This window comes from Pristis pectinata, chromosome 21 (genome assembly GCF_009764475.1).
Source record: "Pristis pectinata isolate sPriPec2 chromosome 21, sPriPec2.1.pri, whole genome shotgun sequence".
Classification (NCBI taxonomy): Eukaryota; Metazoa; Chordata; class Chondrichthyes; order Rhinopristiformes; family Pristidae; genus Pristis; species Pristis pectinata.
Genome location: NC_067425.1, coordinates 11,703,310 through 11,765,937, shown reverse-complemented (window position 1 = coordinate 11,765,937; position 62,628 = coordinate 11,703,310). Strand labels below are relative to the sequence as shown.

Genomic DNA, 62,628 nt, shown 5'->3' with positions numbered 1-62,628 from the left:
GTCCCCTCACTTTCCTGCTGATGGCCATTGAAGCCCACTAATACTACTCACATTTTTAAGAGCAATGATTTGTTGAGGTGCTAGAAGGTGACCCACTCCTGCACAGTAAACCCAGCAATGTTTCAATAGCTAGAAAGAAGAGAAAAAAACATGAATGAAGAAAACTGGCACGGAGAGACACAATTTCCTTCCTTCTCAATCCTCTGCTCTTCTGTAAGGAACCAAATCTTACTGGGGCACAATTCTCTTGGAACTATCCATATCTTGTTATATTGTGCATGTTCAAATGGAAGCTCCATCTTCACCTTCCTCATTGTCCATGTTTTCCAACAGGGATCATTACATAGGACTGAGAAAGTCTGACTAGTCATTTTCTCTCCATTCCACTCAGCCTACTAGTGCTGAAACTATTTATGGTGTCCTGGCTTCCTCCCTATCCAAGAACCGAACACTCACCTGAGAATGTGATTCAATCCAGAATCACAAAGGAGTAAGTTGAAAGAAACCTTGTTGAGTTACTGAAGTACACCTCACCAAACTACAGCAAGAGTGATGAGGGAAAGGATATTTATTCCAAGTCAGAGGAGTGAACTGAGTGATGCAAAACATCTTCAATTTTGTTGTAGTTTCACTCATCCAACTTTTGGGCATGAATCACCCACTACAGAATACCAATCCTCTCATGATCCACAGGATGTTGATTGAGGATTGCCTAAAGATTCTTTTAAAGATTATGGGAAGATATATTGAAATTCTGTGTCACATTATCCAGGTCCAGGCATAGCCTGGCAATGGGGTTCTTTCATTAACAGGCAAGTGATTTTCTTCAAGTAGCTCCCCTCCTGGCATAACTTTGAGTCATTGATGGCAAAGCCCAAGATGGTCAAGTGGATGATGTTTATCTATGATGGTGGCCTGAGACTGAAGCTACTGACTTCAAACAATCAAGATGATCTTCCTCTTTTGTCAGGCCATTGTGGACTATGACTTCCATTGGTATATTCTGCAAGGATTGCTCAGTGCCCTGTTCAGTCAAATACTGTTGAGGTGGAGGACAGCACCTCATGTCCACAGATGGCTACAGGATGACATTGGAGGTGAATAGTTGTGACAGAACCTCTCAGTTCATCCATTGTAAATGAATTGTGAACATATCCTTTGCTGATAATTGTGTGGAAATAGCAAGATTAGCTTCATTCAACATGAAATCTTCTTAGGCGGCTTAGAATCAAAGATGCTTGCTTCCACTGATTATGCCCATATGTAACTTTCAGTGTGATACCTTTACCTACCAGATATCTCATGGTCTTGACAGAGCAAGGTTTTGATCCAGTGGCAGGAAAGTCCATGAAAACAAGTGAATAATTTTATGCATCCTTTTCCTCAGCTACCCACCTCTGACCCGTTACCAACAGCCTCCCTTAATCCCCATCTTTCTCAGCTCCCTCCCACTTTGCTCACCTCCTTTCCCTCCACCCACTCTGCTGCGTTGCTCTCCAGCCACCAGCTGTTTGTGCTAAGAGTGAGGCTACCCAACAAATGCCGTGGCATACTTCAAATGTCACTTCATGTTCTCTCCCCAGATCTCAGCAGTTTGAACTCAGAACCTCTCGTAGAAAATCACAGAAGAATCTTCATCTGTTTTCTTGCTGCTAGCAGACAATACATACAACAATCACACGTCATGGGTGTTATAGATCATGGCATAAAGTTAAATGTTACTGTTGTAACTGTGCTGCAAAAAAACTTAACTGGGAGAGGGGCAAGTCCCAGTGCACAGATTCTCTGCGGAAGAATACCCAACTGCCTTTGTTGTAGTTATTATGACACAGCATTTTCCTCAATGTCACACCAAGGGATTAGTTACCTGTACTACCATTTAGGATGATGGGGTCCTTAGAAGGGGAATTTTACTGCCCATCCTCATTATGATTGATGAACTTGGATAGGATTCATTCAGCCTTTTTGTTTTTGCTCTCCTACGTATCCATTTGCAGTTTCTACATTGAATGAGGTTTTAAAATATTCATGCAATTCCCAAATAGCCACTTATTTTCAAATAGACCAAGTTTTGTTCTGTAATTTAACTGATGGTGCAGACTGTAATGTGTGAAAGATCAGTAATTCTTTCCACCCCCCCCCCCCCCCCAAGTACCTACTAACTTGCCCTTCACTATCAAAATCAATTCGATTATTACACACATGGAATATTACATTCCAGTTGGATAGTGTACAAGGGGAAACCAAATTTATTCTCTTACTCAAAAAGGTCACCAGAAAACCCAAGTTTTGGCTGGACCTACATTATAGAGTAAAGACAGTTGCATAAATGAAAATGTTTAAGATGTATCAACTTGCTATTACTTACAACTTTTAAATATAGAGAAGTCCAGAGAGCACAAATTAGATAAAGCTCTTTGCCCTGGATCCCAGCAATACATTTCCATTTTATGTCCGAAAACAACTTGCAACAATTTCTCTCAGGAAGATACACAAGTACCATTTTGTGATCAACATTCATTAATGTCCATTGAGTACATCTTCATGAGACAGCGCCTCAATAAGGCAGCATCCATCACTAAGGACCCTCACCATCTGGGACATGCCTTCTTGTTAGCAAGATCAGGGAGGAGGTACAGGAGCCTGAAGACCCATACTGAATGGGTCAGGAACAGCTTCTTCCCCTCCACCATCAGATTTCTGAACAATACCTCATTATTCTATTTCTTTCCCCTTGCACTATTAACTTTTGTAAATTATAGATTGGCTTTGCACTGCAGCCACAAAACAAATTTCACATGTCAGTGATAATGATTCTGATTCATTTTACTCTTCCTAAAAATCCTTCCTCCACAGGATGCAAGCATGGCAGGGAAAGCTGCCATTTAAGAGCTAATCCTATTAATTAAAAGAGGAGACTTGGGCTTGCTTTGCTTTACTGAACATTTATTGGACTGTAATGATTTTTTTTTAAAAACAGATAGCTTTGAAATTTACACATTTTGAAATCTGAGAAAATATCTGAAGTGAACTTTTAGGCATTGGGGGAAGATCAGTAGCTAAGAGTTCCACAGGGTTCAAGTTAAAATCCATTATGCTCCCTGACCTACATAACAGTGTTAATGGTACAAATCAAACCACCAAGCCAACACTGGAATACAGGTAAATCATGTTATGTAGGTTCTTAATACAACCAATCCTATGGAAACCAAACTCAACCCATAGAGGAGCTTAATGCTACTTGGAATATCATATTGAATTTGTTCAACCCATAGAAGACAAAGCACAGGAATAAATATGCTCCACATGTTTGACAATATCTTCCATATCCCCTACAACCCAAAATGGGCTATCAGGTGCACAGGAACATCACCTCACTTCCCTTCAGGACAAATCATTCCAACTTGGATATTACTTTTTTTTTTACAATGGATTCAATTTTTAAAACTACTTACAAAGTTACCTACTCAATATCATCTCCTCACCAGGGGAATTAGGATGGACATTAAGTACTAGCTTTGCTAGTAATGCTCACACAATTGAAAAACAGCTGGGAGGTACAAGCTGGTAGAATTAATGCCTTGCATACAATTAACCCCAAAGTTAAGCAAGTTGCTACACTGCAATAAACAGAAATCTTATGGACTGCAGTTACCCCAAAAGATATAGTTTACATTAGTGTACAGTCCCTTTTAATAAGCAGGGAAAAGGGATACTAGCAAAATCTGAGTACACACTCCAAGACAGCCACAATGGTCAAGAATGGAAATTGTTACATCTGATCAGAAGCTACAAAAGAGACATCAAGACAACTTCCATAACTGACAGAGGTCTGACACTTTCCATTTATTGGCAAATACATTAAATTAGCTTAGACACATGAACCAGGATTGAAGCTTTTCCATGCTTTAATCACAAGCTATGTACACACAAATACACATCAGGATGGGGGAGGGAAGTGAAAAAGTGTTTAAATTTCTTAGACATCACTTGGGAAGACTGTAAATCAATATAAGCACCTTGCATTTTAATTATTAGTTTGCTTATATCAGAGATCAGTTTGAACCTTTTTAATGAGCAAGGGTTGTGGCAGGGTGGGCAGTAGATAATGAAATGGACAAAATACACCACAAAACAGTTTGGTGAAAATCTTTCTCAACATGCAAACAGAAAAAGTTAGGATAATGTACAAATTGCCTAGTAGCTCCTGTACATTTTAGAGCAACTTCTGACTGTTGCAAGTTTGACAATGATCTTACAAGTATTGAATGTTTCTCCACATTTGGCAGATTACAGCACAAGGAAAAACAAGTTTGTTTTGTCCTGTTTAAGGTGCAATCAAACCATTCTCGACATTTCTGGCAGGCCAGTCATTTCATGTTTCTATGTAGCGGTTTTTGTTTAAATTAAAAACCTTTAGCCACAGAACAGTGGTGAATCAAATCCAATAATCTTTTCTAACAAAGAAAAAAGTTGCCAATACAATTCACTGCAATAGCAATCTCCTGCTATTAGAAAACAGCTTTAAAAGAAAGGCAATAAGTATCTTACACCCAACATCTGTAGTGCAACTGCACTCTTCCATGTAGAAAGAATTTGATGTGGGGTGGAGTTAGTTGTTGGGGGGGGGGGGGGGGGGGTGGAGGAGAAAGGAAGAAAGTGAAATGTATTTCTGAATGAAACAAAAATAATGCTTCTGGATAGAAGTCTAGTAATCCAGGTCTTCAGGTAGAACCATTCCAGGTGTTTTTTTAAATATTTAAAGGCCACTGTTAACCATTTCAGTGCAATGAAAAAGAAAGAAAAAGCCATTTGGGCATTAAAGCAAGTTTACTGCTACATATACACAGAGATAAAGTCCATGCAGCCGTTTAGCCATTAAAGGGACTGTGGCTCCAGCCGTCAGTGCACAAGTTCGTTATTAAATCGCCCTTTCTCTCTTTAGCCAGACTTGAATAGAAGAATTGCAACCTGACCCAGGTAAAAATAGATGAAATGTTTTGTTTCATGTGTGACGTAACTACCAAAGTTTCTGCCAACTATGCAGTGCCAAGTAGGATTGTATTTCTTGTCAAATTCCTGCAAGAGAGCAAAGAATTCACATTAACTATCATACAGCATTTTCACACACCCTACTGCATATAGGTTACCCACAAAGCTAAACCCAGAACAAGATACAAATGATACAGTGGCAATAGCTGAAGGCTACATTTTGGCAGTTAAAGACAGAAGTCAGAGTAGTACAAGGGCACGCAGGCACCAGGATTATGCACTTATGTTAATATGGGCTACAGTTGTTCATATTACCTTTGGGTTTGACTTGGGGGTGGAACAGCAAAATGCAGGTAATAAGGGATGGATGGAAAGAAGAGGAAAGAGGTTAGGCTTGGCTAAATTAAGTAGATAGTTTGTTGCTCCAGATTCCAGAATCTGCAGTCTCTTGTGGCACCAAGACAGAGTGTGTTAACTGTGGGCTCTCAGTGAATGGGATGTGGAGCTGGTTGGACAGGGTGGGTCAAGGGGCTGTTTCCATGCTGTATGACTCCATAGCTCTAGAAAGAGAGGGTGGGTGTGGTGAACTGTTATTGACCAATAAAACATTCCCCATCCCTTCCTATCTATCCCATTGCAGGCATGGAATGCTAAAGCACTGGCTATTTAAAATGCTGGACATCTCAATTCATTTCTCCCATCACAACAATGCTTCCAAGGCAAATTTGTAAATGCAAAACAAAGCAACCAAATAAGTGTGCCTGCATTCCTAGAGAGCAGGCAAGCACTCTGCTTTCAACGGTATTACTCTGCTGGCAACATTTCCAATTGTGAATCATTTGTACTTTGGTGCCAAAACCCACTTTGGACCTTGAAACTATTGCCTGGCACTAGACAGGGATGACAAGGGCCGCAATAGCTACAGTATTTACTAAGCATCTGCAAAAGCTCAGTTAAGTCACGTACACTGACGCCAGCTTGAGCCCCAATCTTTTTGAGATATCAAAGTCAGATTCTTTGGGAAATCTTCAAAGGTCCCAACTGTTGAATGAAAGTAGTCCAGGGAGCACTAATATAGGTGCAATGAAGCACTGGGCGTTCATTGTATTGTAATAGCCAATGACACCTTAAATGAGAATTAATTGTATAGTGGTGGTCTTCTATAGTTCAATAAATTGTAGCAGCCCGTATACTGTTAAAACCCCACTTAAAAGAATTTACCTTTTTGATAAAGGCAGCAATGTCCTTTTCAATGTTGTATTTCTCCATCGCTTGAGTTGCACAGTCCACTGCATCCTGCTGCATATCTTCAGACATGTCAGCATTTTTTATTACAGCTTTCCTATCGGACATCGTGCCTACAACGTTTAAAAAAAAGACACCGCGACTAAACAGCCCGTTTCCATTTCAAGGGTAAAGAGAACACGCACAGTACAGGAATGCTGATGTCGTGCTAGTCTTTTTATTTAAAAAAAAGTACCTGGTTAAATAAGACAGATTTGATTGCTGAACTTCTACATTTAACCCTCCATTGAACCGAGGAGGACACGAAACTCGTTTCTCAAACTTCCTGCGGCTAGGCTCAGAGTACAAACGCACTCCGCATTCATCCAAAGCAGAAGATTACGGTACACACACACACCCCACTCCCAAACCCATCATTCACGCAGGACAAAACGAACCTCCCTCCATTTGCAAACACAAGAGGCTGACAATGGCACGCAAGGGGATATCTCGGGCTTCCAAGAAGCTTGAGATTTTAAGTTCAGCGAAGTAAAAATAATATTACACGGGTCACAAACTGAGCGTACGGTACGCTCAAAATGACCGTCGCACCACAATACAGATTTTATTATAGAAGAAAAATAAATTACATGCAGGTTTATCACTTGGTGTATAAACGGTCAAAACAGAAGGACCGGGACGAGGAAGGATTTCTTTTTAAAATAAAAAGGTACCGCATTAAATTTTGATGCAAAAATAGCATTGCTTTTGATAATTTGGCTCCTCCCGAGGAGGGTCATCCATAGCTCAAAAAAGGTGCACGTTCGATCAAACGGTGACAGAATTCCTTAGAGATTGGTCTGTTGGATTCGAAGGTGGAGTCCTCAGATTTCTGCAGAGGACCAAAACGGTCCCCTCCCCCATCTAATTTTATTCTTCCAAAAAAAAACCCCATCCAAAAATAAAACACCCACTAGAATTTAAACTTTATTCACGGGCACGTTTTATTTTTTTCAGCGCACTGGAGATTTGTACCAATGAATTTAATCCAGCAAATGACCCCCCCCCCCATAAAAAGCAAAGTACTCGCTGCAGACTCACGTAATGCGAGTGAGCGCAATAACCACGCTTCCCTTGTAATTAACATATAATGGGTTTCCAATACGTCCTGACAAAAAATTATGCAATTTCTGTCACTGTCCTCACAGGACAATCATTTAAAGAAAAATTTAATCTGCAGCAAATAGGTGCACTGGCATCAGCATTTTGCAAAACGCAGTCCCTTTAACACAGCTTAGGTCATTTTAACGTAACTTGCAGCTAAATAGAAATGCAAACTCCGAGAATAAAAGCAAGCAAGAGCTAAATAACCACACACATGCCTTGCGGGAGATGATCTCACCTTCCCGGTGCTGATCTGCCAATCTCTCCAGTGAAGCTATGCCTTTTTTTTTAATTCCCCCGTAGCCGCTTTCGCCGCGATGCGATCTGCTGGTTAATGCCACCCCGCCCCTTCCGTGTCTTCTTGAAATACCGCCCCGTCCCTCCGCAATGGCTGAGGCGCCCGCCCGCTCCATTGGCTGAGAGCAGCCCGTCCTCTCGATCCGTGCATTTTCCCCTTGCCTGTGTATTCCCACATTTTATTTCATCCCACAATTCAGTGCGGTTAGGGAAACTTGCTCCCAAATTTCACTCGTCAGGGTTGCAACAGGCACATCAAGTCAGTTCACCTTAAAAAGACCCGAGCCAACTGCAAGTGATCTGGTCCGCACGGTTGCATAAAATGCGGGTGTTACTTGGATCAATGATCCACTGGGGGGACCGGTTGCGTAACCAGGTCGACGTTTAGTGTGGGGGCAGCAATGTTTGCAAATGTAGCAGCGCACCATTTGTGGCTACTCTGCAGAGACGGATTATGTGATCGCATTGCTAATGCTAGTTGCTGGATGTGTTTGCAACAAACGGGACCGTATAAAACCACAGCTGGGGCGCAGTCTGTCCTTCAGAGCGAGGTAATAACATTCAACTCGTCAGTGATGCAAACTGCCCGAAAAACTCGTGGGGAGAAATAGATTCACGATACCACAGTGGTTTATATCCCCTCTGTTCACCTCGGCCTCAAAGACACGGAGAGAAGTTAACTTTGCTCTTTGAGAAAGACTCTCATTTCAGTCATCAACGCAGAAAATGCTGGAAACACTCAGCATGTCAGGCAGCGTGTGTGGAGAGAGAAGCAGAGTTAAATTTCAGGTCAGAACTGGGAAAAGTTGGAGATGATAAAGTAGCAGAGAAAGTGGAGGGGAAGGGTGTCAGTGTGGTTGTGGAGGGAGGAAGGTGTAGGTGTGGCAGGAGGTGGGATGGTCAAAAGGAGTGTGCTATGAAATGGTGGAAACTAGGAGAGTGGATGACACAAGTGGTAATGGTGCCAGCTAGAAGAGTGTGTTCTTCCAGGGTTGGTCCCACAGTGGTACTGCAGCATAGCATTTGGTGCTGCTACTTCACGGCTCCAGGAACCTGCAATTGATCCTGATCTCACGTGCTGGCTTGAGGACTTTGCACGTTCTCCCTGTTTCTGCTGGTTGTTCCACTTTCCTCCCACATCCCAAAGATGTGCTGGTAGATTAATTACCCTTGTGCAGGAGAATGACAAAAGAATCAAAGAGAAGTTGGTGGGTATGTGGAACAGAATAATTTTCAGGGCTATAGGCAGAAGGGAATAGGACTAATAGGATTGCTCTTTTGAGAGTTGGCATGGATGGTAACAAGCTCAGGGTTCTTGTTTCAGAGTCTGGTGTTGGGCATGCGGATCATAGTCTCAGAGTTGGGGATATCAGCCTGAGAGACCATAGCTGGTCATTCTCCAGTTATCAGTGTACCACCAACATTTCAACAAAGCATATAGGAGAGCAGAGATCATCGCTGTCCATGAACTTGGCATAAGTCCTTGGTTGCTTGAAAGCTTTGCTGATGCATTGGAGGTAGTGATGAATTTCATCATCAATGTTTGCTTTCACTGAGAAGGGACTCCTGTGATATGGAAAGTAACCCATTTTCTCCAAGATTTTGCAGTGGATATTGATTGTTGGGGAGGTGGAGGCAGGTTGATCGAGGAGCTTTACCTTCCAGATGTTTAACGTAAGGCCATTCTATCATAAACTTCAGTGTAGAGTCAGTACTGACCTGGAGCTTAAATGCCAACAGCGGCAAGCATATCTGCATATTGTAAATCGGAGATTTCAGTTGGGTAATCTTGGCTCTGGAGTGGAAATGACGAAGATTAGGCAGTCGCCTATTTGCCCTGTAGATCAACCCTGGTTACCTAATCCGAGCCAGATGGGACCCAACTCTTTGGTATTGGTTTATTATTGTCACTTGTACCGAGATACAGTGAAAAGCTTGTCTCACAAACCGATTGTACAGGTCAATTCATTACACAGTGCAGTTACATTGAGTTAGTACAGAGTGCATTGATGTAGTACAGGTAAAAATAGCAGTACAGAGTAAAGTGTCACAGCTACAGAGAAAGTGCAGTGCAATAAGGTGCAAGGTCACAACAAGGTGGATTGTGAGGTCATAGTCCATCTCATTGTATAAGGGAACCGTTCAATAGTCTTATCACAGTGGGGTAGAAGCTGTCCTTAAGTCTGGTGGTACGTGCCCTCCGGCTCCTGTATCTCCTACCCGATGGAAGAGGAGAGAAGAGAGAATGTCCTGGGTGGGTGGGTCTTTGATTATGCTGGCTGCTTCACCAAGACAATGAGAGGTGAAGACAGAGTCCAAGGAGGGGAGGCTGGTGTCCGTGATGCACTGGGCTGTGTCCACAACTATCTGCAGTTTCTTGCGGTCCTGGGCAGAGCATTTGCCGTACCAAGCTATGATACAGATAGGATGCTTTCTATGGTGCATCGGTAAAAGTTGGTGAGAGTCAAAGAGAGCAAACCAAATTTTTTTAGCCTCCTGAGGAAGTAGAGGTGCTGGTGAGCTTTCTTGGCCATGGCATCTATGTGATTTGATCAGGACTGGCTGTTGGTGATGTTCACTCCCAGGAACTTGAAGCTCTCAACCCTCTCGACCTCAGCACCATTGATGTAGACAGGTGCATGTGCACCACCCACTTTCCTGAAGTCAATGACTAGCTCTTTTGTTGACATTGAGGGAAAGATTGTTGTCATGACACCATTCCACTAAGCTCTCTATCTCTTTCCAGTACTCCGACTCATCGCTGTTTGAGATACAGCCTACAACGGTGATATCATCTGCAAACTTATAGATGGAGTTAGAGCAAAATCTGGCTACACAGTCGTGAGTGTATAGGGAGTAGAGTAGAGGGCTGAGGACGCAGCCTTGTGGGGCACCAGTGTTGAGAATAATGTGTTGGGTCCGGGTCGGGATCAAAAAAAATTATTAGTCCTTGAGTTCAAGCTATGGTTGGATTAGGTTTGGGTGGGGTTTTAATTTTCAGCAAGAGCAGGTCTCTTGGTGAGGGCATAAATTCAAACCAGAAGTACTCTGAATATCAGCACTACCCAATCACTCACCATCTGACAAATATTCCACTTTTCTGTTAAGTGCAGTATATTTCTGCAATGTTCTTGCCCTTTCACCTAGCTTGTCTATATCCCCATGAAGTTTTTTATATCTTCTTCCTTACTCACATCCCACCTATTTTAGTATCATCAGCAAAACTTTGAAATATGACATTTGGACCTCCTAGCCAAATGTGATACAGACTGCAAGTAGCTGGGACCTAACAACCAACTCATGTGGTACCCCACTAGTCACTACCTGCCAACCTCAGAAGGATTTGTTTATTCCCATTCTTTGATTTCTGTCCCATCACCAATTCTCAATCCAAATCAGTAACTTACTCCCAATTCCATGTGCTCTAATCTTGTTGACCTGTGGCAGGTGGGGATCCTGTGTGACATCAAAAGCTCTCTGAAAATCCAAGTAAACCACATCCACTGTTCCCCTTTACCTATTCCACCGATCACTTCCTTGAAGAGTTGCAGAAGACAAGTCCTTTCATAAATCCGTGTTGACGCTGCTGAATCCTATTGTTATTTTCACAGTGTTCTGTTTGTAGAATTATTGCTATGTTGTTATTTTCTTCATTATAGATTTTAGCATCTCCCTACAACTGAGTTTAGGTTGCTAGTTCCTGCTTCTTTCTCCCTCCTTTCTTGTATTGTGGGGACACATTTGCTACTTGCCAATCCACAGGAATAATTCCAGAATATGTAGAATTTTGCAAGATGATAACCATGGTATCCACCACCCCTAAAGCCACCTGTTTCGAAACTCTGGGATGTAGATCATTGTGCCCTTGGGATTTATCATCTTTCAAGCTCACCAACGTCTCTTGTGCTGATTTTTGATGAAATTCGTGCTTGATCCTTGATTCTGTAATATATTGGCAGATTTTGTCTTCTGTGAAAACAGAACAAAGTAATTGACTAATTCCTCTGCCATTTACCCTTTTGAAATTCCCCTGTACACATTTGCCCTAGAGAATTGTTTTCTTTTTATGTAATTATAAACACTGTTATAATCTGTTTTATGTTTCTCACTGTTCTCACGTTCCACCTTGTTTCCTTATCAATTTCTTAGTCCTTTTTCTGATGAAGCATCTTGGACCTCTAATGCTAACTGGTTTCTCTTTCTACAGATGCTGCTTGATTGACTGAGTTCTTCTAGCATTTCTGCTTTACTTCTTGATCCTCTTATGCTGAATTCTAAAATGCTCCAATTTTGTAGGTCTGTTGCTATTTCTGAAAGCTTCATAAGTCTCTTTGATTTAATATTATCTTTAAATGCTCTTGTCAGCCACACATGAATCACTTTTCCTTTGGGTTTTTGTGTCTTTTTCAACTTGTGCATTATTTTATTAAATGCTAACCTTGTCTATTCCCTGCCATACCTTTCATTATATTTTCCAATCAACCACTGCCAACTCTCCTATCATACTTCATGGTTTCCCTTGTTTAGAATGTAGGATCCTAGATTTGCATTGAACTCTTCCCCAAAGGTCCTGAACAACAAGATTATTAAATAATCCTTTCTCATTAACAAAACAAGATCTAAAATAGCCTTTTCCCCAGTTGGTTCTTCAGCCTATTGATCTGGAAAAGTATCTTGTATACATTCCATGAATTCACCTTCCACCTTATTACAACAATTTTGATCTGTCCAGTTTCTACATAGGTCGAGACTCTACAAGTCCTAATGCAGTCTCGACCCGAAATGTTGACTATCCCCTTGTTGCTGCTCGACCTGATGAGTTCCTCCAACAGTTTGTTTTTTGCTCCCTAACCATGCTATCCACAAAGTTCTCAGCCTCATGGATGCACCACAGTAACCTCAACCACCATTCCAGCTCCAGGGAGCTAAAGCTGCTGCAGTTGGAGATACCGCACGTGTAGCTGTTTGGAACAGTGGACACAACCATGACCTCCCACATTTCCCTTCACTGTGGTCAAAGGGCCCTCAATCATTTCCAGTCCATTTCCTACACTTTTGCCCTCACCCTTTTCCTTCCTTCCCTCCCAGAACTTTCCATCCACCAACTGTGACTCACTGAGCAACTCAGCCCAATACATCACAGGCACATCCCTCCCCACCACTGAAAGAATCAACATAAGGTGCTGTCTCAAAAAGGCAACATCTATCATCAAAGATCCCCACCATGCCATCATCCCACAGCTACCATCGACCAGGAGGTACAGAAGCCTGAAGTCTCAGACCACCAGGTTCAATACAGCTACTTCGCTTCAACTGTTCGGTTCTTGAATCAACCTGTAGAACTCTAAGCACTACCTCAGTATCGCAACACTACGACCACCTTGCACTACAATGGACTTTTTTTTGTTCTAATCGTGTTCTTTCTTGTATAATTTTGTATAATTTGTTTTTCTTGTGAATGTTGTGTCTCTAACATGTCTATGTGCCTGTGATGCTGCTGCAAGTTTTTCATTGCACCTGTGCATACACGTACTTGTGCAATGACAATAAACTCGACTCTGACTCTGACATTCAGTAGACCATTCTCCACCTTTCCTGCCACCTCCAAGTTATCACCAACCATACTTTCCCCTTGCCTTTCAGCATTCTGAAGGTACTGTTCCCTTGGCGACATGCAAGTTGACCCAAACGTCATCTCTAACACATCCTCCCCTTCCAGAAGAACCTTTCCATGCAAGCACAGGTCTTTTTACTATGATGGATGACCCTAGGCACCCTTAAGTGAAATGTTAATTTGTACTTTGCCCACTTAGTATACTATAATTGTTGCTCACCTTGAGGTCTCCTTTACAGTGAGGAGACCAAGAACATATTGGGTGGGTTTGTGCCGGATCACCAAACATTCACTCCATAAGGGTGAGTCGTAATTTACAGCCATTTGTTATTTTAATTCCACTCTAACCTTGCTATCCTTTCCCTTCTGCACTGTCGTAATAATATTTGAAAACTGGTTGAAGAACGCTACATTATCTTTCAACTCAGAACCTTACAGCCTTCCAGATTCAATCATTTCAGATTATAACTATTGCTCCCATTTTTTAAAAAGCAGCTTTAATATTTGTTGGGGAGAAGAAAAGCATTGTCAAAGGGATATATAGTTAGTATAGGAACCATTGATATACAGGCTTTCCCTGGGTAACGAACGGGTTCCATTTTTATAGACGTCCACAAGCCGATTTTGTCCATAGGTCAAAATACACAAAAACACACGATATGGTAACCCACAGCTCCACAGTATTGCAATGAATGACACCAAAAGCACATAAGACTGATAAGAAAGAACAACTGTGGAGACAGAGAGAGGAAACTAGTTCTGCCATTTGTAGGAATGTACGGCAAACTTTTGAATTTAATAATATTATGGGAGCTCGTTTGTATGTATGGGTGTCCATAAATTGTGCGTTCATAACCCGGGGATGGCTTGTAAGCAGGAACCAGCCTCCCAGTTGATCTTCCACCTCAATATCATTAATTATACTATTGTAGTTTATACCTCCTCTTGAGGCAACTCTTGTTTCTTTACTAGTTCCATTCAATGTATCATGGAACCACTGACTGTCTTCTAATAGTTTACAAGCAGTGACAGGCTTTGAAACCTGAAGATGCAGCTGTGTAAACAAAGACCTTCTCTATTAGAACAGCCGCTGCAACCTAACCCAGCAGATTCCCACAGAAGTGGTCCTGGAAACCAACCACAGTACTTATATAGAGAATGATTGGTTCCTCAACATGGATGCTCAGGTATCTATATTTGTTCAATACTGAGATCGAGCGTGTGTCAGGATGTTTCCTACGCCATGACCATGACAACATTTCAGATTGACTTCATTGATTGGAAAGCTCATAGGAACATCCCAAGATTGCGAAAGGTGGCAAATTTATTTAATTTTTTTCACTGGAAAGGAATAATACAACAGCTAATATTTCTGTAATCTATCATAACCTGTTAATACAACAGATTGTCTAATCACAGTTTTAAAACATATAGATAGAGAGTGAAATTTTCTTTTGAAATTAAATTTTATTTTGACGCAGCAAATAAGCAAACAATAATAAATGGTTCACCAGCTATCTAGCAGCATGAAATAAGGCAGTCCGATGACATCATTAGATCATCAAAGCAAAGTTTATGTAGTTTGTCTGGATCATCAGAACCTGGATATTGAATTATTGTCTTAATCATTGCTTGATGTTTATTGTAAAAATTTTATAAAATGTTTTTTCTCATCCTTGTGTCAGTGGGTGCTATGAGGGTGGAAGACCTGAATGGAAATAAAAATTATATAAAATTACAATGAAAAGAAAGGGCCTGAAAATAAATGCCCATGTGATAGATATCAAAGATAGATATAAAAGATTGCTTAGTAATCTTGTCTTTATGAATGAAGAAATCGCAAGTAGATTAGTTTTTTACATGGTAGTTTACTTCAATCCCATCTAGAATGAAAATACTCTTGCTTTCATGATTGCAAATGTTTTTTTAAAAAATGAATTTGGAAAATCTCAAAACAGATTCTAGCAGACAAAGACCCATGGCATCAATCACTCCAAATTTGGCCCTGTATCAAGCCACTGCATGGCTGGCTGGTGCAACGGAGGGAAGCTTGTCAAAACAGGTGCAGCAGGAGCCTCTGTTCTGAGATCAGCAAGCTATTATGGCAGAGCAATGAGAGCTTTATGCTGCATTTAACCATGCTGTGACCTTTCACAGGACCTGGGAATCATTAACATGGAGAATATACAACATGAAGAGAGTTCAATTCCCTCAATGGACATAAAAATTACTTTTCAAAATTCAAAACCACTGTTCTGTTCTTGAAAATAATATCAGCTGCCAAGTTATTTCTGAGACAAAGATTTCAACAGAATTCAAGGTATAGTGAAATTATGAGCTCTTGTATTTCCCCAGTGTATGCAACCAGAGTCATTTACAATTGGGATGGCAAGCAAACACAAGGCTCAAAAGCTTGCTGAATTTGGTATCATTTTGGTAGAAAAAATAGAACTGCTGCATACTTTATTAAATGGTGAGATACTGGGAAATGTTGACAATCAAAGGGACCAAAGTGTCTTTGTACTCAAGTCACTGAAAACTAACATGTAGATGCAGCAGGCAATTAGGAAAGCAAATAGTATGTTGGCCTTTATTGCAAGAGGTTTTGAATATAAAAGTAAAGTTACTGCAACCATTTAGCAGCTAAGTGAGATCACAATGGGACTATTATGAACAATTTTGGCCACCCTCCCTAAAGTAAAAAGAGAGAGGGATCACAGTGAAGATTCAGCATGCCGATTCCTGAAATGGTGGGTCTATCATACGAGGAGTGATTGAGTACGTTCAACCTCTATTTTCTGGAGTTTAAAAGAATTGAGATGTGACCTCATTGAAACATACAAAATCCTCAGAGGGCTTGACAGGATGGAAGCAGGAAGGATGTTTCCCCTGGCTATTTGGTCTAGAACTAGGGATCACGGTCTCAAAATAAAGGGAAAGGCATTTAGGACTGAAATGAAGAGAAATCTCTTCTTTCAGGCATTGATGAACCTTGGGAATTCTTTACCCGAAGATCAGCCTTTGAGCTCTTTCACACATAGATTAATAGACTTCTAAATATTAATGGAATCAAGCGATATGGGGCTAGGGCTTTTAAAAAGTGTTGGGGTAGAAAACCAGCCGTGACCTTGTTGAATAATGGAGCGGGTTCTAGCTCATACTCTCACTTTTTATGTTCTAGTGTCTCTGATTGAGATTGGTGTATTAGTGCACATGGGACAACATTATCTCCCATGCAGTACTCCTCTTGGAACATTGCAGGGGAACTTGGACCATGTTGTCCTATTTTTTTCCCATGTTTGGGTGCTCCTGGGTGACCAAGTCTTTACTACACAGTGTCAGACCAGAATGCCCACCAGGTAAGTTAATTACTTAGCTTCATTCTTCAGGAACAACCACTATTACACTTCACTAGCCACCAAACCCCCCAACCCACCCCAAAGCTCCTAATTTCAGGTTGGCCTTGAACACACAATCACAGGAGTCTGGTCTGTAAGCTTTTGTCCTTCAATCATATCCTCTGATTGATTTTTCCCTAATCTTGAAGTCCTACCACCCAACATTATGCCAGTCCAAATCATTCCTTCCTTCCCACAACCCTGCCCCCTCCCAAATCTCTATCAATGTCCCAGGTTCCAAAAAGCTGCCCCTTTCCCCACCCATTTGGGCTTGTACCTTGATCCTGATCCTGATCCTGGGCAGCATGTATCATAGTCAGAAGTGTCCAATACCTGAGTCCCATAGCTGGAGTTTTCGGTAGATGCCGAGTACCAAAGTGTTGCTTGGTGCCTTGCTGCTGTAGCACCATCCAGCACACTCATTAGGCTGCACTAAACTTCTCAGCTTAGGTTTCGACAAGATGAGGGTGATTAACAGATGTCTTTCAGAAAACTCAGATACCTGAACAGAACATTCTTTCAGTCCACATGATATGCAGTGCTCAAGCACAGTTGGACTTCTTGCTTGTGGACATGCAACATGCCAGTGTTTATCATGGTGATTCCATTGAGCACAACCTAGCCATCTTACACAGCTCACTGTCAAGGCAATTGCTGCTGTGACATGTCCTGCAGAACAAAGGTGAGGAGAGGTGAAATAGGCTACATGTGCTCTTGAGGCATGCCATTAACAAGGCCATCAGAGTGCTGAATAACCTCCTCAGTTCTCAGACAGGTTGGGAAATGTTCTCCAATCCCATTCAAAGCTGCATAACTGTTAAAGAGGTCAATCAAAGGAGATCATTAAGAACCAGAATCAAGAGATGCAGCAAGATCGTGGGGTGAAGGCACAGGCTTTCAATATAACAGCTCTACACAGAATTCATGAACAGAAAAAAATGTCAGACAAGCCAATTTTTAAACTTTGCTTAAGATTGCTTTATTACAAAATGTTTCATAACCTTGGTATAATTTTTACATGCAAATAAAAAATTTTGCCCAAAAACGTGAAAGCATATGAAAGATTTTCATTGGTAGCACTCTATTGAAATACAATATAGCAGAAGTCACAAATCCCTCAATATCCAATCAGTACAGCAGTGGGCCAAATTGTCCCAACTGTTAATCGTGTTCAGAAGGTCATCAGCATTCCTCTCCCATTCCTCAGCCACGCCAGAGTTCTTGGACCTCCCTCAGCTGCTCCCAGGGTCTCTGGCCTCTGCTTGGTCACTCAGGGGTCTCTGACTCCCTCTCAAGTGACTTCTGTGATTAATAGAAAGTAAATATTGTTTTGCCTGTATTGTCTGCAAATCCACCACAGCTTTTTTGTCGCTCATCCTACAATTTAGGGCCTTAAACTGAGTTGAATAAAGACAAAGATATTTTAATTACAAATTATTATTGCAATGTTAAACTTAAGCAACTGTTTTGTTATGTATAAATGATGATGATAACAGGTTTCCAATCATTGGATACTACAACTTTAAAGGTTGTTTCAATCTTCTGCAAATTATTGAAAATGTAAATATATAATTCTTGGAAACAAAACTTTTTTTAAATTATCAGTGATGATACATCAAATAAAAAACAACTGGGACGCAACAGTGATAGTTGCAGACTTTCATCCCACAGCTTTCCAACAGAGGAGAAGGCATTGATAGGAGGTCGCAAATTAAATTCCTGTTATGTGGGACAAGATGCCTGTCTGATGTACATTTGTAATGTCTGAATAATTTTTATGTGTCTTACATGTGACACCTCCTTGTGTGTGTGTGTGAGAGAGAGAGAGAGAGAGAGAGATTGATTGCAGATGTACGGAGCTCACCACAGGATACGACAATTCATCCAAGCTTAATTTGTTTGAATAGTAAAACATCAAAACCCTGTCTATCAATACTTAGGTCTGACTGTTCTTTGAACAAGTACTGACCACCTGCTCCCACTTGAAGCACCCCTCAGTTCGACGTCCTTTTAGCCAGCTGCTTCCTGCCTCACCTCCCAGTAAAATCAGCCTTGAATGACTCAGCATCCACACTTCTCCGAAGTGAAGAATTCCAAAGATTTGCCCTCCTATCTGAGAAGAAAATTTTCCTTGTTTCAGTTTAAAGTAGGTGACCCCTCATCCTGCGACAATGTGCCCCTTATTGCTAGACTTTCCCACGGGAAAACATCCTCACAGAATCCAACCTGTCAAGCCTCCTCACAATCTCATATTTCTTGATTAGGTGACCTTACATTCTTTTAAACTCCAGGCTGTAGGCCCATACTGCTCAATCTTTCCTAACAAGACACCTCCTCATCCCAGGAGGAATTTGTTCTGTTTCAATTACACAATAAACAAAGCTAAACAATTAACTGATTAAATAAAAAAAAAGGACATGCTGGAAACGCTCGGCAAGTCTGGCAATTGAGAGAAATAGTTAACTGCAAGTGTGCAACTTCATCAGAACGGTGAAAAGAGAAAACAAATCAGAGAGTTGAGGAGAGTCACTGGGCCAGGGGCTGCCTTATACCTGCATTGACAGAGGAAACCAGCCCAGTCCTATAGAGAGTCAGCATGGAAACAGGTCCTCCAGCCATTTCCCACCCCACCTTAACCCACCCACCTTTCGCTCACTTTTCAGCTCCAAAGTTACTTTGAAATTCATTTAAACTTCTTGTGACCACAGATTTATTTCTCTTGCTGGTGGGAATGGCCGGTGCCAATGGTCCCACTTTACCTTCCTCTCCTGCTTCCTGGACCAGCACTCGGTTCCCGGCACCCACCTGACCCCAAGCTTGCTCCAGTAACCGGGGACTGCACATATTGCTGCAAACTCAAAGACACAGCTGCAAAAATTCTGTTTCTGGCAACAAGGGGTTAATCCTGCAATGAGACCTGTAGCTTTGGCACTTCACTCACATGAATAGGCAGGGAATGGAGGGACATGGACCATGTACAGGCAGATCCGCACTGAAACAGGCCCTTCAGCCCAACTCGTCCATGCCGACCAAGTGCCTTCCTGAGCTAGTCCCATTTGCCTGCATTTGGCCCATATCCCTCTTAACATTTCCTATCCATGTACCTGTCCAAATGTCTTTTAAATGCTGTAATTGTACCCGTCTCTACTACTTCCTCTGGCAGCTCATTCCATATACCCACCACCCTCTGTGTGGAAAAACTTGCCCCTCGGGTCCCCTTTAAGTCTTTCTGCTCTCACCTTAAATCTATGCCCTCTAGTTTTAGACTCCCCTATCCTGGGAAAAAGACAATGACCATCTACCTATCTATGCTCCTCATGATTTTACAAACCTCTGTAAGGTCACCCCTCAGTCTCCTTCATGCCAGGAAAAACAGTTCCAGCCTATCCAGTCTCTCCTCATTACTCTGGGCAACATCCTTGTGAATCTTCTGCACACTCTGCTGATGTGCAGTTTATATTGGCAATGTGGTTGGCACATTGTGCACTGCCTGTTCCTGTGCTGTACTGTCCTATGGTAGGACAAAGGGAATATCTCTGACAGTGTACAGCATGGAAACTGGCCCTTCAGCCCACCGAGTCCACACCAGCTATCAAACACACATTTATACTAATCCCATTTTATTCTCCCCATATTCCCATCAACTACCCCCCTCCCCCTGGATTCTACCACCCATTCAGAGCAATTTACAGCAACCAATTACCTGCTAATCTGCACATCATTGGGATGCGGGAGGAACCCAAGAGCACCCTGGGGAAACCCATGCAGCCACAGGGAGAGCTTGCAAACTCCACACTATGCACCAGAGGTTAGAATTGAACCTGGATCACTGGAGCTGTGAGGCAGCAGCTCTATTTGATGCGTCAACGTACCGCCCATCAATTCCTCCCTAGGTTCTATCACTCACCTACATATTAGGAGCAATTTACAGTGACCAATTAACCTATCAACCCACACATCTTTGGGATGTGGAAGGAAATCAGAGCACCTGGGGGAAATCTACACTGTCACAGGGAGAACATGCAAACTCCACGTAGACAACACCAGAGGTTAAGATTGAACCTGGATTGCTGGAGCCTGAGGAAACGGCTCTACTAGCTGCCCCACTGTGCTGTCCTGGAGAACTGCCACCCGGGTTCTCTCCACCGGTCAGCTCATCTGACTTACACATTAGTACACAGAGGCAAAAGTGCTGAAGTTCAGATGTCAAGGCAATGGCCTTTTCAATCAATGTTGGAAACCCCATTCAAAGGAATGAGGCTGTGCTTAGACATCAGCAAGAACTGGTGTAAAGCTGAGGAGTCAAATGCAAAGTGTACCCGGTCCTTCAACTTGGGACTTTGGTATTGTGGCTGTGGACTCAGTGCCGAGTCTAGCGGCAAAGCATAAGTTTCCTGAGCACTTTGCATCCAGATTCTTAGCTTTATGCCGGCTTCTTGCTGATGAACATATTGCAGTCCACTTCATTTCAAAAGAGGCACTGACCTTAATTGGAAAGGTAAGTGCAGGTAGGTGGTTTATTTACTCTTACTTTGCTTCATAGAGTCATAGTCATGGAGTTGTACAGCACAGAAATGGGCCCTTTGGCCCTCCTCATCCATGCTGACTGTGATGCCTGTCCACACTAATCCCATTTGTTCACATTAGGCTTAAATCCCTCTACTCTTTCCTAATCAAGTACCTGTCTAAATGCCTTTTAAACGTCATAATTGTATCTGCCTCTACCACTTCCTCTGGCAGTGGAACCCACCAATCAAGTGTGGAAAAACTTTGAGGGGCAAGTTCCTTTAAGTTTCTCCCTTCACCTTAAACCTGGACCCTCTGGTTTTAGACTCCTCCTCCCCAGACTCTGACTATATTGTAGCGGTTAGCGTAACGCTATTACAGCGTCAGCGACCTGGGTTCAATTCCCGCCGCTGTCTGTAAGGAGTTTGTACATTCTCCCCATATCTGTGTGGGTTTCCTCTGGGTGCTCCGGTTTCTTCCCACATTCCAAAGACGTACGGGTTAGGAGCTGTGGGCATACTATGTTGGCACCGGAAGAATGGCGACACTTGCGGGCTGCCCCCAGCACATTCTCAGTAACGCAAAAAGATGCATTTCACTGTGTGTTTTGATGTACATGTGACTAATAAACAAATACCTTATAATTTTATGAACCTCCATAACATCATTCCCCAGCCTCCTACTTTTCAGTGAGACTAAACCCAGCCTATCCAATCTTTCCTTATCAGTAAACTCCACCATTCCGGGCAACATTCTGGTAAATCTAATATTAATGTAACTCAAATTATATCACATGAAGGCATTTTAAGGTAAGTTATTGTCAGAAGGCCTTCAGGACAGTCCAAAGGGAGAGCCTGAGGACCCCTTGGTTGAAGCCTGGTCACTGCTTGCCTCCCGGGATGTCCACTCATTTGGTCTCCAGGATAATTGGACCCATGGGGCCTCAAACACAAAGTGTAGCCACAGGAGAAGCACAGAGAGCAAGCATGGCTCAACCCATTATTTTCTCATGATCCCCTTTCGGTTATCTCTCCTCCTTTGATGCATTTTACAAAAGTTGCCACTCTTCACCTTTGAATTTTGACAGCAAAGTCAGATGAGTATTGGTGATAGTGTCATTATAACCAAGCTCTGTCTTATTCTTCCTTCATGCCCACACGTGTATACTTCCAACAGGAATTATTGAGGATAATATCCATGATTTTCCTCTCATCCTAACTGAAGGCATTTGAGACAATTTGACTCTCCTGTAACCTTTCCTGAGGTCAGATCAGTTACCTGTGAGCTTGCTGGTCAGCAAGGGTCGGGTGTCATTCGATAAATGTGGCAAACAATTGGTGGAATGATAATGATACTTTAAGGTTTTGGAAAACTAGTCCCATGCAGACACGCAATGTGCCCAGGAAATGTAGCAGAGAGAGTCAAGGAGAGAGGTATTTTAAAAGTAATAACCAACTATGAAGCCATCTGTGATACAACAATAGTATTCCCAATTGCAACAGATAGAAAGAAGGCTGGATTAACAAAGAGTGCCATGTATAACATGTAGTGCTGGATTTGTGGGTGAATGATACCTAAAGTAGGCAGGCACATCTTAAAGTAAAAAAAACTCATTTTTAGAGAACCTTTTGTATCTGCAGCTTACAATCAATTAAGTACTTCGGAAGTGAAGTGTAGAGACTTGAAAAATTAGGAAACGCAGAAGTTAAATTGTGCATAACATATCCCAAGAGCAATGACATGAAAGCCAGATAATACGTTAGACAGGATATTTCACCACATATTCTTGATATGGCAGTCTTCATGCCCCACTTTCATAATGCAGTATATGCATTAAAAGAGATTAGGCTGCTTATCATTAAACAGTTGGTATTAGAAGAGGCTGCTTACAGAAATCACATTAAACTCTACCACAAAAGATCTTGGATTACCACAATCTGAATTGCTAATTTCTGGTTTGACTGACAGGAATGGTTCACAGGAATTAATATTCAAAAAAATGATTTACTAAAGAGGTGTTTGTGCAAAAACCATGGTGCAACCCAGCAAATGACAATGAAACTTTGTTAAATTATCACCACATATTCTGCCCACAATACTATTGCAACAACAATGACATGAGACAATTCCAAGCTCATCCTCCCCACTCATGCAGGAATTAACTCATGTTGCTATTTATCTTTTAGGAATCGCAGTACTGGCTTATTAATTGCTCATTATACACTTGCAATTTGCATGCATTTCTTTTAACCTGCTGATACATTTTCCTCCCTTCAATCTTTTCATGTCTGACCTATATCTCAGTTCCTTTCATCTTTTATCCACCCTGATACCGTATCCCACCAAAAATCTATTGAGATTTTCATATGGTTTCATTTTCACCATCACATTTACTAGTGCTTCTTGGTAGCAGGTCTCCCTCCAAATGATGGCACAGTGCATTAATGACTTCTTTGCTCTCACACTGCACTTGGTAAACTCACTGCAATTTTGGTGATCCTCCTATAGTCCCAGTGCTCTGCTGCAGTTGAGTCACTTCATACAATTTCTGTTTCTTGGTGCTGAACCTGTCCTGACTCTCATTGGTGGTGTCTTAACATCACCCATACATACTTAACATTATTAGTGTTGTATGGCCTGGAAGACTGGAGTGGACAGATATAAACAGTTGCATTTAATTCGTGTTTACCAAGTCAAACAGACACTGATGTCAGGTCCAATCATCAACATCAATTAAAGTTGGTTATACCCGGAGGAATTGTGTGGGTGAAGTCAACAAATGATACCATTAAAACACAAAATTATTGTGTAGTAACAGAAAAAACATACAAGTTATCTACTATGCATGAAGGAACTTCAGTGCATTCTGTGCAGATTCACACATGGAGAGCTCACACTTGAACAAAGTACCAGAGGAGCCCAGAACACCCTGAAATGCACCCAATTCAGATGCTCTTTATCGGTTGTAGATATGGGATACCCCTAGAACACACAAGTCTTATTAAAGTGCAAGTTATCTCTTGCTTTCTGTTTTTAATTCAGGGCAGAAATAGAGAAAATGACCCTAGTTTTCAGAATCCTGATCTGTGGCAAAGAACCTGGCAAATATTTGGAAAAGTTTAACCTCCAGATGATGATTAGGGGGATAAGCTTTTGAGCCTTGTTACACTAACCAATTTTGATGGAAAATAATTTACAAACCCTTAAGCTGTTGAGTGAACCAATTAACTCTAGTCAAATCATCAATTCAGTAAGCAGACTACAAGTGCACTGGTTATACGTTGCAATTTAAAGTTGAGGAACACAAACACTTAATTTGAATACAAAGGCTGGAACATGCCCGGACGGAAGATCAATCAGCGTTTGGTTTCTGCAGTGTAGAGAAAACTACATGGTGAGCACTGACTGCAGTTCACTAGATTGGAAGAAGTGCAAGTGAATTACTGCTTCACCTGAAAAGACTGCTGGGGCTCTGAATGGTGGGAAGGGTAGGGAAGGGAAGAGATGAAAGGACAAGTGTGGCACTACCCTGTGATTGCAAGGCAAAATGCTGTATGAAGGGAGCTGGTTGGTTGGAACAGAAGAGTGGATTAAGAGTCATGCGAAATCCTGAAAGGGGAAGATGAGTCTGAATGAGTGGAATCTCTTTAAAGTTGCCAGAAAGTGCGGAGAATGACCTGTTGAATGTGGAGGCTGATGGGGTGGAAGGTGAGGACCAGGAGTATTTCATCCTTGTTCTGTCCTGGAGAAGAGGGGGTGAGAGCAGAGGCACGGGAAACGGATGAGATGTGGTCTCTATGTTGGAGAAACCAAACACAGATTGAGTGATCACTTTGCAGAATACCTGCTTTAAGTCCACAGGGGCGACCCTGAGCTTCCCGTGGCCTGCCACTTTAATTCTCCATCCCACTCTGATCCACTTTGCCTGGTGCTTCCTATATGTTGCGATGAGTCCCGACGCAAGCTTGAGGATCAGCACCTCATCTTGTGTCTGGGTATGTTGCAGCCTTCTGGACTTAATACTAATTTCTACAACTTCAGGTAACTGGATTTCTTTCTGTATCAGTCGTCCATCTGTGACATTGGCTCAGCTTTTTTGTTGTTTTCTTTCCCCCCTCCCTTTCTTTCTTTACCCTCCGTGAGTGGAGGACATGCCCAGCCTGACTTGATGGGCACGATTTCCTGCTCTGCATTTCACAACTGCTACATCCTTGTCTGTGTTCTCACTCTCTAACTGCTCCCTTTCACCCATCGACCAGATACCTTTGTTTACAGTTTACCCCCATGGTCACCCCAGTTCTACCCCTCAGAGACTTCACTCTCCCCCCATCTTCTCTGTAGCTTAATAAGCTTCTTTAGTCTCCTTCCTAGTTATGATGAAGGGTCTTCGACCTGAAACATTAACTGTTTCTCATCCCACAGATGTGGCCTGACGTGCTGAGTATTTGCAGCATATTTTGTTTTTATTTGAGAAAGTTATTGGGCACCTGCATAATGTCTTCTTTCGATTGGTATCAACATTTAATTACACTCCTCTTCATCACTTTGGGACTTTAAAAGGACTGTATGTATGCAGGTTGTTAGGCTTATTAACAAAATATGTAGCAAACTCTACAATGGCAAGTTAAAGTATCAGTTAAATGGGCACTGGCAGGTGTTGAGCATTAACTGTAGTAGTGAATATAATCTTTTTAGGAGATTATGTTGAGCAATTCCTTAGAAAGCTGTGAAGTTAATAATTGTCAGTAGCCAATCCATAAATTATATCAAGACTACCTGTGCTTTTAACAGAGTTCACAGTTGATGTAATTCATGCTGTTGAGGAGCGTGATGCAGGGAAGCTAAGTCGTCGGATCCCTTCATGGTGGAAGTTGTGTTTTTCACTTGGTTCTTCTTTGGTAACTAAATAATCCCACTTTACACAAAAATGACAGCATCTGCGCTGGCTTGTCGCCCATTTTTCTTGATCTTAAACCGCTTGAAATTTACCAAAACTCTTGGCTTTATATGTTCCAGATGGCAATAACCGCAACATCTTCTAATCTCTTACGCTGCATCCTGGACCTTTCCTTTAAATTTTTAAATGTGTTAAATGAGAACAATAACTTAAGGGAAATTTTCTTACTGAAGAAAAAGAGAGAAAATAAAAGTTTTTATCTGATTAATATGCTGAGACTAAGAGAAATCATTCCTTCCATTAAAGACAAATTTTCCCCTAAATGGTCTGGGTGTCATCAGAGTTTGTGCCTTTCCGTGTCAAGTACTGCCATTGCTGCCTTGGTTCTGCAACTCTCCATACCGTCAGATAAAAAAAACACACCAAACAAAAACTTTAATTTAATAATGACTTGCACTTTCTCAGGATAACACAAAGCATTTCAATTACTTTTGACGACAGTATTTTTTTAATAATTTGTAGCTGATTATGCAATAACAATGACTTCAGTTGAGAGTAGAAATGATGAAGGTTTGCTGCAGTTATTACAGAAACAAATTGGATAGGGCTCTGACAGCTAAATAAGAGGACTGATGACATTATTCTAACGTGGGGTCACTTCTCTATAATTACACTTTGAACATTGCAATCAACATTGCTTTAATTGACCATTTAACTGGCATATATTTATGAGCTTTCAAATTGCTTAGTGCAGAAATGATACACCATTTGATGATTATTAAGACCTTATAGTACACCAGTAAATCTCCAGTGGTGTAGCCCAAAGTAATTGCAAAACAGGGATCAGGTGAGGATTGCATATTGAGATGAATTGCTACATGGTGAACAGAAATGTTGACTTGAAAGGCGTTACTCAAATTTTATGGCAACAAGAAGTTCACTGGAGGTAGACTTGCAATTGATGATGTTCCCTGGATGTCATTGATTTAGTTCTCCTTGTTACTGATGGTTTTGAGGATGAAGAGGACGTTGATATAACCTCAACGGCTTGGTGCAGTTCATTATGTAAATGTTACAGAGTGCAATTTGCTAGCGATGGGAAGGTAGGTTGCTTGGTGTTCAATGAAAAAATATCAGTAAGCATTTTGAGTAACTTGTGGGAAAATCATAGCAAGATCTCAAACATTAACAGAACAATTTATGTAGGCAGAGCTCTTTATAAATGTGGGCAAAATTTGTACCATGGTTGGTAAGTTACTGTTCAGATCCCCACTCCCAATGTTTGAGCATGAAAATCTAAGCTGACCTCTAATGCAGCACTCAAAGAGAGCAGGACAATTTGGAGGTGATTTTTTTCATTCGGGGCATTGATCACATGTTGCTATTTCAAAGAAGAGTACTAAAAATTATTCCTCATGCCCTGCTGATATTTAACCCTCAATCGACATCATTTAAAATAAACCTATTATGTGGTCACTGTCACATTGCTGTTTGTGAGACACTGCTGCATGCAAATTAGTTGTGCTTCCTCTGTTAAAACAGTGACTACACTTCAAAAGAACTCCATTAGTTGTAAAGTACTTTGAGACATAAAAACAGAAAATACTGGAAACAGTCAACAGGTCAGGCAGCAAAGAGTTAATATTCCAGGTCAAAGATCTCCTGTTACCAACATTTGCTATTTTATTTCAGATTTCCTGTGCCTATAAATTTTTTGATTTTGAGACATCTTGAAAGCAATATGACGGATTGTGGTGACCAACCTTCCACGCAGGCAAACCGGCTCCGAAAACGGTGCGCGCATCGGCAGAGAGGCCAGCCACAAAATGGCGCTGGGCCTTCTTCTCCACCAGCGAAGGGAGAAAGCCCGCGCACGGGAAGAGGTTCTGGTGGCGCACCCGACGGTCCAAACAGGATTTGGACCAAAGATGATCGACTCTTCATCCATTCACGCAGTTTCGCTAAAATTGCCACCCTTCTGGACGCTGCAACCATGCCTGTGGTTTGACCAAGCAGAGGCCCAGTTCCAGATTTGGCAGATATCTTCTGATTCCACGTGTTCCTATTACGTGGTGAGCTCCCTTGACCAGGAGACAGCCGCCCAGGTTGAGGATTTCATACAGTTGCCCCTGGAGGAAGGCAAATATGCAGCATTCAAAGCGCTGCTCATAAGGACCTTTGGCCTCTCACAGCGGGAGCGAGGTGCCCACTTGCTGCGCCCCGACAGTTTGGGAGACAGGCTGCCGTCAGTATTAATGAACGAGATGCTGGCCCTGGCTGACGGACACAAGCCCTGACTCGTGTTCGAGCAGGCGTTCCTAGAGCAACTGCCCGAGGACATACATCTGCTACTGGCCGATGCAGATTTCAGTGACCCACGGAAGGTGGCAGCCCGGGCAGACGTGCTGTGGAAAGCCAAGAAGGAAAGCGGGGCATCCGTCGGACAGATCACCAAGTCACGTGCCCAACGGCAGGACAGACCAGGCCCGACAACAGAGTGCAAACAACCCAGAGGCAGGAGTGAGGACGCCAATGAACAGTGGTGTTTCTACCACCAGCGATGGGGCACAGAAGCCCGCCGGTGTCGCCCGCTCTGCGAGTTCCCGGGAAACGCCAAGGCCAGCCGCCGCTAATGGCTACGGCGGCTGGCCACCAGGACAGCCTCTTGTACGTCTGGGACAAACAGTCGGGACGCCGCTTCTTGGTCGACACCGGAGCAGAAATCAGCGTCTTACCCCTCACGGGGTACGACACCCGCAACAGGGAGCCGGGACCCACCCCGAAGGCCGCAAACGGTAGCACGATACGAACCTACGGCATCCGCACAGTGCAATTGCAGTTTGGTGCCAGCCGGTTCACATTGGACTTCACACTGGCCGCTGTGGCCCAACCACTCCTGGGGGCGGACTTCTTGCGAGCTCACAGCCTACTGGTCGACTTCCACGGGAAAAGGCTGGTCCATGCCAAGACTTTCCAGACGTTCTTCTTGGGTGAAGCCAAGTTGCCGGCCCCACACCTGGCCTCCATCATGCTGTCGGACAACAAATTCACCAGAATCCTGGCGGACCTCCCATCGGTTCTGGCACCACAGTTCACTGCAGCCATCCCCAGACAAGGAATACAGCACCACATTCCGACCAAGGGACCACCACTCTATGCCCGCGCACGACGGCTTCCTCTGGACAAGCTCCGCCTGGCGAAGGAGGAGCTCCAGAGAATGGAGGAACTGGGGAACGTACGGAGGTCAGACAGCCCATGGGCCTTCCCCCTGCACATGGTGCCCAAAGCAGCCGGGGGCTGGAGACCATGCGGTGACTACCGTCGACTGAACGAGGCTACAACCCCAGACTGCTACCCCGTGCCGCACATACACGACTTTGCAGCAAACCTGCACGGGGCAAGCGTCTTTTCCAAAGTGGACCTCGTCCAGGGATACCGTCAAATCCCGGTACACCCTGAAGATATTCCCAAGACAGCACTCATTACCCCATTCGGCCTGTTCGAGTTCCTCCGAATGCCATTCGGCCTGAAGAATGCCACACAGACATTCCAGCAGCTAATGGATGCGGTGGGACGTGACCTGGACTTCACGTTCATCTATTTGGACGACATCCTCATAGCCAGCAGAAATCATCAGGAGCATCTGTCCCACCTCCGCCAGTTCTGCTCCCGCCTCTGTGATTTTGGCCTCACGATCAACCTGGCCAAATGCCAGTTCGGACTCGACACCATCGACTTCCTGGGCCACAGGATTACCAAAGACAGGGCAACACCCCTGCCCGCCAAGGTAGACTCAATCCGCCACTTCGCCCGGCCCAACACAGTCAAAGGCTTGCAGGAGTTCGTGGGTATGGTCAACTTCTACCGCCGTTTTCTCACCTCAGCAGCCCGTGTCATGCACCCTTTGTTCACCCTGATGTTGGATAAAGGCAAGGACATTACTTGGGACGAAGAGGCCACGGCCACTTTCGTTCAAGCCAAGGAAGCCTTGGCAGACGCCGCAATGCTGGTGCACCCCAGAATGGACATTCCAACCGCCCTTACAGTGGATGCATCAAACACAGCAGTCGGTGGGGTGTTGGAGCAACTCATCGAGGGGCACTGGCAACCCCTAGCGTTCTTCAGCAGGCACCTGCGGAAACCCAAACTCAAGTACAGCATCTTCAACCGGGAGCTGTTGGCGCTATATCTGGCAATCCGACATTTCAGGTACTTCTTAGAGGGCAGGCCTTTCACCGCATTCACGGACCACAAACCGTGGACCTTCGCGTTCACGAAGGTGTCCGATCCCTGGTTGGCCCGCCAGCAGCGACATCTGTCCTACACCTCTGGGTACACGACGGACATCCAGCATGTCTCAGGAAAGGACAACGTCGTGGCGGACGCACTCTCCAGGCCAGCTATCCAGGCCCTATCCTATGTGGACTATGTAGCACTGGCGGAGACGCAGCAGGCAGACGATGAGTTGCCCAGCTACAGGACCGCAGTCTCGGGTTTGCAGCTGCAAGACTTCCTGGTAGGTCCAGGTGGGAGGACCCTCCTGTGCGACGTGGCTACTGGCCAACCTCGCCCCATCGTCCCGGCAGCGGCAAGTTTTCAACTCCATACACGGCTTGGCGCACCCATCTATCAGGACAACCATCCGGATGGTCTCCAGCAGGTTCGTGTGGCACGGCCTTTGCAAACAGGTCAGCGAATGGGCCAAAACGTGCGCGCAGTGTCAAGCGGCCAAAGTGCAGCGGCACACCAAAGCCCCGCTGCAGCAGCTCGAACCCATCCGCCGGAAGTTCGACCACATTCGTGTGGATATCGTGGGGCCCCTGCCAGTGTCGAGAGGAGCACGGTACCTCCTAACTATGGTAGACCGGTTCACGAGATGGCCAGAGGCGGCCCCGCTCACTGACACCACCGCTGATTCCTGCGCCCGAGAGCTGATTGCAACCTGGGTAGCACACTTTGGGGTACCGGCCCACATTACCTCCGACAGAGGCGCCCAGTTCACCTCCAGCCTGTGGTCGGCTGTGGCCAGCCTGTTGGGAGCATGGTTACACCTCACAACTGCCTACCACCCACAGTTGAATGGACTAGTGGAACGTTTCCACCGTTACTTGAAGTCGGCTCTCATGGCCCGCCTGAAAGGGCCTGACTGGGTGGACAAGCTTCCCTGGGTCCTGCTTGGAATCCGCACAGCACCCAAAGAGGATCTGCACACCTGGTGTACAGCGCACCCCTGGTCGTCCCAGGGGAGTTCATACCAGCCCCAAGGGGGCAAGAGGAAGAACCCGCGGCAGTCCTGGACAGACTACGCGAGAGGCTCGGCAACCTGGCCCCCGGACCGACTTCACGGCACAGACAGATCCCGACCTGCGCACCCAAAGACCTGCAGAACGTAAGTTTGTATTTGTACACAGGGGCGCACACCGGACATCGCTACAGCGGCCGTACGAGGGGACATTCAAGGTACTCAGGAACAACGGGTCCACGATCGTCCTTGACATTGGGGGGAAAGAGGAGGTTTTCACTGTGGACCGGCTCAAACTGGCCCATGAGGACTTGGCGCAGCCGGTCGAGGTTCAGGCCCCGCAGCGCAGAGGCAGACCACCCAAACAGCGACTGATCCAGTCTGTGGACTTCGGGGGGGTGTATCACCGGTTCTGGGTTGGGGTGGGGTTATGTGGCGACCCACCTTCCACGCAGGCAAACCGGCTCCGTAAACGGCGCACGCATCGGCAGAGAGGCCAGACACAAAATGGCGCTGGGCCTTCTTCTCCACCAGCGAGGGGAGAAAGCCCGCGCGCGGGAAGAGGTTCTCGTGGCCCACCTCTGACGTCATCGCCGCCCGGGGAGGGCAGGAACTTGACTGTTTAAAAAGCCAGCGCGGTGAGGTTCGCAATAAACCAGTCTCGAGTGCAACCTACCGACTGCGTGTCATTATTTCTAGCTCAGTGCGTAGCCCATTGCTACAGAATGCTCTTTAAGTATAATTTCCTTGACATAAAATGTATGACAAAAACATGCCAATGAGGCCAACTGACAGAAAGTGGCCATAGGTGTAAAAGTTTAGTGATATACAGACGAATCTTTCAGATTCCATAACGTATGCTTGTTTTAGTTCTTTGTAGGGTGGAATTGAGCCATGAGGATAAAGATGCTTAAACTTCAGTGTCCATTGATCTCTGCAGTGACAATAGTAGTGGTACTACAACTGGCATCTGGCTGCTTAGGCAAAGAATGGAACAATAGTCAAGCACATTTCCTGCTCTTGATTACGATCATTAACCCAGCTAGAAAGTGTGTCTGTTTGGCATTGGAGAAAGGGAGCATTGAACTGGCAGTAGTGTTCCCCATCACTGAACAGCTGGCCAGTACTTCAGGAACACACCTGATGAATTACCAATTTCACAAGAGCTGGAGTGTTACTGGTACGCTTAGAGCTGTATGATTCATCTCCAATTGAAGCAAACAATGGCTCGCATCCTCAGCGAGCAGAGTGACATTTGGCTGGCTTTGAAGGGCTAGCTCATTTAAATAATAATTGAACAGCAACAAACTGCAGACGTTGGAAACCTGAAATAAAAGAAAAGTGGAGATAATTTTTCAGGTTGATGAATTTTCATCAGATAAAGTTCATGGACCTGACATGTTAACTCTTTTTTCCGGTCATTTCTCTGGTACTATATTCCAGCTGTGTGTTGCTCTTAAGTACAGCAAATATTTTCACAGGAATATGGAAGTCAGGATTATAAAGAAACAGCACACCTGGTGCTCTGAATGAGATCCTGCATTTAAAGGATTATTGTCTTTATTGTACGGAGGTGAAGTGTCACTGCACAACTTCCACATTCCAAAGACGTACGGGTTAGGAAGTTGTGGGTGTGCTATGTTGGCGCCTGAAGCGTGGTGAGACTTGCGGGCTGCCCCCTGAACATTCTACGCAAAAGATGTATTTCACTGTGTGTTTCAATGTGCATGTGACTAATAAAGATATCTTATCTTAGCTGAAGGAACACTAAGGACAGTCCCATTCATTACTGCAGAGCCTGGACTTACCTGGATAAAGTTGCCTTGAAAAAAGATGTCTATCTTTGGAAGCCAATCAAATTAGTGCAGGGCTTGCATTGTCTCTCATTTGGTTCCAATAGCATTCTCCAAAACAACAAAAATAAGGAAAGCTAAAAGATGCTGCTCAAAACAAGGGGCCATGTACAAACCAAGCTCCCAGCCCACAGTACACTGCTACATAAGCAACATAGTTTGTACAGAATTTGCTCCAAGTATCATCTTGTAAACTGCAAAATATTGGCTACCAGTGCTACAGATATGGGAACAGATAAGGCTATTTAGTCCCATGGCCCACTTCCACCATTTGATTAACAACGTAATTCTGTAAATCACTTTTTCTCCAATGTTCCTTAATACTTTTGGCCTCAAAAATTCATCAATCTCAAGAGTTGAAATTAATCATTAACCTAGCATGAATTGCCATTTGCAGAAACAGGTGCCAAATGTCAACCAACCATTGAGCGTAGAGGTATTTCCTAGCTTCACTCATAGGTTCTGATCCTAATTGGTAGACTATTACCCCTTGTCCTGGACTCAAATAACAACAGAAATATTTTCACCCTTCCTATCCCATCTTCCCATTGATACTCTGATACCTTGCTTAACTTTCTGAATGTGATCCCAGGAATGAGAGCACTAAAAGGGCTCAAAGGGGTCATTATAGCATTATATATTTTGAAGTGTGTGTGTACAGGAGCCTGAAGATGCACATTCAACGATATAGGAACAGCTTCTTCACCTCCATCATCAGATTTCTGAACAGACCATGAACCCATGAACACCACTTTCGTTATTCCTTTTTTGCACTATTTATTTATTTTGTAATTTATAAAACTTTTATGTCTTTGCACTGTACTGTTGCCACAAAACAACAAATTTCATGTTATAAAAGTCAGTGATAATAAACCTGATTCTGATTCTGATCTGCCGCAAACTCCTACCTCTGTTGTGATTTGTTCCAGCGATGAATTGCAACGAATCAGACTGGAGAGGCTGCCTCTCAGGGAGGGCAATGGGTGGGCTGGGGCGAATGGTGTGGTGTCTCAGAACTGAGATTTGGGGCTCCTTGGGACAATTCATTGCCGGCAGAGCACCAACAGAGGGCAGGGATTCACTCCAGGTACCTGCCATAGTGGCATGCAACTCAAGTGCGTGTCATTTTTTAAGGTATGAGGGGTGGGGTGTACATACCAGTGAGTGTTCAGTCTGGAGGACCAAGAGTGAGATAATGAATTAGCATTCTTTGGGGTTGTGCTAAGTAGGATGCCAGTGTATCTTGAAAACATTCATCAAATCATCCTTTAACCTAAATTTCAGGGAACTGTTGTGCCAAATTTGACTTAGAGACACACCAGTGACAACTGGTAAAAGGAGTGCTTGGCTTTATTCAGTCTCTTGTCTGCAAAGGCAACATGCAAGCACTCACACCTTGCACAGTATACTACCTACTGAGACACAAGGTGATCAGTCTCAGTCAGATTTGACTTCCCTATCGTCTCTGAGCCCCAGACTTGGTCTCTCTGTGATGTGCTTTTCCAGGGTTTGCTAAGGAGTTAAATCCTCTTTCCAAGATCAATATCCCTCCTATTCTCTCTGTTCTCCTCCAATCAGATGGTACTATGTTGATAGTCCAGTCCAGGTCCAATGCATTCGGACATCTTCATTAGTTAGACTATTAGTTGCCACAGATTCACGTCCATTTTTCACTTCGCCAATTGTATTACATCCTAATTATTGGTACTGAGCCTTTTCAGGTACAGAGAAGCATGGAATTAATTGATTGCTCCTAAAAGTTCATAAAAGGGCCTCATTCCCTAAGGGGTCTCTTGACCAGGAATCATCCCTTAGGTATTTCTCGGTCTTAATCTTGACCTCAAGTTATACCTTATTACAAAGTAATAGCCAGCTCTTCCACTGCCATTGGGGTCTCTGAGGTGACCCATTGTTTCCTACTGGCCACTGCCTTGTTGCTTCCAATTTATTCAGTCTCTTAGACCTTGAGTCTTAATAAAAGAAAGTAACTTCTTAATTCATTACTGCTGCTTAGTAAAGCTGAGAGAATGGTGCATTGGGGTATTGTCCCTTATCTCATGCAGGTATGGTTCCAGCCTGTAGATTTGCCTACTTCACAATCTTCATTGCCGTTGATGACTTCTCAAGACTCCTGATTCAGAATCCTGTGCTCAGTTAACACTGGTGTTCAGTCCTTCAATTAAGTTATTTCTTAACATTCTCAGAGAACTTCACAGAACATTAACAATTTATGTATAAGCTAACCTCAAAACATCTGTTAAAGCTTATGCAAAGTCCATTCTTCTACTCTATGATGGCTGTTTTAATCCTCTGACTATGACAGTCTGCAAGCTGAGCTTATATGATCTCTCCTTGCAATTTGACATTTGCCATCCAACTGTAATTCTGGTAAATCTATGCTGGATCTGCTCCAAAACCAATACATCCTTTCAAAAAAGTGGTCCCAGAACTCCTCCCATTTTTTCAAGTTTGTTTGTTCTAACCGTAGGTTTCTTTACTCATAAAGGAATCTGACACATTGCCCAATAACTCATTTTGACTCCCATAACTATTTGTGTATTCTCTTCACAAATGATTGGATGATCATGAGAAGGGGAAAAGCATTTCAACACCAGCTTTGAAGAAAGCTGGCCATGTTGTAAAGATTTCCTCAGCGCTCCTTCCAGAAGCAAGCTCACCTGCTTAACCGGCTTCTAGAATTACCCGAGGATAATGTTAGAAAACAAGCAAACAGTCACAAAATATTCACAATCCATGTTTAACAAACGCAACGTTGTGTCAGAAGTGTTTTTTCTCTGCATCACCGATTCCTGATCTTAAGACGTTTGCTCAAAATTTAGAAATTATTACCAAATAAGTTCGACAAAACCTACATTTTCTCAATTCAACAATATAAATGCATTTGAAGAAAATTACTCCAAATTGTGTTTTACTCTGTATGTATATTGAAAAGTCTTGACAAAGATCCTATCTCAGTTGGTGTGCCTGTTGATGTGTTAATGCGTACACTGCAAAGGGCTCAAGAAACAAATTGGAAGGAAGAATTGACAGCAGAGACAATAAGACATTGTGGAAAGGAAAAGGGTAACAATAAAGCTAGTGAGTGAAGGCACTTTAGTTTTTGGTTGGTTAGATTATACCCTATAAAATGTTCGTTCAATTTGCAAGACCCTTAAATAGCTAAAAGGCAGAAGTCACCCAACCCTAGCACCCAAAAAGTTACATTATATTCTTCAGTGAGATTAGGTACTGAGAGCTTTCTTGCCCTGTTTACTCATTCTCACTCAACTAAGTATGAGTGGTGGACAGATGGTGTTGGGGGCTCGAAGCAGTCACAGCTCAGACAGCAATACACAACAGCTGTGAACTCCTACGTAAATTGTATTGGGTAATCCCAACACTTCCAGTGTGTGTTGGTTTTACTGTTGATATGTTACTATATGAATTTACTTTTCTGTAAATTGCTTTCACAATTTGTTTGCTATTACTCTGCCATTTATACACAGCTACAAACTTCGCAGTTCAAATGAACATAAAAAACAGGAACAGGACTAGTCCAACATCACATTTATGCAGAGTATTCCCTGAAACAGTAAAACAGAGTGATGAGATATGTGTCAACAGCTATGATTTCCCTGAATGCAGTTACTCATTCTAATATTGCCACTACATGCGGTTACTAAATGGAGGTTAGGCATGGTGCCACAAGAACCAATGGATAAAACAATACACATAATAATTTTATGAAATCCATCTATTTTAACATTGATCCTTCAGTGCACAGGAGCAAGAAGAGGAGAGTGAGTGGCATTGACTACTATCCCAGTCGCACCTCACAGATGGTCAGGCTGTTTAAGCCCATTGTCATATGGAGTAGCATTTGCCAAGGACCACTAATGACCACTAGTTCATATGAATATCATTTTCGAATGTGCACATCCTATGATCTATAACATGGGGAGCGGGCTATCCTGATTACACTTGGTACCCAGTATTGTTATGCTCTCATGTTGGACTACAGAGTCACTTTGGTCCTATCTATGATCCTTCCACAGCCTAGTGTGCGCCCAGGTAGCCCTGGAGAGAGAATATGTGGCCTTCCTTGACCACTGGGAATCACATAGAACTGACTGCCTTGTAGACTACAACTTAGTTCAAATTTTCCTTTTAATGTTGTTCAGATTAGATTTCATGTATTAACTGTGTCTCCTTACAAGAGGGTACATATTCATTTGCTCCCTTGTTAGTGACATGGGGACAACCCAGTGTCTAATACTGTTTACTTCTGGTCCATCAATGATCAATTAATTCAGAATGAACCATGGATCAAATCTACAATCTGACTAGCTTACTGTGCTTAGAGCTGTAGGAAAGTTCTGCCTTGCAGTCTCTTTCAGTTGTTATATTAAGAGCCTCAGGACATAAACAAGTTTTTAATTTGTTGTGAAACTTGGTGAACTCCATTAATGTTTAGTTTGGTTGTACTTGCTTTACTACAGAATTCAGAGACTTCTTCAGGTGCTATCATATTGGCTTTGGATTTTGCCATCAGCGACAGAAAATAAAGCTTTTGCCTTTCATCTCATGTGCCGTTACCTACTGACTTTTAATGGGCTTGTCAGTGGAGTTTCTCATAACTCCAGCATCTGTTCAGTGCTGCAGTCTCTACAGGGTACATGTGGCAACTGTGAACAGGGAAAGCAACCCAGAATGAGTGCAAGCACTCAGGGACCAGTGGCACTGTGGCTTTACTGAAAGAATTACTCATTTGTGGAGAGAGGGCCACTCAGCTGATGACCATCAATATCTGTTTAATGATTGGTCACCACTCAGGAGTGAAACAAGGCAGGTTTGACAGTCAGCATATTTGAAACGTGTGTTGGCTGTAATGAGTGAGGAAAAATTTGATCATCTGTCTTTGGTGATGTGACAGATGAGTAGGTTCTACCTTTGTGAATTTTTATATTTCTTTCTCCATCAAGTGGGAAGCTATGTTTGCAACCAGATGATCCGAAAGCTCCTTCAGAGGCTCTCAGTACCAGGCTGGAAAAGCTACGGATGCAGAAGTTCCAGACATGGTCGTGGTGTAGGTGCCTTCTGTGGAATATGGATTCCATCGACGGCTCCAAGCACTTTGGGGAAGCCAGTGATACTGTGGAATGTGATGGACTTCAGGGTTGGATGAAGAATTGGGGATATGTCAAACTGATGAAGACTGACACCCTTCACAATATAGCATTTGAGACTTAATGAATGTAGATCTTTGTTGCACTGTGGGCAATTTTGCCCAAATTACATCTTTGCGAAAAAGTAATCATACAAAACTCCTCTGATATCATCTTGTAAGACAGCCCCTGCCTATAGACACTCTCTGGTGGATGTGGGTTCCTCCTTCCCATCCTACATTCATGATGATAGATTCTTCTTTATTGCTTCCTACATTGGGCCTTCAGTTTGTAAATACCATGTCTGGAAAGGGCATTTTTTTTCTCACAAACTTCTTTCAGCAAACCTAGTGCACATGGTAAAATAGAATGGGCAGAAAGACATATATCACAAATGTTTACCAGTTACTAAAGCGTGAAAAAAATCAAATAAGTCATTTCAAAATTAAAACAGCCATTTAAAGTCAGAAAGGTTGCTTTTAAGATAAATACAGGAAGATTTGAAGAAGTCTTTGTAAAGGTGAAAAGCCTTATGAAGAAATTTTAGGAAGGTTTTATAAATAAAAGGCTATTGCAGCTTTCTTAAAACTATTTTTAAATTAACAAGCTGTTCTGTACCTTTCTCACATCTGTCTGGATGACCTTCCTCCTGAAATTTCGTCCTCTGGTGTCGCTTTAGACACATCACTGAAGCAAAATTCTACAGATGCTGGAATTAAAATATAAAACGCCATGTGAGAATCCTGAAAAGCCTCCAACTTGTACTTCTCTACTTCTTAGTTATCAATTGGTTCATAAAGTTACTTTAATAACAAACTGTATCTCCACCAAGTCTTCTGGAATGACAGTGACTCAGAACATCGAGTCCACCCCAGGTTATGCATTATCTTTGAATGAAGAAAGATGGAAAAAAACAGATGATTTAACTTAGCCCAGCTGGGCGAGGATGAGTGATAGGTGTGTGACACCTTTGTAACTAGAGCATTGAAATCAGGGATGAATCACATAAACTTGCAGTTGGGTGAACTGCTGTTCCATAGACCTTGCAGCAAAGGGAAAAGTATAACAATGCAAATAAAGAGTCCTTTTGGTTTCCTGCCAATTAACCCTTTTACTATTAAGCCTTAAGTGATTTGACATTGATCCATTGTGGTGTCAAGATGATACTTTATTCAAGGAAAGCAAGAGCTAACTGACCCCTTACAGAATCTGGGCAATGGCAACCAGGTGATTACTTTATCTGTTGCACCTTCTGGAGAAACAGATAAAGAATCCCCCACTACCGCCAAGATCATAGGTCCCACAACTCTCCCAGTTTACACCTGCTCATCTTGGCACTCCCAAGCCCCTGACCACTTAGCTTCCACATCATTTTCCTCCCCAGAACCATCTCTTTATATGTTCATTATCCTACAAGATGTATGGAGCAGCAGTCTACCCAAACACAAATGCATTCAACTTACATTCAGGTTTTGTCGTCTTATTATAGAAGGATCATGTACTTGTCATCCCACCTAAGCCAAGAAGAATATAGCACAGTGACACTTAAATGATTTACTCCTCTCTATCTGAGTCATTATTCAGTCCCTTTCTATTTATAAATGTGAATAGCTAGGTTTAATGAAGACAAAGACATTATGTTGTTAGTATCTTAAAGATGGATGAATGGATTTGATCTGAAGGGCAAACAGGTTGTTATCTAACATAAAACCTCATTATTCCTCTTTTGCACTATTTATTTATTTTATTTGTAACTTAGAGTAATTTTTATGTCTTGCACTGTACTGCTGCCGCAAAACAACAAATTTCACGACATACGTCAGTGATAATAAACCTGATTCTGATAAAGCACAGAAAAGGTTGGAAACATTCAACAGATCAGGCAGCAGTTGTGGAAAGAGAAACAGAGTTAACCTTGCAGGTCGAAGACCTTTTGTTGGAACTGGGAAAGAGACAGAATGAGTTAGAATTAGGTTGCATAAAGAATAGGGAAGGGATGGATCAAAGAATGGGAATATCTCTGTTAGAGTGAGGTCAGGATTGACAGAAAGATAAGCAGTTGATAAACCATCCAGTTGATGGGCTAACACAGAGGTTAGAGAAAGATTCAACAAACTAAAGAATATGCAAAAGCTGTGAAATGGAATTCAAAGTTGTAGCAAATGCCCAGCAAATCAGTGAACAGAGAAAAATTACATTACTATTACAGATGGATGACCTGCAGCAGACCTGGCTTCTTCTGACACAAACAGTGAAAGTGAGTTAACAAAATTATTGAACTGAGTCTCAGTATTGAGGCTGGAAGATTGTAACATGCCTAGACAGAAGATAAGATACTGTTCCTCAAGTTTATGTTTGGCTTCATTAGAACCGAGGAGGAGTTTACCGACAGGATAGGTCAGAGCGGGAGTGAGATGGAGAATTAAAATGAGAGGCAAGTGGAAGCTCAGGGTCACCTTTGTGGACTGAACGCAGGAGATCCACAAGGCAGTCATCCATCCACCCTGTGTTTGGTTTCTTCAGTATAAAGGAGACCAAATCATGAGCATCAAATGCAATACTCTAGATTTGAGGAAATACAAGGGATTCACTGTTGTTACTTGGAAAAGCCCTTTGGGTCCCTGGATGGCAGGAAGGCAAGGAGGTGAGATATTGCACCTCCCATTGTTACATGGGAGAGTGCCGTGAGAAAGGGAATGTTTGGTGGACATGGAAGAGCGAACAAGGGAATCATGAAGGAAATGGTCCTTTCACAATGCTGAAAGGGGAGGGTAGGGAAGTTTGTGCCTGGTAATGAAATCTCAATGAAAATGGCAGAAAATGGGTGATCATTGAATGCAGTGGCTGATGGAGCGGAAAGTAAGGACCAAGGGAATTCTATCCTTGCTATGTCCTGGAGGAGAGTGGGTGAGGGCAGATGCACTCATGGATGAGATGCACTCAAGGGTTCTGTTAACTATGGCAGAGGGGAAGCCACAGTCAAGGAAGAAGGAAGGCATCTCAGAGGAACCTGTGTGGAAATGCACATCTTCAGAGCAAATATAACAGAGATGGAGGAATTGGGAAAATGGAATGGCATCCTTATAGAAGCCAGAGTGGGAAGTGGTATGTTCAAGGTAGGAATCTATCAGTTTGTAATAAATGTTTGTCATCACCTGAGACAAAAACAAAGAAATCCAGAAAGGAAAGAGTCATAAATAGACCATGTGAAGGTGAGAGCCAGGTGGAAATTGGCAACATGAGTCATTGAGTTATACAGCACGGAAACAGACCCTTCGACTCAACTCGTCCACGTTGACCAAGATGTCTATCCGAGCTAGTCCCATTTGCCTGCATTTGGCCCATATGCCTCTAAACCTCTCCTATCCATGAGTATTGAAATTTTCAAGTTCTGCCTCACTTCAAGAAGCATTACCAACACAGTCATCACTGTTACGAGAGATACAAGAAATCAAAGAGTTAGGAAAGGAGCCAGAAGAGAGCCAAAACAAAATAGTTCCACATATCCCACAAAAAGACTGGCATAGCTTGGGCTCATGCAAATTTCCATAGCTACACTTTTGATCTGGAGAAAGTTCGTGGAGTTGAAGGGGAAGTTGTTCAAAATGAGAATGGATTCAGCTAGATGAATGAGTGTGTTGGTGGAAGGAAATTAGTTGGACTATTGTTCAAGGAAGAAATAGAGGGCCCCCAGACCCTTCTGATAGAAGTGTAGAGGGTTTGTATATCTGTGGTGAAGATGAACTGGTTGGGGCCATGAAATTAGAAACTGTTGAAGTGGCAGAGAACTTCAGAATCAGAATCGAAGACATAAAATTACTATAAATTACAAAATAAATAAATAGTACATGAACCGTTCTGAAATCTAATGGCAGAGGGGAAGAAGCTGTTCCTAAATTGCTGAATGTAGGCTCCCGTACCTCCTCCCGTACATCTGTAGAAATTTGCAAGAGTGTTTGGTGACATACCAAATCTCCTCAAACTCCTAACGAAGCAGAGCCACTGGCGTGCCTTCTTCATGATTGCATCAATGTATTGGGCCCAGGATACATCCTCCGAGATGTTGATGCCCAGGAACTTGAAGCTGCTCACCTTTTCTACCACTTACCCCTCAATGAGGACTGGTGAGTGTTCTCCCAACTTGCCCTTCCTGAAGTCGACAATCAATTCCTTCATAATGTCATTATCCATTTAAGTGTCATTAATGTAATTGGGAATGGTCTAGATTGGGGAGAAAGGATGGTCAGGATAGAAAGAAATGTGTGGTGGGGCAAGACCAGGCTAAAACAATGGGTCCGCCTGTACAGTCCTGCTTGAGGATCTTGGACAGAAAGTAGAAGCAGCCTGTGTGGGACTGGGGCACTACAAGGTTGAAAGTAGTGAAGTGAAGACCTCTCAAGGATACGTGGTCCATGAGTGCGAGGGAGACTATGTCCCGATGTTTGATGGCAAGATCAGAGTCAGAGGGAGGTATGAGTCTGTATCTAAGAATTGAGGTTTGGCCTCTGCGCGACAGAATTCAGTTTATCAGACCACAACAGCACCTCCCTGTTGGCAGATTTGATGAATATTTGAGCAGATAACCAAAAGCTTGGTCAAGGTAGGTGTTAAGCAGTGTCTTAAAGGAGGAAAGAGAACTAAAATAATTGGTTAATGGAGAGAATGTGAATCCTTAGGTAGTTGGCAGCACAAGGCATGGCATAGGAAACAAATTCAAAGAAGCCTAGACGACAGTTACTGGTGGGACTGGAACTTAGGGTGGAGACTTGAAAACAAGGAAGAGAATATTAAAATCTAGGCATTACTTAGCAATGACAATTCTTTAAAAAAGTACATCTTTTGCTGTAAAGTCATTTGGAAGGTCAGTGTCACAGCTGCTGCCTCACAGTACCAGAGGACACGGGTTCAATTCTGACCTCGGATGCTGTCTGTGTGGAGTCTGCACGCACTTCTTGTGACCTTGTGGCTTTCTTCTGGGTGCTCAGGTTTCCTGGCACACCTCAAAGACATGCAAATTGGTAGATTAATTGGCCACTGCAAATTGCCCCTTGTGTGTAGGTGAGTGGTGGAACCTTGGAGGAATAAAATAAACGGGAATATCTCTGTTAGAGATAAGATCAGGGTTGGGGATAAGGATAAGCAGTTGATAAACCATCTGGTTGGTGGGTTAGAAAAAGAAACAACAAACTGAAAAAGATGCAAAAGCTGTGAAATGTTGCACCAGTGTAAATGGGTAGCTGGTGGTTGGCACTGACTCAATGGGCCGAACAGCCTGGTTCTGTCTCAGGTCCAAGGATTTGGAAAAGCACCATATGAAGGCAAGCCTTTATTTTAAACCACATGTTGCCTGGCCTACTGTGCAATTGCAACAAGCACTCTTGTTTTGCTCTGTGCCTCTCTGCCGCCCTCGCCACTGAAGCAGTCGGCGGCCAGTCTGGGGGAGGGGGGAAAAGGTGACCATTAAAGAAAAAGCGCAAGGGAGCCGCCAAGCGCGCCAAGCTCCGTGACGTCACGGCCTCGTCGCCACCCGGAAGCCCCAATATCGTCCCGCAAGCCCCGTTAACAAACCGCACCGAAGGGAGAGAAGATTAACGGCTTCAAAAATCCAATAGCGGCGATGAAAGCCGTCTGCCACAGCGAAGGTCACCAACGTGGCCCCGGGCGACGGGAAAACCGAAAGAAGAGAGCCGCACTCTTTTATTGGCACGGTAGAGCTCCGCGAGGCCGGCACTATTTTCCGGCGCTGCACTCCCCGGGAACGAGTTAAGGGGAGCGGCCGCCATTTTGTTGTGGTCTCGGAGCGGGGCGGACGGTGGTCGGAACCGACTCGTTGTGGCCAAAAGATTGATTAGCCGGCCCGTTCTATTTTACTTCGCGATTTAGGCGAAATCGTTTTACGATCTGCAGCCCGTTTGCGCCGCCGGAGTCGCGCAAACGCTTCCTGTCTGCATTTTTTTTACGCACCTATTTTAAGCCGCACCAACCGTCGGGCTGGAGGGGAACGGAATGCAGAACCACAGCGGCGTGATCCGTGGGCCGGCGGGCAACAACGACTGTCGAATATACGTGGGCAACCTGCCGCCGGACATCCGCACCAAGGACATTGAGGATGTCTTCTATAAGTACGGCAGCATCAGGGACATCGACCTGAAGAACCGCCGCGGCGGCCCGCCCTTCGCCTTCGTCGAGTTCGAGGACCCGAGGTAGGGCCGCGCGGCCGCTGGGACAGATGTGGCTCCCCCCGGGTCCTCCTGCGCGTCGCCCCCCCCCCCACCTCCCCCGGGTCCTCCTGCGCGTCGCCCCCCCAATCCCCCGGGTCCTCCTGCGCGTCGCCCCCCCAATCCCCCGGGTCCTCCTGCGCGTCGCCCGTACCTCCCCCCTCCCCCGGGTCCTCCTGCGCGTCGCCCGTACCTCCCCCCGGGTCTCTTTCCACCCCAACCCCCCCCCCCCCCCCCCCTCCCGCCGCCGCCGCCTTGGGTCCCAGCCATTGGCGTGACCTGCAGCACCGATTCGGCGGGCCGACCCCTGAGTGCGGTGTTTTATTTTCGCATGTGCTGGGGTTTGCATTCCACAACTTTGTTCTGGGATAGTGGGTCGTATTCAGTGCAGTTGCAACTGCTCGGGGACTGGCGCTATTTATTCCCTCCTGGGAATGGGGGTGGAAATTGTCACTTTTAACTTTTCAGGTTATAAAACCACGAGTAATTTGACCGTGGAGATTGCTTTCAAGCGACGATTTAATTCGTGGGGAAGTTGCATTCGTACAACTTTGTGGGGTGGAAAGGCGTGCGCCACCTTTGATAGCGGGCTGTATTTCTCTTTGCATCAAGGCTGAAATTGGGGTGGATAATAGTGAGTAATGGGTTTCAATTTTTAACTACGAAATAGCATTACATACAACCTCATGGTCTGGAAACTGCATTCTGCAGCGCCTCAACGCGGGGGGCGGTAAATTCGCGGCAAATTCAATGCCTTCGTATGGAACCGTACTCGGCGGAACGTAAAGACGTTCTGTAGGGGATAGAATCGCATTCGTTCAACGAGTTTAACTCCTGGAGGAATTGCTTTCGGTGCAACTTTGTATCTTTTTAAGTAGCGGAGGGTAGCAGAGGTGTACTTTAATGAGAGGGAGACCTATCTGATAAAATGAGAATTGTGCTGTCCGCTGAGTTGAGTTGCAGAGATTTGATCTGAATTTAGGAGGATTGACCTTGTATCTATTGTGGAAATGTATTGCACTCTGAAAGAAACCAATTCTTTACCATGCACCGTTCAGACCAAAGCTAAATTATCTTAAATCTTCAATTTAACCAATTGGTTGTATCTATTAAAGTCTGATCGCCATTTTGCTGCAGCGGGAAAGCGCGCCACGCAGGCCCTTTGTTTAGTGAGGTTTTTGCTGCAAATCTAAATGAGCAGCAGAGGACCGCCTGCTTTGGGGGACAAACGCAAGATCAAATCGAATTCAAAAGCACACGGACTTAATTTTATGGTTTGTTGTATTCTGATCATGAAGTACGGTGTTATTGATCCTTGTCCCGAGGCACGTTGTAGAGCACATGGCTATACAAAATGCGTGTTGATTTCAATTTCTCAGGAATTTCGAATGATAACGCTTTTGGCTTTTTTTTAAAAAGTGGTTCTGTTGCAATGTTTTTTGTCAATTTCCATGTGAATTTCAACGTTTCGCTGTATTTTCAGAGACGCCGAAGATGCTGTGTATGGTCGCGATGGTTATGATTACGATGGCTACCGTCTGCGCGTTGAATTTCCACGGAGTGGGAGAGGGACTGGAAGAGGGGGTGGTGGTGGTGGAGGTGGTGGTCAAACACCGAGGGGAAGATATGGACCCCCCTCCCGGCGCTCAGAATACAGAGTGGTGGTTTCAGGTGAGGTTGAGATTTCAATGGTATTTTCGTTGCTTTTTTTTGAACAGCAACTACTAGTTTTTAATTACAAAATGATCTTTTTCAGGGCTTCCTCCCAGCGGTAGTTGGCAAGATTTGAAAGATCACATGCGGGAAGCAGGTGATGTATGTTACGCTGATGTTTTTCGTGATGGGACTGGTGTCGTGGAGTTTGTTCGCAAAGAAGATATGAGCTATGCAGTACGAAAGCTGGATAACACAAAATTTCGATCACATGAGGTATGTTACCTAATTCTGAAAGGCTTAAAGATGATGACTAAGAGCCATAACTTAACTGTTCATTTGGAGCTTCAGGTAAGGCAAAATAATCACAAGGAATGGCTCAGGCAAATGGGTTTCTGTATATGGTTAATACAACAATCTTTGATTTACTTTTTGTAATGGCAAATATACTGTACTGATTTTTTTTATAATTAAACCTCATTTTTTTGTCTTTAACGAAAAGTTAGTGATTACAGCACTGTCGTTAACATACCATGAGTTGAAAAGAAAACTATTCTGGTGGAAAGTCACCATTGAGTGGCGTAAGGACGTAATTCTTTTCGGCGGAGAAGAAACTAACATAGTATTAGCCTTATTCAGTGGCTTTCCCGGATTACATTTGAAAGTAGTGAACATTTCTCTTCACGTATTCAATAGGGAGAAACAGCATATATCCGTGTGAAAGTTGATGGTCCAAGAAGTCCAAGCTATGGAAGATCTCGTTCACGTAGCCGCAGTCGAACCAGAAGCCGTAGCCGAAGTCGCAGCAGAAGCCGTAGTTACTCTCCCAGACGAAGCAGAGGATCTCCCCGCTACTCACCCCGTCATAGCAGATCGCGCTCTCGTAGCTAGATTGTAAATCCATTGCTGGAATTTCTTGTAGAACACCACCACTTTTTTCCTTAAATAGAATGGATTCTTTATTTTTAAATCCACGTTAACTTGTTTTATTCAAGTTTAGTACACAATTTAAATTGATACCACACAGAGGGTTGAGTCTCTTTTGTTAACATTCCCTCGTCATTGCTGAGGTCTGATAATTGTATAGATAGAATAGATTTGGAGTTTGGGAAGTTTTCAAAATGGTGTCAACATGACATGGATTAACAGTAAACTGTTGCAGTAATTTGTTAATGTTTATACTTCATTTGAATTGAATAAATCCTAATGTAAGAATTGTAGGAGGCTATGTAGGTAGGGCTATTGTGAAACATGTTTGTGAAAACCTTGTGTTGTACCTTATCTTACCTTTTCATGTATCTTCCTATAGACATATCTCAACTGAGGATGGATTAAGCATTCTTTGGATTAAAGGATTGTGGAGCTCATTTCAGTCATATTAGGAATGTCAAATCGTGTCTAATTGGAGGAGGAGGAGGAATCTGATCATTTATGGAGGCAATGGTATGACTCCAAGTGCTATTGTCACAATTAAACTTGGCAGTATTGAAGTTGTGCTTCTCTTTTGTACAAGAGGTTGTATGATCCATAAACTATGGTGTTACTGTGCCGCGTTACGAAGTTCTGTGCAGCATCAATACTGCTGAGCTTGCATGTTCTGTGTGACTAGTCTGGCATTGGTTTTCACCATTTTGAGCAGAAGTCCCATTAATTAAAACTTTACAAACTTCTAAAAGAATTAAAAGTAAAATGGCTGTCTTTCAGCAGTTTGGTTACCTGGATCAAAAATTCATCAATTTAGTTTGTAATGCAGTTAAGTGGTGAATTACATGTATAGTACACTCAATTACTAGATTTCACATGGTAATTAGAAATGAAGGTGTTGATGAAAGTAAATACTGCACCAGTAAATTTTGTTCTAACTCAAGTGCGTGTAGTAGATGCTACCAGGGCTTGAATTGAAATCCACTAGTCCAACATCATGTCCCTAGTTTCATTTACATTCTAAGTAAACCGAGCAGTATCTATAGACATACTTTAATGTAGCTAAGTAAACTAAGTGTAAGGCTTATATCATGTGCCCATTCGTGGGCTACGATGATGTTGGGTTAGTGAATACTTAACTACAATAGTAAGTTGTCATTTTTAATGGTATTGTGAAATAAAGTTTCTTGTTAAAATATGTAACAACTTTCACATTGACTGTAGGGGTGTGATGCAGTTTGTGCTGTTCATCTGTCAAAGCATCTGTATATATTGACTAGATGACAGCTATGACTGTCCCATCCCATATAAACCTTGTTGTTTGTTGTATCTAACGTTTGCCTCCTTTTTTGGTTTTGCTGGTTATTAAAGGTTTGGATTGGAGAGGGCTCATTGGATCCCAATCCTTGGAGCTGGATCTTTGGATTCAATTCATTGTGAGGATAGGATAGGGAGGATCATAACATGGATTCATGGAGCGGGATCATATTACCAGGAGCTGTAGGAGTGGATTCCTGCCCCAATCAAACCGTGTATTTGTGGATTTTTCTTTTGTTGTTTTCTGTTTTTGTTTTTCCCCTCATACCCACAATTGGCTATTCGAAAAGCCCTTCCATTTTATTTTTATCAGTTGGAGTTCAATGGATGCCCCGTGGGATTGGCAGTTTTTTTTTCTTTTGCCTTTTTTCGTAAACGGAATGAACCCAGGACCAGGAGAGGTACGCTGGAGCAATCTCCTTGGACGGATTCGGCATTCAGGATTTGGTAACAATTTAACAAGGGTGATATCTAACTTTTTTGTATCTTATTATGGGGTGTTTGTTAAAGATATGAATTGGCTATGCATTCTAAATTTAAGGGAATAGATAAAATTGATTTATTTTTGACCCAAAAGGATTGTCTCAAGCTTTAATGTTTAACATCCATTTTGATAATAAATTACTTTTTAATTGTATGTTTGGGTTGATTATTTTGTGGACAGATGTTTGGCTTCCATTTTGTGTAATTTGTCAGGAGCCTTAAGTAATCCCAAAACTGTTCACACCAAATGCTGTAAATAAAATGCATTTTATATATTCCCATTCATTTACAAGTTGTATAAGCACATTTATAATGCAAATTCATATTCTAAATTTTGGTTAATTGACAAGGGTGTAATGTATTGGTATTAAGTTTGTTGTGCTGGAACCTGCCGGTAGTTTCCCATTTAGCTCTTTAGTTGGGTACAGAATTGAAATGAAACAACTAACAGGAAATCAAGATAAGCCACAATAGTGTTGTAATTCCACCACTAAATTGTTAACTTTTCGGAGTAATCAAACGCTTTACAGCTCAAGTATATTAGAACTTGATAAAGCATTTTCCTACTTCGTCTTATCAAAAAAAACCGATCTGTTGCCAGACGGATGGTGATTTCTAAAACTAAAGATGGGGATGATCATTTTAGGATTAATTTGGGTTGATTTTCAGTTTTTATTTGCTCCAGAAAATTGTTACTTCTGTTAACAAAGGGATGGAAAAGTAGAATGGGATGTGTTGCCATTAGTTGTCCCTAAAGCACTTAATTCAAGTGCAGTAGAGACATCTTGTGGTTAGCATCATTTGTGTATATTGTATGCACTCTCCTTGAGACATTAGATAGCACGTACAAGATGAGTGTAATGACTAAACACAGTGAGCAAAGAATGTTGTGAATTTTAATAAAGGATCAACAAAGCCGTTGCTGTATTTTTTATTTTGCATTTTATTGCAGCAGAGTATTATCTATCCTTTGACCTGGATCTGCACACTACCTATGTTAAATTTTGCAAATGGCACCTCCCTCTATAGAAAGAACATTTTTATCTTTTGTGCTCTTCAACTTCAGTAATATTCATTGCTTTTGAAATAGGCGGTTACTGCCCCCAAAATTTTTTTTTTAACAAGACAGAGTTAAGCTACATGAACCACTTGCTCTGTTTATTGTTACCCTTTTTGTAATCCAGCATCCTCGAGTTCAGATGTATGCATGAAAGCTTGGTTGTTCTTTCATGGCTGTTCTGTTACTATAGTGGATGATACAGAATTAAGTCTTTATTTTACAGCTATTCTGGTGTGAGATTTCCATCAAGGATGAAATTTTCATTGGAGGGTAGTGAATCAAACTTGCATTTACCTGTGAAACAGTTTGTTACCAGTGGTTAAGTTCATTGCAGTGGGACACCTTAATCACCCATATTTTTATCTACATCAATTTTAGTTTCAGATATATCAAGAATTTTAATATTTGTTGCCTTTCTCTAGTGCCCAAAGAAAATTTGTGCACTGAATGAAGAATTCAGGTAGCAAATGGACAGTATCATTGAGATATTATCACTTGATGTAATGGAATAAATCCTGATGGATTTCTTGAGTCGGTTATGGCTACTTTAGCAAACTTCATGAACTAATTTTCTCCATCAAGTGATTCCCAACATATCCTATCCACTTGTGCCAAGCCCATTTGTGATCTGAAGCACTAGTTACTGGAATTGGTTAAAGTCGTTGCAATTGAAATTTAGGTTTTGACATACACTCTTGTCCTGGTTTGGAAGTTGGGGTGTTTTCCTGACCATCCTGTACATGTTCTTGATCGCTGTCTGAGGAACCCTGCTTAGTTTCTGCTATCCTGGAAGTATGTCTTGTTTCTGTCTTGGGAGGCAAAAGAAAAGGTCATTTGGAGATTGTGATTTGCTGGGTCCATTTTTGACACCATTTCCTTCACTTGCCTATTCCGAGTTAGATTTGGCCTTCTTGAACCGCAAGGTTTGTAGCGTTATTGTTTCCATTCTAAGTTATGGAATTGACCTACCAGAGAGAGAGTGCTCAAATCGTAACATCCATTTGGCCCATTCAATTTGAATTTCTATTCCATATGTGCAATCTGCTTAATCCCTTAACTCTGTATCCATGTCTATCCTAGTATCCACTAATAAACTCCCTAGTTAAATGGTTTCTGCATCTAATCTTATAAATAGTCTATATATTTAAAATAAGCTACTGTGCCCAACATCTTTTGACTTTGTATCACTGATCCTTATTTCAGACATTCAATCAGCAGAAATACTTGTATTGCTTCCAATTTGAAACATCCAAATCAAATCAGCCCCGACAGTGGTCCATTATAGTGTGCTTAAATAAAAATTAGACATGAAGGATTTCATTTAATTGAAGGGATTGATTGGACTGGAAATGATGAAAAAAATTTCAGGTCTCCAATGCAAGAACAACTTGTAGTTTGACTTGTGTCCAATGATTGTGCTTGGGGATGTACCAGCGTATGATGTGATGTCTTTAGTCTAAAAAGGAATTGTTGACTTGGGGATTACTTCCAAAAACTAGTTATTTCAGCTCTGGAACCAGCTGTTAGAATCCTAAATTTTTAACAATGGGTGAGCAGTTCCCTTTAAATTTGAACATTTTTTTGCCCTTAAAGGGAGGTAAAAGCTTTATTTTGTTATTTTATGGAACACAATCTAAGTTTTTTTTGGTGGGTACAAGTGGTTGGATTAGTTATCTAATAACTGGCAGTGATTATAAGGCAATAATCTCGGTGAATGGTTGAAACTAGATTACGTAAGATTGTTGCCTTTGAATTAATTACAGTTTAGTTATTTTAGTACAAATGTTTATTGTGGTTTTACTCTTTCGGGACTTTTTTTTGCAGGTGTCATGGATGGAGATGACCATGTGCTCCATTAGTTGATGCGTGATGACGTTAACACTGACGGATTAACAATTGTGACGCAATTACTGGGAATTTTGATAACAGCAGTTGGTTGCCAGGAAATGAACCACATCTAGAAGGATAACTAGTAGTGAGGTAGATTAATAATCTCGAGTTCAGGCTACATAGATAATGAACATTCGAAAATGTTGCCTGAACTATGAGATCAGTGTAGAATTAAATTTACATTTCTCCTTTAAAATTTGAGCTTTTGAATTGGAAAGTAGCTCTTTTGACAGTTACAGAAGTCCAGTTACATTGAGGTTACGTTACAGGTGTTAGGCTTCTGTGTTATGGTGTTGACAAATTTTTCTTGGAGAATTTAGTCTTTCAAAGCGTAATGCAGAAGACTTCATTCACTAGTACTTTTTCCTACCATTTTTGTAATTCATTGTACCCAAAAAATCAACATCTCCATAAGAGGTAATCCATTTTTAATCAGGTCCCCACTGGTTTAGAGTTCTTTTGGTGTTAAGCATTTCCTCAAAGAGTGTAACTTAGCTTCTGGCTTCAAGGAATTAAAAAAAACTATTTTCATTTCTAAATTGCAGAAGTTGAATTTCATGAAAGATGATTTGCAACTGTTGGAAGTTTTATGCATTATAAATAACTATGAAAGAAAATTCATAAAGAAGATGCCTGACTTCTAAGTATTTTGACCATTCAAAGCTGTCCTTTCTATCTTGGTATCCTGATTTTAAATGTTACAGTATAATGTTATATTCTGTTAAAGCAACATTCACAAGTAGCGACAATCAAATCACATGCACATTCCCTGCAGCGAAGGGTTATACTTCAATGTCCATTGTACCCCGCAAAGATTTTGAAAAATCTGCACTTCAGCACAAATGAGTTTCAAGGTGTCCAATATTGCTTCTGAAGCAAACATCTTTTGCTGGGTTTCTACAGGCACCAGCAAATACGATTTTTGCTTTCTTGTAAATCTACAGAGTGAGAAAATTTTTTTAAAAAACACTTTCATATTGACATGCCCTCCTGTAGTAACAAAATATAAAGGTAAGTGTTTTCAAAGAAATTTACAAGTCACAAGTCCCCTGAATATGTAATTTCTTGAGTTAAACTAATTTTGGGCAATGCTTTTGACAGCTGGACCCTGCGTGTGTGATTGGTATGCTGTAAACATTTGAAAATATTTAGTGACTAATCTTTTGCTCTTCCACCACCTAGACTCCCATTCTATCCAATCTAATTCAAAAGAAACTCCACAACAGAAGAAATTACGTAGTTTCTACCGTAGATCGATACTAAGTGTGTACTGGATCCACATACTTTTGAGCAGTGGTGCTAGAAGAGTGTATTTTTTCCCATGGGGACATTGAAGTTTTTTCTTTGAGCAAATATTGGCTAAGATTTAATCACCAGTAGAATGTACAAATGTGCATACTACAGCTAAAGCCAGTTAATAAAGTGATGACAAATTCTGCACTTGAATATATTTCCTTGCTAGTTTACCATGATTGAATTTGAGTGCCTTTGAGAGAACTGCCTTCAGTGTCCAAAACATTCAAAGTATAAACAGTCACATGGAAAGTGAGTAAATGGAAACATAGATTTACATTAACATTTAGTTCAAGGCTGCTTTGAATGCAAGAGTTGGGCACCCAAGCAACAGTGGCCACTTGGCATTGTAGATTTAGTGCATGAATTGCAATATGCTGAAATGCATTTGGAGAGAATTCTTGAAAGTTAAAGCATTCTTCATAGATATTGTGGGAACTTCTGACAATTTCAGTTACTGGTATATGTAAATTAATAAAGTAGGATGAGGTATTTAAAGATTACTTAAGTGTTCCTTAATTCCTGAGTAGACCGGGCTTGTTATCTATCCTAGGTTTGCTGAATCACCTGATTGATCTTTGCTGATGTGGTTTCTTTCTTCCCACGTCCAGCACTAATGTGCTGCATTAGGGAGAGGCCTTTTTCCAGTGAATGGTTTATTGACTGTTTAAGTTGGTAGTTGCTGCCTGGTTGAGAGGGAATCATTTTCCGTTTGTCTTTGGCTCTAGAAGTGGCATTGGAGATTGGAAGGCAGTTCGTGCTATAGTTTTTTAAAAGGGAGCAGCAGCACCCTTCTCGATATAATACTAGGATAACAATTACAGAATTGTAGATTGATGGACTGGCATGCATTTGCTAAGGGAGGGTCATATCAGACCAATCTGAGTAATGGAGTAGATTTTAGCAAGGTTTCTAAGTTTTACTGATGAGGGCTATTGCTTTGGGATACTGCAAGGCTCAGCAATGGGCCTTTTCTATGACATGTGTTAATGTATAGAGAACAAGGAATTCAGAGGGAGATGAAGGATACAAAGTTGTGAGGGGCCTGGACTTGGTTGGCAAAGAGGATAACTGGAGGACTAAAAAACCATCACACTTTAAAGTGCCCAGTTGACCACTTGAAAAGCTGTAACCATAATTCAGTTTCTGCTTGACGGACTAAGGCCTTCAGTGCGATGGTCCAGTCATCAGGGATCATGGGCAGCATCAGTGTAACTTTTTGACCAGATCCCATGGAGGCATCACCCTGACTTTGAAAGAACCGAGGGATGAACTTAAGTTATTTGAATTCCTGCAATTCAAATAACTTAATTGCAATTGTCTGGAAAGCAAGTTTAGGGGCTGTGCCCTGGCAGACTAATTAATTTGTGACTGAGTCAGAAATTGCCATATTCCTTAAACAGACTCTCCCTGCTGTGACTACCTTTGAACCTTTAAATGAATTCTGGTATTTAATTTTTTTTGAAGTAGTTCAGTATCTTCTGCATGTTTTTTAATGGGGATTATAGTTTATAGTCCACTTGTTTAAAGGAGGGAGGAAACAATCTCAAGAAAATTCCAGTGTGCATGCTTCATTGGTGGCTTTGCCCAACTTCCTTCATCCAACTCCATTAGTGTGTAATATTTTCTAGCTTCACCTTTTACTTCAAATACATCTTTTTATTTCAAACACAACAATTGTGTCAATAAACCTTCATTAGGGATAAGCATGACAGTTTTGGATAAAATCCGGAGGAAGACTACATAAGCATCTTCCACAAACATTGCAATAGAACTTTGAAGCTTAAAAGCAGTTATGTGAAATCTCAAGGTAAATAATTTGGTTAATTTATAAGTCACCATAAATGCAAATAGATTGGCTACACAAAGGAAGCAATTGTTGTATTCTCAATAAGTTTGCAGAAATAATGAACTGTAGCTGAAAAAAAATCTTGAAATTCACCCTTTCTACTTTCAAATGTTAGCACCAAACAAGACATTTAACTAAAAAGCCACTTTTAAGTTTGGTTCGTGATGTTCGGTGGGAAATTATGGAAGCTACAACCTGCTCAAGGTCATCGAAAGTTGGTCTGGGGAAATGATAAACTAATTCCATTTTACAGCACAAGGTCTGTAGCTTATGTGCCTTGGTGATTCAAGTGCTTGTCTATTGCTGTGAATTGTTGTTTTGTGAACTTTTACACATTGGTTGGGGGGGGGGGGGTGGTGCAGTGGGTCCAGGTTGAAGAAACTTTTTTGTTTTAAATGGAAGTGATTTGCCAATGTCATCCAGATTCTGTTTTAATTGTTTAAGATGATTCTTTAAATTGTTGATTGGGTGGTTTGGTAAAGTCAAATGCTCCTTCCAGGTAGATCAATAACTTGCTTCTCATCTTTTCATTTCCTGTCTGTCCTAGGTGTTCATGACATTTACTAAACTTTGGAGTCTACAGATAAATTGGTCAAATGAGAGAGAGAGCCTCCAGATGCATGCTATTTTAATTCCTTGTTTTTAGTTACTTGTTCTTGGCTTGAATGAAGCCTGTGGCATTGCCTCTTCTTTACAATTTTCCATTTCAACCTCAGTTTTTGTTTTGTATCTCATTTGCCAGACTTTTATTGCTTTGTATCTTCCCTCCAACATTTGAGTTTTCCATCCTTTTAGAGAACTTGCTTTTTTATTGTTCTTTTCTACCCTGTACCAGCTTCCTGGGTGGAATAAGTTCTTCCTGACCTGAAATGTTTACTCCATTTATACAGGTGCTACTTGACCTGAGTATTTCTAGCATTTTTTTAATTACCTGTTACTGTGGCTTCCAACATCAACTTCCTGAAAATTTGGAGAAAGGCATGAATGCCACTTGAGTTATTAGTTGCATTCAGTTTTGGGGATAAAAGGAAATTCCAAATCTGATCCTTAAGGAGCACTGCAATATCGTGCCAAATCAGTTTTCCCTTTATTACTATGCTCTGTCATCAATGGAAAGATTAAACCATTGCTGATTTCAAAATTTTCAGATCCGTTCTCAATATAATTTATTCCAAAATATGAAATTGTTTTATTAGAATTTATATAATAGTGCTCAAACATTAGTCTCTTCTGATGTCAGAAGTCACAGTATATTCTGAGTACAAAAAGCTTTGAAACTCAGAATTTGAAAATGCACAGAAGCATAGTTTCACCTGTTGCACAATACATGCATTATTGATATACGTTTATATCAATAATGTTTTCATTTTCGTTACATAAAACAACTTACTGACTTGCATTTCCAAGAATTTGCTTGAAATGCTTTCAGGTAAAAAGCTCAACATTGTATCTTTGGTTTATGCTGTTGCACAACTGGATTCAAAGCAAGATGAGCAAAATTTCATTTAGACACTGCCCTGAAGAACTGGAATTGGTGTGGTGGCTTTCATTGTGAAAAATGAGCTGAAGTGCTTTCCAATGAAGTAATTTTGAAATGTGATAAATGTTTTACGTGATCTTCTGAGAACTTGGTTCAATGATGGCAAACTTGCTTATCTAACCCTAGCTTTGTCTTCACATAGTTTCAAAATTTCTTCCTCCATGCAGTATTGAGGAAAATGCTGAATGCTTTGTAGACCATTTGCAGGAGTGATTGGAATTTGAGATAATCTACAAAAGTGAAATGGTAAAATAAGGCCACACTGTTAAAATTATTTTACAGGAAAACATGGCTGCTTAAATTATGTTATTGTGCACAATGGAGCAAGTATTTCACATTTGGAAATTTACTAACTTTATGAACAGCAGCACTATTTCACCATTGTATCTACCGTTCTCGTGCATAAAAGCAGAAAATGCTTGGCAGCATCTGTGGAGAGGGAAGCAGTCAATGGTTTAAGTTGCAGAGGAGGAAGAAGGCTGGGACACAGACCTAATGGTGGCGATCAAGAGAAAATGGGTGGTGTTGACAGCAGAAAAGGCATGTTAAGGGCAATTAATCTGCTTGGAGATATAAATTACGGAGAGGGAGGGTCATGGAATTATTAGGACTGCAATATAGAACAGCAGTTACTAGAATCAAATAATTGTTGGAAAGCCAAGTAGATCATAAATCATCTGGGAGTGGGGGCTAAGTTAGATAAGAACAGGCCGGGGATTGAAAAGCAAAACACCACAGATATATTAACCTGAAACATTGCCTCATTCTGCTGAATATGAAGTTCTTTTCTGTTTTTATTTCAGAATTACAGCATCTAAGATGGTGTGCTTTTCTGATTGTGCAAGTTTAGGTTTTCTCTATTTGGAGACCAAGATGCACTTTTGAGACCTTCAACACACACACTTCAATACTTTGCAGTTGTAACCTAGCTGTCATGTTTCTATATTTTCTTCTCTTGTTCAGCATCAACAGCTGCTCCCAGAAGTGCAGAGTATCTGATGCCCTGCTGAAGTTCCAGGTAAATAATACCAAAACCCAGGATTGCATGGGAACAGTGTACACTACATTGATGGTCACTGGATAATATCTTGTGCCACTGGATGATGAGTAGGATACATGGAAGTGAAGCACTGATGCGTGTCATTTGGCTAAAATTGTCAATGCCAATATTCTTAAGACCTTCAATTCCATTTGCATCACTTGTCACTGCTTATACATAAATAGTTTTCCCTATCCTGCATTGGATAAAGAAGATTCTGAGTATCTTATAAGAATTATACTTGTGATTCCTAGTATTAGATTCACCAAAAGCAGAACCATTGTTTTCTTCATTCAAATGAGTTTTCAGGAGTGAAGAGCTCCAGTCAGTTCAGTCTTTTCTGATAGCTATAATCTCTTAGTACATTTAAGTTAAGAATATAGCAATTTTCCATTATCTTTTTTAAAATATGGTGACCATAATGGTGCAGAGTCCTTGCCTAAACTTGGTTCTTAACATAAATTTGACCTTTTCAATTCTCACCCTGTGCGACATCCTCCTTTGTAAAATAAGTGTAATAATGCTATTGCACCAACAGGTGCTTTATTTAAATAAACTATAATTGAATGATGTACTGTGCAAAACAGCGAATTAAAGTTCATAAATTTTATTATTTGTGCCAATTATCTGCAGATTTCCAAAAGATTCTTGAACTAGCAAACTGACTATAAACTCAAAATTTAAAAAAATGCAGGAAATGCTCAGCAGGTTAAGTTAGCATATGTGGGAAGAGAAAGGGTTGACATTTCAAGTGGAAGACCCTTCAGAGCTTGGCTTGTTAAGCTGCAAGAATTGGGGGGGGGGGGGTGGGCAAGCATATCTGATTGTCACCTGGTTTTACCCTATGGGAATAAGCTGAAAACAAGATTATGTGGTCAATAAGTGGATGGGAGCAATTAGATTGAGAACATAAAAAAAATGTAGGAGTTGCAAAATGCAGAGCAGGAAGACATGCCTGGCAGATCCTCCAATTCCAGAGAAAAATAAGGGGACAAAAGCTGAGCAAATATCACAGATGGACAACTGATAAAGGTAGAAAAATCAAGTTATCTGAAGTAGGATTTGATATTAAGTTCAGGTGGGTGATGAGGTTATGTGGTCCCTGGGTAGTGGGAAGGGAAGAGGTGAGAACAAGTGTTGCATTGCCTGCAATTGCAAGGGAAATTGCTGTTAGAAGGAGTGGTGGTTGCAGGGAACAGAAGATTTGACAAGGAAGTCGTGAGGGGAATGGTCCCTGAAGAATGCTGAATGGGGAAGATTTGTCTGGTGGTGGAATCACTTTTAAGGTGGTGGGAATATGGAGGCTGATGGGGTGGAAGGTGAGGACCAGGGTAAATTTGCACTAGAGGGGGGGGGGGGGGGGGGGGGGGGGGGGGGAGGAGATGTGTTGAGAGTAAACATGCAGGAAATAGATAAGATATGCTCAAGGACTTTGAAGATAGAAAGCCATGGTTCAGAGAGAATGAAGACACCTCTGAAAAGTCTCATAGCAAATACAATGAAGACAGAAACTGGGAGAAAGGAATGAAGTACTTGCAGGAGGCAGGTTTGGATGAAGAGTAGTTGGAATAGTAGCAGGAGTTAGTAGGCTTTATGTGGATGTTAGCAGCTAGCCTGACTCCTGAGGTGGAAACATACTGAAAAGGAAGAATCAGGTTGTGTGAAGGTGAGACCAGGGTGTAAATTGACAGGAAAAGTAATGAAATAGTCAAGTTCTGCATGAGTAAACAAAGCAACACCAATGCAGTTGTGTACTGTAAAAGGTTAAGGGAGTGTGCCTGGGAAGGATGAAACAAAGACTCTTCTACATATCTCACATAAAGGCAGGAATAGCTTGGGTCCATAGTTAAACCTTTGATCTGAAGAAAGTGAAATTGCGGGAGAAATTTTTCAAAGTTAGAACGTCTTTCAAACACTACCCCACCTCCCCCCCCCCCCCCCCCCCCCCCAACTTTTAGTCATTTGCAGTTTATCCCCATGGTCACCCATGTAGCTCCCATCAAAGACTTTTCCCACCTTCCCTGCAGCTTAACAAGCTTCTCACTTTCCCAGTTCTGGCAAAGGGAATCTGAAATGTTAACTTTTTTTTCCCCGTAGATGTGGGATGATCAGTTGAGTCCAGTATTTTCTGTTTTTATTTTTGATTTCCAATATCTAAAGCTTTTTTTAAAATTATCTCCAACTAATCAAGTTCCTCTGATTAGTGCAACTTTTTCCACAAATTTGTTGTTCACTGTGAAGCTGAAATGGGATTCAAGTACTTTCAGGTGGGTTACCAAAGAGATACAGGATGAAGTTGATTTTTTTACCAATGGGCTCAATTCATAACACATGCCTATGTTTCAAATAAATTGCTAGTAAATTTTAGTGAAAGTGTGTGGCTGCATGTTTGACTTACAAGTGAACAGTTATTCTTAATTGAAATTCATCTTGATATGATATATAGTTTCTGTCTTGGAGAAACTTTCACAGCCACAATTTTAGTGTAACTGTCCCTAATGTACACTACCCTGATTAAAAAAAAGCTATTATGCCAGTATATCATTTGTGATTGTACATCCCCATTGGTAGCTGAACAGATTAAATTGGATTTACAGTGAGCATGTAGTTACAGAACCATTACAAACAAAAGACTATACTGCCTGATACTCTTAGGTAGGTGATTTGTTTTTAAATGTAGCTCTGTTTATTGTTATCACTGCAATCAGCTTTCTTTACAGAATAGCATTTCCTTCAAAAGCTGGTGATTGATATTCCTCCCCATTCTAAGCCTCTGCTGTACAGAAAAACAAATCTTACCCGTGTTCCTGTGAATGTATAACTAGTCACTGGAAGGTCTGTCAAGAGTGAGTTTCCCTAATAAGTTTTAATGCTATGCCTTCAAAGCATTAGCAGAGTTAATGTTTGTCACACCTCTTGCTGGTCTACTGTAGAATAAATTTAGTGCATTTTAAGTTTATTAAACTTTACAAACTCATTGTGTTTACAAGTATCACTTGTAGGTACCCTGGGTCCTGAGGAGCAAAAAACTCTTAATACCAAAATGAGAATTTTTAAGTCTAATTGACTGATTCAAAATGCCCAGTGAGTCTCAATTCGCGACCATATTAGCAGGATGCAGCCAGAGAAATCAGTGAAGAAAATTGAGTCAAGCCACTATTTAAGCATTTTCAACTTTAATTTATCAGTAAAAGGGATAGTAAGATTGTAATCTCATGAAAAGGTAAACAATTCTGAATGAAATATTTTGTTCCTACTAATAGTAGGAGAATGAGGAATGACCTTAGAAATGTTTAAACTTATGAGAGGCATAGATCAGGTGGAAGGTAACAGTCTTTTCCCCAGAGTGTTTGGCATTCTGGAAGATGTAGACTGTATTTCTAGTATTCCCTTTAGCTTAATCCCAATTGGCAATGGTTACTGTTCTTGAAAAGAAAAACAGATGAATTGACTTTTTTAAAAATCCATTGGGCACTTCCTTCAATAATCTGATCACTTCCCACTGATACAATGATTGCAATATAATTTTAAAAATCAGTGAAGTTATTCAACTTTTAAGGCAGTATTTTCTATCTGTGGTCTGTGCCTAGGACAGAATCTTGATCCTTGAGTTTATCAGAGAATAATATAAATGATTTGCCCAATCTTGCTCCCACTGTCATTTTTAATGAGCAATCCAGTTACTTCCACTTCCAGGATTTTTGTTTTCCAGGGAACAGCTTCTTCCCCTCTGCCATCAGATTTCTGAATGGTCCATGAACACTACGTCTTTATTCCTCTTTTGTACTATTTATTTTCTAACATAGTCATTTTTATGTCTTTCACTGTACTGCTGCCACAAAACAAATTTAACGACATATTTCAGTGATGATAAACCTGATTCTGACAAGACTGCTATTAATAAGACTTGTGTAGGCAGGTTACAGATTCCACGATTATGAACGTGCAATCAGTCTTTAGAATCTTGTAGGCTGGGAAGATCTGAAATTGTTGCCCATTTTTCATAAATGGAAAATAATTGCAATTTGAAAGATCCATTTCTAGAATAATGAAAAAATATTTCTGTACACTACGTGGGGGGGGGGAGCAAAAGCACAACCTTGTATATTTGAAATCAATTTGAGTTCAGCCTCTCCCATTATCTGTTTTTGCAAGTAGACCTGCATCAACCATGATCAGAAACACAGTATTGTGGGAACAGTTTTTATAGCTTTTAAGAACTCTGTGCCATCTCATGGTGACTGATACTTTGATATATCAGTCACTACTATTGAGTGCTGTTCACCATCAATAAAAAAAAAATGTTTGGTCAGTAGCTCTAACCTTTAATTGCCTTGCTAAACAACAATGTCAAAGAGTATGGACATCATGTTGATGATGAGGATGGGATGTTGCTGCTGGAGGAACAGTGGAGGAGTAGGGTAGTGATTGAGTGCAAGGGGGAAGTAGCAGCAATGGCAGATGGTGGATGGACTGGTGAGCTGGATAATGAGGTTGTAGTTGTTTTCTCTGTAGATAGAATAGATGGCATTGTTCCTGAGAGTAAGTGTTAAGGTCCAGGAAGGACAGTAAATAGAGCCAATTAGCCATACATGAAAAGAGGAAGCAAATATTACTGCAGTTATTTGGGCCAGAGATAAAACACTAGTGAGTTTATTGGCACCACAAATCAGAGATGTGGGTGTTGTAATAACTTCAAAAGCACATTTGAATCCAACAACTTTGGACACTTTTGAAACACATTCAGTAAACCTGGTGAGGAACCAGAAGAGTGACTATGTCATTGAGTTACGGAACCTACGTCGCCTCAGATTGCCAGTTCAGGATGCTCCAATGTTTTTATTGCCACGAAGCAGGGCACATTGCACCAGGAGGCAGGCCCCTCAAGAAGGTAGTTTCTGGTAAGGATGGTAATTCCTGTTTCTGTTAGATGAAAGGGCCAAAGATGCAGAAGAGTCCTGTTGGGTTTCCATCCTTGTGCTGAAATCAGAGCAAAGGGGTGGAGTCTGG

The 62,628-nt window shown here is 42.0% G+C and overlaps 2 protein-coding genes and 1 long non-coding RNA gene across 8 annotated transcripts; 1 reads left to right on the top strand and 2 right to left on the bottom strand.

The window, feature by feature from the left end:
- Positions 1–3,818: 3,818 nt before the first annotated feature.
- On the bottom strand, positions 3,819–7,725 carry LOC127581421 (dynein light chain 2, cytoplasmic). Of its 3 annotated transcripts, none has more exons than XM_052035825.1 (3): positions 7,599–7,725; positions 6,214–6,350; positions 3,819–5,079 (listed from the first exon to the last, which is right to left on the bottom strand). In XM_052035825.1, the coding sequence occupies exons 2-3, from the start codon at positions 6,343–6,345 to the stop codon at positions 4,942–4,944; spliced, it is 270 nt and encodes an 89-aa protein (XP_051891785.1). In that variant the 5' UTR covers positions 6,346–6,350; positions 7,599–7,725; the 3' UTR covers positions 3,819–4,941. The 3 variants fall into 3 exon arrangements, with proteins under 3 accessions (XP_051891785.1, XP_051891783.1, XP_051891786.1); XM_052035823.1 differs by having other exon boundaries at positions 7,619–7,720; XM_052035826.1 differs by lacking the exon at positions 7,599–7,725 and adding an exon at positions 6,867–7,046.
- A 30,529-nt stretch (positions 7,726–38,254) lies between these two features.
- LOC127581471 (uncharacterized) lies at positions 38,255–44,452 on the bottom strand. The gene is made up of 3 exons (XR_007957959.1): positions 44,317–44,452; positions 38,971–39,061; positions 38,255–38,699 (listed from the first exon to the last, which is right to left on the bottom strand). It is a non-coding gene; the product is annotated as an uncharacterized LOC127581471 (long non-coding RNA).
- srsf1b (serine and arginine rich splicing factor 1b) lies at positions 44,099–49,866 on the top strand. Of its 4 annotated transcripts, none has more exons than XR_007957958.1 (5): positions 44,099–44,555; positions 46,054–46,241; positions 46,327–46,499; positions 47,533–47,666; positions 48,519–49,866. XR_007957958.1 is itself a non-coding variant. In XM_052035928.1 (5 exons), exons 1-4 carry the CDS (start codon positions 44,359–44,361, stop codon positions 47,112–47,114), a joined length of 753 nt encoding a protein of 250 aa, XP_051891888.1. In that variant the 5' UTR covers positions 44,099–44,358; the 3' UTR covers positions 47,115–47,117; positions 47,533–49,866. The 4 variants fall into 4 exon arrangements, 3 of the variants coding, with proteins under 3 accessions (XP_051891888.1, XP_051891889.1, XP_051891887.1); XM_052035928.1 differs by adding an exon at positions 46,920–47,117 and having other exon boundaries at positions 47,533–49,866; XM_052035929.1 differs by having other exon boundaries at positions 47,533–49,866.
- Positions 49,867–62,628: the final 12,762 nt, after the last annotated feature.

Coding starts and splice junctions, on each gene's coding strand:
- LOC127581421 (XM_052035825.1), bottom strand. CDS start 6,345: ATGTCCGATAGGAAAGCTGTAATAAAAAATGCTGACATGTCTGAAGAT. Junction 5,080..6,213: donor TTGCTGCCTTTATCAAAAAG/GTAAATTCTTTT, acceptor GCTCTCTTGCAG/GAATTTGACAAGAAATACAA.
- srsf1b (XM_052035928.1), top strand. CDS start 44,359: ATGCAGAACCACAGCGGCGTGATCCGTGGGCCGGCGGGCAACAACGAC. Junction 44,556..46,053: donor GTCGAGTTCGAGGACCCGAG/GTAGGGCCGCGC, acceptor CTGTATTTTCAG/AGACGCCGAAGATGCTGTGT. Junction 46,242..46,326: donor ATACAGAGTGGTGGTTTCAG/GTGAGGTTGAGA, acceptor GATCTTTTTCAG/GGCTTCCTCCCAGCGGTAGT.